The 69,694-nt window shown below is 43.7% G+C and overlaps 1 protein-coding gene across 1 annotated transcript; it reads left to right on the top strand.

Annotated features, from left to right (window-relative positions):
* The first annotated feature begins 20,996 nt into the window (after positions 1 to 20,996).
* On the top strand, positions 20,997 to 57,371 carry LOC309340658 (uncharacterized protein). Its single transcript, XM_081859542.1, has 21 exons — positions 20,997 to 21,178; positions 22,291 to 22,535; positions 23,711 to 23,859; positions 23,972 to 24,100; positions 26,190 to 26,351; positions 27,956 to 28,067; positions 28,608 to 28,738; positions 30,745 to 30,904; positions 33,999 to 34,102; positions 34,593 to 34,691; positions 37,961 to 38,089; positions 44,562 to 44,791; positions 46,840 to 47,078; positions 49,252 to 49,400; positions 49,481 to 49,609; positions 50,434 to 50,595; positions 52,793 to 52,913; positions 53,878 to 54,008; positions 55,671 to 55,830; positions 56,158 to 56,261; positions 56,912 to 57,371. The coding sequence occupies exons 1-21, from the start codon at positions 21,059 to 21,061 to the stop codon at positions 57,010 to 57,012; spliced, it is 3,066 nt and encodes a 1,021-aa protein (XP_081715668.1). The 5' UTR covers positions 20,997 to 21,058; the 3' UTR covers positions 57,013 to 57,371.
* The last annotated feature ends 12,323 nt before the right edge of the window (positions 57,372 to 69,694 follow it).

Genomic DNA, 69,694 nt, shown 5'->3' with positions numbered 1-69,694 from the left:
CCTAATTTCAGCTGACAATTTCAAGTGAGATAAAATGACCACTTCCGTAGTAGAAGTAATCCAGTAAATAATTCTTCTTCCTTAGTAAGCAATGTTTAATACCAACATACTGCCAGAGTCACAAAACATTATACCAAGCAGAACTTTCCATTTGTCAGTTGTGTTTGTTTGTGCTGACAATTAAATGCATATGTTATTACTGGCTTGGTTACCTTCTTAATCTCACTTACTGGGAAAATGAATATATAACAGTCATAAGGAATCCTGGGAACTGTAGTTTGTTAAGGGTACTGGGAATTGTAACTCTGCACAGTCAGCACCCTTAATGAACTACAGCTCCCATGATTATTTGGGAGAATCCATGACTATGATAGCAGTCTAGTTTTAAATGTATTGTGTCAGAAACAAATTGAATCGTATTATCTTCCCCATTTCTATGTCCCATCATTTCTCATGAGAGAAAGAGGAAATTTGTGGTTTACAAAAAGCCTATTTCACTATATGTTTTGACTGTTTCTCAGAGCACCTTTTGATGAGATTATTTCCTCAAAGTCTCAAAAACAGATTGCGTTCTGTCATTTTTCTGATTCACATAGCCGCGAAGTGGGTTAAAGTATGGATAATGAGTTCATTTCTCACACTTGGGCCTTGGATGAGAAAGTCAAAGTGCAAAGGCAATCCACGCACCCAGGACCTCTGGGGACATTTCATTCTAAAAGCAAAAAGGTAAAGGGACCCCTGACCGTTAGGTCCAGTCACGGATGACTCTGGGGTTGCGGTGCTCATCTCGCTTTATTGGCCAAGGGAGCCGGCGTACAGCTTCCGGGTCATGTGGCCAGCATGACTAAGCCGCTTGTGGCGAACCAGGGCAGCTCATGGAAACGCCGTTTACCTTCCCGCCGGAGCGATACCTATTTATCTACTTGCACTTTGACGTGCTTTCGAACTGCTAGGTTGGCAGGAGCAGGGACCAAGCAACGGGAGCTCACCCCATCGCGGGGATTTGAACTGCCGACCTTCTGATCGGCAAGTCCTAGGCTCTGTGGTTTAACCCACTGTGCCACCCGCATCCCTTCTAAAAGCATAGGATGTCCCTATTTTCATGCAGAATGTTGGAGGGTGAGCCCTAACCCTGCAGGGTTCCAATCACAGCGAGTGTCTTATGTGCTTTCATCACCTCTCGACATTTTTTGGGTTTTGGAATGAAAAGACAGAGCAGGCACTTCTGTTACTTTGGCAGGACGGAAGCCACTGCAAAATGGCTTCTTGCGCAGAAAGAGATAAATAAAAGTAGCATTTCATAGCTTACAAGGAGCTGATTATTGGGAGTCAGAGACCTTTATCAGAATGATGCTGTTGGTCAAGGCTGCCTAGGAAAAGAAAGAGTGTAACAAAATGGGTCCTTGCAACACAATCTTGCAACGTAGAAAGCTATATATAGCTATACCACCAAATTAAAAAAATTGTCCAGTAACACCTTAGAGACCAACTAAGTTTGTTCTTGGTGTAAGCTTTCGTGTGCATGCACACTTCTTCTTTATTCTATTAGATATTTTAATCTGCTTGGTTATTGTGTGTGACATGAATGCTTCAAATAAATAAGAAATTTGTTTTGAAGAAGAAGAAGAGTTTGGATTTGATATCCCGCCTTTCACTCCCTTTAAGGAGTCTCAAAGCGGCTAACATTCTCCTTTCCCTTCCTCCCTCACAACAAACACTCTGTGAGGTGAGTGGGGCTGAGAGACTTCAGAGAAGTGTGACTGGCCCAAGGTCACCCAGCAGCTGCATGTGGAGGAGCGGGGAAACGAACCCGGTTCACCAGATTACGAGACTACCGCTCTTAACCACCACACCACACTGGCTCTTTGAGATTATTTCAGGCGGGCGACGTTATTTCCTCAATGTTTCAGAACCAGATGGATAGATATCATCTCTTCCATAGCATGTCCCATCAAAATCTGCTCATGAGAGAAAGAGAAAATTTGTGGTTTACACAAAGGCTATTTCACTATATGTTTTGACTGTTTCTCAGAGCAGCTTTTGATGAGAAGATTATTTCCTCAAAGTCTCAGGAACAGATTGCATTCTGTCATTTCTCTGATTCACATAGCCGCGAAGTGGGTTAAAGTATGGATAATGAGTTCATTTCTCACACTTGGGCCTTCGGTCTGATTCAGCAGGGCTGTCCTTACATTCTTAGGAGAAGGTCAAAGTGCCTAGGCAGCGCACACTCTCGTGACCCTTGACCCTGCAGGGTCTGATCACAAGGAGTGCCTAAGTGCAATCACCATGTCTTGTGTAGGTGCATTTGTGTAACACATGGGGATCAAAGGACATACCAACGGTATCATGCGATGATGGAGGAAGAGCCACGAACATGGCCTCATTTCTAACTACATGCATGGAACCTCTCATGTGGAGAACACATGGTAGAGACTTAGTTTGGTCCTTGAATTATTGACTCAGCCAGTTTGCCCAACTTCCGGTTCTTTAGTCCTCCATTTTTCTTTCTCCAGAGGTAGAAATGAAAGGTAACCCTAGAAACAATGGAGAAATCTAGACTTTTGATTTATCTGTGATTGGGCCCTAGCATGCTTAAACAAACAAAGCACACATAGTAACCACTTTTGTTTGCTAGTGACACAAGATCCATTTCCAGAAAACGAAATGGGTCTGAAAATGTCAGGTTCTCTCTGTTTCTCATTATTCCAATATTAAGTTTTGTTGTCCGTGTTTCCACATTGGTTTGCGAATTTTAAAAAAGCAAGTCCCCATAAAAAATCATTTTATGTGAATTTCTCCTAATATTCATATTTTTGCAAAGTAATTTCCCCTAATATAATGAAATTTGGGATTTCAGTCTCTTTCTCTCTCTCTCTCTCTCTTAGCAGTGTGTCTGAAGGTGACTGTGGAGGCCAATTCTGGATCCGCACATCTTTCCACATTGGGGACATAGGTTTCTGGGTGGGCGTTGATCCCGGTGAGGATTTGCCAAACGTGCCTTCCTCTTAGCTTGTTATTCCCTTTGATCTTGAATTTGTGCTACTTCAAAATCCACAGTGCCTTTGTAGAGGCTATTCTCATTACTATATGCATTTTTGTACTCTAAACAATCCAGTTTCTTTCAGTTAATGGTGCCATGTCTGGATGCAAGTGACGGTGTGTGACATGTCAGAAGATGGTCGGGTGTTTTGTTTTTCTCTGTCTACAGCAGATTAATTATGTTGATAACAGTTTGTATAATAACTCAGTGGTGTATTCTTTACCCACGGGCAATACTGTCTCAGTGTAAAGGTGTGACTATTCTTAAGATGAACATCAAAAACAATAGTGCCTTGTTTTAAAAAAGAAAGTACCCAATTAATCATTTTCCTAAAAATAGAATCATTGGTGTGATTCGTTTGGAAACATAATGAATCATTTCTTTGCACAAAGGTACCCAAGGTTTACTACAACAAATTAAATGAAATAACCCTTTTCTATTGAGAAAAAAAAAAGAGCAAAGGGAAAACCCTCCCGGATCATGCCCATCTAGACCATCATCCTGCTCTCATGGTGGCCAATCAGATGCTTGTGGGAAACCTGCAAGCAGGACTTGAGCACAAGAGCCATCTCCCCTCCTGCACTTTCCAGAAACTGACATCAGAAGCCAGAGATGCCAACATCACTGCCTCCAACTGTGAAGGCAGAGCATAGCCATCATGGCTAGTGGCCTTTGATAGCCTGGTCTGCATGGTTAACCAAACAATTAAACCCCTGCGTTGCAAACAATTATCAGTCATATCCAAGGCAACACGATGACCAAGTACAACAATGTGATGTCAATATAAACTCTTTATATAATCTATACAAAACACTGAATAGTATGAAATATATGAAATGCACTCTCTGCAAAACCAAATAAACAGAAATCTTATAAATCTCTGAAGTCACAAAATATGCACTCTTGAAAACATAGAACCAAATGAAAGTCTTATAAGTCTCTGAAAGTCTTTGTAGGCCCATACAAGTCTCTGAAAGAAGCAATGGGTCAGATTCTTATCTGGTGAAAACAAGCCATAAAGCTTTGTTTTATGACGTCCAACGCTGCCGAAGTGGTCCGCAAACAGACGTAGTGGACAGTGATTCCGGATATACCCACTGTTTTGTGGAATTCTTCTTCAGCACAGCAGAAGGATACAGAAATGCTTCATAAACTGCAAATGAATTATTGAAACAATGACCTGCATATGCATGGTAACTTACAATAACTCAGATTATTATAAAACTGTACACATGAATCCATCAAGAGTGCATATTTTGTGACTTTCAGAGATTTATAAGATTTCTGTTTATTTGGTTTTGCAGAGAGTGCATTTCATATATTTCATACTGTTCAATGTTCTGTATAGCTTATATAAAGAGTTTATAGTGACATCACATTGTTGTACTTGGTCATCGTGTTGCCTTTGGATATTACTGGTCTGCATGGTTGGCATCCGTCTGTCTCAGGAGACAATGGAGGAGTGCAGCTTTGGGGCTGAATTCAAACTGTGGGAAGGTTGCAGCACCTGCTGTGGCCAGAGAGACCAATGCGGGAGAGACATGTTTTGTTGCAGCTGGGGCAGATGAAGGCGTTTGGTTGTGCTGCTGCAGATGCACCAGGGAGTTTCTTCTCACTGCACTCCTCTCAGTGGTCATTCCTCCTCTGGTCACACAACCTGACTGTCTATCTCCAGACACTGTGGTCATCTGCAAGGGATTCCCACATGGTTGGTGTTGCCAGCCTTCATGCCACATTTGCAGACATCTTTGTAATGCAGAGTTGGTCCGTCAACAGGCCTAGCGTCTGATTTGTCGTTCAAGTTGGTTGGCATCATTGCCTCCGATGGAAGTGTGTTCCGTAGCTTAACTATGGCCTGACGCTCACACATTATTCTTACATTTCTATGCTAGCGTTCTTCCAAGGAGCTGGATCAGGCCAAAGATATTCCAATGTAAACCTCCAGCTTTGCTTGTGATGGTGCATTGTGAAGCACATTTAGCTGTGTGGCAGGATTTGTACTGGAATATAGAAATGATGTTCATCTTAGCAAGGGAAGACTGCTTGTCTCTGCTCTTCTTGCGCCCATGAGAACATAAGGTTTGCTCTTGCCCGAATCAGACCAAGTCCAGCCTTTTGTTTTGAACCATAGTCTGCCAAATGTGTCTCTAGAAATCTCTGGAAATGGAAAAGCAACTCCTATTGTCTGCTCCCAGCGGTAGCTGCTTTTGAGAAAAGCTCATCATCCTGCAATGCCTTAGCCAATAATGAATGCTTCAGTTTCTCCCATTTTACTATCTTTTAAAATCCAGCCTCAGCCTGAACTGATCTTTCCAATGAACGCTAGCACTGGACTTCCCCACAAGTCTGGGATATGTCACAATGATGTGTTAATGCCTCCTAAGACAAATAGCACATATTTCAGTTCATCCGTCCCGTGCTGTCTGTTCATGCTTTACAAAAGCACAAAGGGCTTATATATTGGCCTGTTGCGGGTGGTGGTTCAAGACTTCATAAGCCATAATTTATGAAACCTTAAACATTAGGGCAGAGTTGCTCCCCTTCCCCCTCCTTCCTCAGGATTTTCCTCCCACCATGTGCTGGATTCCATGCCAAGAAACTGGCATGGGGAACTGCAGTTAACAAACTAGGAAAATAAGTCAAGACGTGACCCTGGCTTACTTTCTTTGTTTCTTAGCCAATATTAAGGCAGAGTTCCACAGATCAGACATAACTGGGAACTTTGGCTTAAGTCAATCCAGAACATCGTACATAGGAAAGGTACTATACTGGAAGAAGGTAGTGTACTGGAAGAAGCAAAGATCACCAGTGTCGAAGCGATGATTTTTCAACATCAACTTCGTTGGACTGGTCATGTGGTTCGGATGCCTGATTATCGCCTCCCAAAGCAATGACTCTGTTCCAAATTTAAAAATGGAAAGCGTTGGTGGTCAACAAATGAGGCTTAAAGGCTCTCTCAAGGTCTTTAAATGTAGTATAAACACTGACAACTGGCAAACACTGGCCTGCGAGTGCTCCAATTGGAGAACAGCCTCTACAAAAGCTGTCATGGACTTTGAAGATGCTCGAACTCAGGGCGAAATGGAGAAATGTACTAAGAGGAAGGCACGCTTGGCAAACCCTCACAGTGATCAACTCCTGCCCAGAAACCTATGTCCCCACTGTGGAAGGATGCATGGATCTAGAACTGGCCTCCACAGTCATTTACGGAGTAACTGTTAAAATCGTAATCATGGCAAAGCTCGTGCAAAACAGGAATACAGTGTAGGGTTAAAGAAGAATATAGCACTATGCAGAAGAAGGATTAGGAGAGGAGTGCTTACTCTGTTGCCTGTTGGGGAAATGATTTTTCCAAACTGTGATGTTCTGTTGCGGGTGCAGATGTGCACTCCGAGAATGTTGGCTAGAAAAGAACACATGGCTTTGGAACATCTTATGTAGTTCTAATAACACCAGTGACATTTAGTGTAACTGCACTTACTTTACAACTTCCAGATCTCTAGGGAGAAAGAGGCCTGCTTAGGGGCATGTGGGGCAAAAATGTTTTCTGGAAAACGAAAAACACTTCCTTGTGCGATTACCAGATTGTAGATCGAGGTGGGGAAACTGAGACCTGGGGCCAAATACGTCCTTCCAGACCTCTCTATCATCCCCCCCCCTCCAACATGCCGAAGAAGAAAATCAGGATGTGCTTCTTTGGGGACAGCACTCCTGCCGAAGCTAAGAAACTTGTGAGAGATTGCGCCCTCCCCCCCAAAAAACAGGTATCTTTGTGAGGCACGCTCCTGTGGCAGCCAAAACAGTACATCCCAGGATCCAGTCAGTAGCTTCTGTAATTCTGGAAGGTCATCATCATCATCAGAACGATTTCCGCCTGGCTTTCAATTTGAACTTAGCCTGATCTTTTATTCCCCTTCCTTCCCTCCCCCTCCCCTTTTTATGAAGATTACCCACTCTGGGATCCCACAGCTAATTCTCCCCTGGTCTCCTTGCTGGCCCAAATAGGACTAATTTAGCCAGCTAGCCCTGGTGATCATCTAATGTTTATTGGATGGCTTTCCCCCCTAAATTGATTTTTGATTTTATTGTTATTCACGTTTTATACCGTATTTTATGCTGGTTTTTTTGTAGCATTAATTAAGTGTTTTAAATTTGTTGTTAGTCACCCTGAGCCCAGTTTTCTGAACCAAGAAGGGCGGGGTATAAATTTAAAAAAATTTCCTTCTGTTGCAACCTTCTTTATTATTATTATCAACATCATGTATTTATATGACACCCATCTGTTGCAACCTTCTTTATTATTATTATCAACATCATGTATTTATATGACACCCATCTGACTGGATTGCCCCAGCCACTCTTGGCTTAAAGCAGAACAGTTGAGGGGTATGCACTCTTGGAGCTCAAGTGAAGTCTCAAGTCTCTTGGAGCTCAAGTGAAGCCACACCCACACCCCAGGCCACACCCCTCACTTGGCACCTTCCATGAGCATTTCTCCCTGCCTGGTATTTGGTGATGAGCTCTGCTCAAGTCTCTCGCTTGCACGGATGGAGGATCGAAAGGGCTATGTGAATTTACAATCTTTGCTCTGCCCACTTTTGTCTCTACTGCAGGCTTTCCCAAACTTGGGTCTCCAAATGTTGTTGGATTACAACTCCCATCATCCCTAGCTAGCAGGACCAGGGGTCAGGGATGATGGGAGTTGTAGTCCAAAACCCACTAGAGACCCACGTTTGGGAAACCTTGCTCTACTGGCAGGTGGCCCCAAGAAGGTTGCAACAGAAGGAAAATTGGCCCCTGGGTTTTACAAAGTTCTCTCCCCTCCCCTTGCATATAGTTGGGGGGGGGGGATATTTTGCTGAGTCAGAAAGAACAGCTATGTGTTCCAGTGCACGTAGACCTATTTTTGTTGATTCATAAAGTGTCACTGAACGAAGAGGGGATTTAAAGAGCTTTTTGGGGAAATGGAGGGTATTCAAGGCCATGATGCGAACATACATAATCATCTATTTCTGCTTGGTCCCGGAAATTTAAACACAAGGTTGTCATGGCTGTTTCACAGGCATCCTTTCCTCTCGTTATTGCTCAGAGGAAAAGTGATGAAATAAATCAGGATACTCGCAGAAATTTGTCACCCTCATTTATGGTTTTAATAACTGATGAAGTCTGGAGGAAGCTGAGTTTGTATAGTCCTTGTGTGGTCCAGTAATGGGGATGCTGTACCCAGGGTGACCCGGGTTCAAATCTCCCTTCAGCCACAAAGGGCTCCTGCAGATAACCAATCAATTGAACATTCACCCTGATTTGCTTACACAAAACTTGTGCAGAGGTAAGATTATATTCAGACTTCATTGAGCATTTGCTCTGATTGCTTTTGCAGGGACATTATGTGGCAATGAACATGCATCCTGAATTACTTGAGGGTGTTGGTACATTTCCTGTTAATCACTGCTTCTTCCCACACTTTTCAATGCATTGCCCCATCTCTTGCCTAACCACAAAATGTCTGTTGCTTTTTTAAAAAGTGGATTTGTGATGGCACAGAATGTCTTGATACAAACCAAAATTTCCTAGTACTGTATGTGCCTGAATCCCACAAGACACCAACAGTTTAGATGTACAGTGGTACTTCAGGTTAAGAACTTACCGTATTTTTCGCTCCATAAGACACACTTTTGTCCTCTTAAAATCTAAGGGGAAATGTCTGTGCGTCTTATGGAGCTAATGTGTGGTCCCTGAGGCTTGGGGGGGGAACCCGGGGTTCCCCCACTGTCAGCCCCACAAGCTCTGGGAGCAGCAGGAAGGCTGCGCACAGCCTTTCTGCTGCTCCCCGACCTGCTTTTTCCCCGCTCCCTTTAAAGAGCACGCGGCTCTTGCAGGAGGTGGGGAAAGGGACAGAGCGAGGCTCTCTCACTTCCCCCACCTTCCGCAAAAAACCCCAAGAGCCGCGCTCCCTTTAAAGAGCTGCGCGGAGTGTGTGTGTGGCTCTTGGGGGCTTTTCCCCCAGGAGGGTGAAGGGCAGCCTGTCAGTGAAGGGCTGCCCTTCTACCTCCTCGGGAAAAAGCCCCCAAGAGCCACACACGCTCCACACTCCACGCGGCTCATGAAAGGGAGCACTGAGCAGAGCCTGGCATGCATACAGGCTCTGCTCAGTGCTCCCTTTAAATAATATATTTTTTCTTGAATACCCCCCCCCCAAAAAAGTAGGTGCACCTTATGGTCAGGTGTGCCTCATGGAGCGCAAAATACAGTAATTCATTCCGGAGGTCCGTTCTTAACCTGAAACTGTTCTTAACCTGAGGTACCACTTTAGCTAATGGGGCCACACAATTTCTGTTCTCATCCTGAAGCAAAGTTCTTAACCTGAGGTACTATTTCTGGGATAGCGGAGTCTGTAACCTGAAGTGTCTGTAACCCGTGGTACCACTGTACGCAAAGTTTACTGCTGATTTGGGACCTGTCACTATCTTTCAGCCTGACCTACTCCACAGGGTGGTTTTGTGGATAAGCAGGGCAGATCCTGACCTCACTAGCAAAAAGGCAGAGTTAAAATATGAATATTTATTTATACAAAATTTATACAACACTTGATTGGTTTGTTTTTTTAAAAAAAAACAAAACCAACAACTTCTAAGCAGTATACCAAAATGTATAGATACATTATTTGCCATAGATCAGATCTGAAAAAACATTTGCAAGAAAGTGTCATGAGAGAGAGATTGCTGGTGGCTTGACTTATCCTTAGCTGTGATTTCTGCATTAGATTAGATGATAATTAATTATTATTTATTCAGCTTCTTTGCCACCCTTCACCTGAGGATTACAGAGCAGTTTACAATATAAAAACACAAAAATACCTAAGACCAAAACAATATCCCCCTGCAACTTTAAAAAGCCATAAATTGTTTAATCAGCAAAAAGGCCTGGGAGAAGAGGAATGTTTTTGCCTAGTGACTAAAAATATGTAATGAACGTGCCAGGCGAGCCTCCCTGGGGAGGGCATTCCACAAACAGGGAGCCACTGCAGAAAAGGCCCATTCCCACATTGCCACCTCCAGAGCATTTGTGGAGGAGGCAGGCAAAGAAGGGCCTCAAATGATGACTGAGGGTCCAGGTCAGTTCCTAAGTCAAAGATATTAAGTGTTATAGCTCACATCACACGGGTGGCACTGTGGGTTAAACCACAGAGCCTAGGACTTGCCGATCAGAAGGTCGGTGGTTCGAATCCCCGCGATGGTGTGAGCTCCCATTGCTTGGTCCCTGCTCCTGCCAACCTAGCAGTTCGAAAGCACATCAAGTGCAAGTAGATAAATAGGTACCACTCCGGCGGGAAGGTAAACGGTGTTTCCGTGCACTGCTCTGGTTCGCCAGAAGCGGCTTAGTCATGCTGACCACATGACCCGGAAGCTGTACGCCGGCTTCCTTGGCCAATAAAGCGAGATGAGCGCCACAACCCCAGAGTCGGCCACGACTGGACCTAATGGTCAAGGGTCCCTTTACCTTTAAGTACTCAAGAGCATAGATAAAGTGTATTCTCAAAGTTTTCTAAGATCATTTCCCCCAATTACTTGTTAGGTAAAATGCATTTTTCCACACTATAATTTCAGCAGAAGACCAATGAAGATCCCCCACATCGGCATATGTTGAATGGTCTTCATGACATAGGAAAGCAATTAAATTTACATACTTATTTCAACAAACTATCTTTATGGGTGACAAGCTTTTCCAAGTCAGATAGCAGAAATCAAAGCTTTTTAAAGAAAGCCATGCTAGCCTAGGAAAAAGACGGAAATAATATATTGGATGGTGTGATCAGTTATATTTTAGCTGCTCACAAAGAAATGTTTTATCCTTGAGTTACTGCAGAGGAATGGGTTTGGAGCCTAACTTTTCATTCTCTAACTTGGAGGAAAGTTGGGCTCATGGAAGGATGTCTTCCGCGAAAGAAACTCTACTTCTTGGAACGGAGCAAAATGTTGTCTGGAAAAACAGCCACGCAAACAGTTTTCTAAATAAAGGAGACATCAATCTGTGGGGATATAATTTCTGGGTGTGATTTTTTCTTTTCTTCAAAAAGATGGTGCTATTTTGTAAAAGGCAAATGTTGCTTGAATGCTCCCCAAATCTTGAAAGCTGTCTTTGCCAAAGTATATGTCTTTCATTAGTTTTCCAACTGTCTAATTTCCTGCATCAAGCAACATTTCAACTGTCTCATTATACTCTAACAACCATGCCTCTCGATTTCATGATCAGCAATTGTTGCTTCTATAGAGGGGCTTTTTAAATGGAGGGAATAACAGTATTACAATAATCTCCATAGTTTTAACTGGTAAAAGAAGAATAATTGGTGATAGGAATGGAAGGATCTGTCAATTCCAGTTCTCTCAGTTTTCTTCTCATTTTTTTCTGATCTTAAATTCAGTTATCCACATTCCAGCAGCAATCTGATTTTTTTTAAAAAAAAAAAATCCTTGTAAAAATTAATCAGCATCTTAGTACAAATTTTACCTAATAAACACATATTTATACACAGTTTGGGGGAAAATATATACAGAGTTTCACAAGCAATTTCACCTAGTACAGTGCATTTTAGATGTTATTTCCACTAATACCTTCATTTTTATGCACCCTAGCCCAGTTGTACATGTTATTTGGCTGGAGAACTACATTGCAAAATTCAGATAAGCGCAAATTTCAAAGGATGGCCATGTTTCAGTTTGTGTGTTGTTTTGGAAAGGGCAAATTTGATAGCTTTGCCTTTAAATGCACCCACCCCTTCCTAGAAGGCTGATGTACTGTCCTTCATTAAGGGTTTTCAAGGAGAAACTGCACTAGAAGATGCTCTAGATCTGGATTTCCTTCATCATTCAGGGGGCTGGGGTAGATGGCTATGCAAGGCCTCCTGTAACTCTTCATATATTTTTGCCTACTCTAGTTAAAAGGTCCACTTCGCAGGACACTGGATGAGTGCTCTTTTAAATGAGAACTGAATTGCAATTCCCTCCCACCTTCGCTTGTGGACACATGCCTGCATTGTAGCTGCTGCTCTTCAGGGCAGACACAGGAGAAGAGTCCTTAAAATAAAACAGGGGGAAGTCAACATGCTGCCCTACAGATGCTGTGGTCTCCCACCAACTCTAGCCACCACTGGCAATGCTAGAGGGGGCTGACGGCTGATGGCAATGTCTGATGGATCACAGATTCCCCATCTCTGGCATACAGGATGCCAAACAAGAAAAAAAGTTACCTATCAAGATTTGCATCAAAAAATAATAATAATGCACAATTATACCCGAGATCAAAAGCAAGGAGATGTCAGGCCTATAAATGCCACAAAAACTAGTTGGCCAAGTGTGTGTGTGTGTGTGTGTGTGTGTGTGTGTGTGTATCAAAGGACATTTGTTGAAAAATTGGCTTACAATGCATTTTTTCCTTTTTTGGAAACTAGCTTGCTCTTCAGCTGATATTCAGCCAATCTAACTAACAGAAACCAACTGGATAAAGTTTAGTTGCTATTTCTAAGAAAACTTACTGATCTTTTTTAAACACACACACATACACACAAACTTTTTTTTGCTCTTTTTATGTATTGGAATTATTATGCTTTCATAGAATCATAGAGTTGGAAGAGACCACAAGGGCCATCGAGTCCAACCCCCTGCCAAGCAGGAAACACCGTCAGAGCACTCCTGACATATGGTTGTCAAGCCTCTGCTTAAAGACCTCCAAAGAAGGAGACTCCACCACACTCCTTGGCAGCAAATTCCACTGTCAAACAGCTCTTACTGTCAGGAAGTTCTTCCTAATGTTTAGGTGGATCCTTTTTTTTTGTAGTTTGGAACCATTGCTCCGTGTCCACTTCTCTGGAGCAGCAGAAAACAACCTTTCTCCCTCCTCTATGTGACATCCTTTTATATATTTGAACATGGCTATCATATCACCCCTTAACCTCCTCTTCTCCAGGCTAAACATGCCCAGCTCCCTTAGCCGTTCTTCATAAGGCATCGTTTCCAGGCCTTTGACCATTTTGGTTGCCCTCCTCTGGACACGTTCCAGTTTGTCAGTGTCCTTCTTGAACTGTGGTGCCCAGAACTGGACACAGTACTCCAGGTGAGGTCTGACCAGAACAGAATACAGTGGCACTATTACTTCCCTTGATCTAGATGCAATACTCCTATTGATGCAGCTTTGTTCCCATTCTCTTAAATCAGGGTGTTATTCAGGATTATTACTCCGGTTTACCTGGGGTGGGGGAGGCAGAGGGATAGCAAGTTTTGGGTTCTCTGGAAAATCTGGCGCCAACCAAGGAAGCTGCAGCGATTATGTTTTTGGATGAGTGGCTCCATGGCTTTTCCCGGCAACACCAGCCACTATGGCATTTAAAAACAGTGAGGCCTGCAGCTTACTGTTGCATGGACTGTAGGTGGCTTCTAAAGACTTCTTTCCCATATGCTCTCAATCCATGTTTCCTCCTCAATACCAAATGAGGCTATGCAGAATGAACTCACATCTGCCATGCAATCTGATTGCCTAAGAGATGACATCATAGCTATGTTTTGGGGAACAAGGCTGATTTGGGGGTGGGAAACAGTGCTGAAACAGCAACTTTTTAGGCTTTCAAGAAGGCCAACCTGGTCAACCTCACTAACCCCCTACCCCACCCCCCAATATAGGCCAGCCTGGTCACTGAGGTCATTCGATGAGGACCTCTGGACGGTATTTCTTTATAGATCTTTCATATTTATATACCGTTTTAATTCTATTAATGTTTAATTTTTTAAAATGATTGTTCTTAGCTGTTCCTATTTTATCAGCAAGCCACCTTGAGTCCCTGTCAGGGGAAAAGTGGGGTATAAATAAATATATAACAATAATAATGGTACTTTCCATTGCTGATGTTCACCTGGCAGTGGCATGGCTCTTAATGCTACAAAACTCCCCATGCAGAATGCTTTTCCTGCTGACAACAGATATATGCCATAAACTTGTTGCATGCTCTTTTTTTCCAAAATTTTTAATTAATTTTCCAATTAATTTTCCAAAATTTTAAACTAACAAACCAACATACATCATAATTGTACTTTGGATTAATAACATAGTTAAGAGACTTCCTCAAATTCCCTTGACTGAATTTCAATATATATCATTGTAACGGTTTTCCAAAACAAAATCTCATAAAATTTACTTAATCCTCTTAACATCTTTGTTTCTTTTCATCTTTGCTTTATTCTAATATTCTATAACTTCACATATTTAAATCCTTAGCCTATCTAATTTTTTTGCAAGTATTTCTAATTAATTTATCTTAGCATATTTCAGTAAATAATCTTTGAAGTTCTTCCATTCCTCCTGGTGCTCCTCCTCCTTCTGGTCACGGACTCTTCCGGTCAGGTCGGCTAGCTCCAAAAAGTCCATCATCTTCATCTGCCATTCCTCCACGGTTGGTACTTCTTGTGTTAGGACTGTGCAACTGCTCTGGCTGAATCTTGAAAAGAATTGGGTCAAGTCAGGTCAACTCAAGATTCTCCCAGAATAGGTTGCAGCAGGTCAGATCAGGTCCACCTGGAGAGTTGGCAAGGGCAGGGAGAGAAGGAAACCCTGATTAAACTTGCATTCAGAGAAAGAGACATTTAAAATTTTAATTCAAAAATCCTTTATTAGGCATAGCACACCACACATTGACAAACAACATATACAAACTGTATAAAATACGGGTACAACAAACACAATTTATCCTAGTCCTATTCTTAACTCCCAGAAATTAATCAATGTACATGAATAATATAATACCATTTAATATGAAATAAAAATACAACACAGCAACGTCACCTACCATTAGAAACCACTAAGTCTCTTTATCATGGCCCATTCTTTCATCATGGACAGCTCTCAAAAATTCGGCCACTATTAAAGTAACTTGATCATCGCCGTCTGCCAGCATGTCCTGGACCGTTGGTTGAGTACAAATCTGTTTTTTGAATTTTAGGGCCTCATATAATTGTATTCTGGCATAACTACCAAAATCACAGGAGAAAAATATATGCTCCAGAGTATCGAGTTCCCTTTTCCCGCACCTGCAGAGACGCTCAGACACTGGGATAGCTAAATATCTTCCTCTCACTACCACCGAGGGAAACATGTTGAATCTGGCCAGCATAAACAGCCTACACGATTCATGATTCTTCAGATTTGTCATGTATCCCTTTTGGAAATCTCTACACAAAGGGAGATTTAAGTGAATGGGAGAGCAGGTGCTGTGCTTTGCAACCTCAAGCATGGCGAGAGCACTTTTTTCTTTGAGAGTCTTCCTAATAATTTCCCATGCATCTTTGGGATCAGAGATTTCAGAGTCAGTTAGAATGAGCCCTATAGAATCCAGTTTTCTCCTACATATCAGTGATAGATTGTAGATTGCACTATCACTTAAAAGATCGTAAAGTAGAGAATTAGGGAATAGGGCTCTATAATGGAGGAAGATCCAATATTTCAAGGTCCTCAGCCATGCTCTAACTGATAAAGGCAATATTCCCAGCTCACAACATATTGTTTCATATTTTGCTGAGTTTGCAAGTCCTAATAATGACATCAGAAGGGAAGCGTGAAATTTATCCAACCTCTTGAGGTCACCTGAAATCCACACTGGTGTGCCGTAAAGAAGTTGGGCACACAGTTTCATATCAATCACTTGCAATACAGCTGGGATGAATCTGTTTCCTACTGGAGAAAAAAAATAGGATTTTATATGGTGGGCTGTCACTTTGGCCTTAGCTATAGCAGCACATATATGTGTATTCCAATTCATATTATTTTTGAATGTGATTCCCAGATAATTGAAGTGCTTAACTTCCTGTATTAGATGTCCATTAATTATACATCCTTTTGGGTTCCCTCTCTTTCTGAATTGCATAATCTTTGTCTTATCATAATTAATTTTGAGATTATTAAGAGAGCAGTAGTTTGAGAAACTCTTAAATAATTTTTTTAAACCCAAAACATTTAAAATCTTAATTAGACACTGTGGAAGGTCCCTAGTTCAGTTTGGGGCCCAGATCCAGGTTGTGTCACTCCTGGGCAATGCTATTTTTCTAGAAGAAGAAAAAAGCTGCCCAAGCACACCATAAACAACTCCCTCATTCTCTTAGAATGACAATGGCGTCCACCTGAGAGGTGACAGAACTGGGCTCTGGAAAGTTCCAGTTGAAAAAAGGCCCTGCTCCTAGGTCAGGGCAGCTCCGAAACACCCAAAACAAATCTGGGAACTCTCCCTGCCATCTTGCACTGAAATGAATGGGGTGGAATAACAAATATATATCCTAAGAACAAACCAGTTTTAAAACCAAACGTGTTTCTGCAGCTTCACCTTTAATTGTTAAATGTACTGGTGAGGTAACTTTTCATCATCATAATCTTCCTAGCAGCTACATCTGCACAGCGGTGGCTTGGCTTGGCTGTCCAAATATGATTTGTTGGAAGAAACTCTCCCCACTTCCTTCCATTTAAGTCTCTTTCTATTACAAGGTTACGTCTTATTTCCTCCACTGAGCAAGGCTGATCCACTGTGACTCTTGCAATGAAATAATTGTTTGGGATGGTGCAACTGTCTGGACAGATAAAACTTCCAATTAATAGTTTTCTTGGGTGTTCAAAGATGACGCATGGCATTGTTTGCTCACCCACGTTTTCAGACATTTCGGCGGAATAGCACCCAAGTGCTAAAACAAGCATTTGTAATTTTCTGTGTTGAAACTAGTTCAGATCTGCCTGTTCAAGAAAATACTTTTTAAAATTACTGGTGGCAGGACAGTGTCTGCTTCTTTTATTATTACTTTTGCACCAGGCCCCATTGCCCAGGCAGGTGCAATCTGTGGCCCGGTGTTGGCCAAGACTCAGGCCAAATCTTTATTGTCTTCATTGGAAAGCAGGGTTGGCATGGCAATGGGGCAAGGATCCTGTTTCACAATCCACCCACCTTGCTGATGGAATGGCCCTCCGCCAGGGTTCAGAAGTGCCCCAAACCCCTTTCGTGGAAATCAGCCAGTGCTGAGTATTGGCATGATGCAAATCAAGTGTCCAGGGTCTCACTGGGTGATCAGGGTGAAAGATTCAAGCCATACAAGAGCTCGAACCCAAGCTTAGGGTATGCTATGGTCAATCCTTTCCTCAGGTCCCTTGTGGGGGGGTGAGCTTTACAAACCCGCCTAAAGGAATTTCCTGGACATAGCTGGCAGTCTGAAGGCAGTGTCAGCAGTTTTGCAAAAAAAAAAAAAAAAAAAAAAAAAAAGCTCAAGAATTTTGCCAAAAAAAGCTCAGCCAATTGGGACTAAGGGACCAGTTAAGGTTGGGAGAGAAAAATATTTTCCAGCTCTGACTACCAATAGCCCAGTGAGGCTCTAATACTGAGGGGGGATGGTTGGGATGCCACATGGATGAGGCATTTTAGAGGCCTCACGCCTCCCTCCTCTCACAAGATCTTGCAGAAAATGCCACCCCACAGGAGAAGATGCAACTGCACCTCCTCACAACTCTCTGGGCCCCACTCTGCCAGACCAAGTCGCCCCACACCTAAGTAGCACCTAGAGCAAGGCTAATCACAGTCACCTTGGATGTGTTGAAAGAATGAAAAACATCCATCTTTTGCCACTCATTTTGCCAGTACAGCGGTACCTCGGGTTACATACACGTCAGGTTACATACGCTTCAGGTTACAGAATAGTGCTGTAACCCAAAAATAGTGCTTCTGGTTAAGAACTTTGCTTCAGGGTGAGAACAGAAATCGTGCTCCGGCAGCGCAGTGGCAGCGGGAGGCCCCATTAGCTAAAGTGGTGCTTCAGCTTAAGAACAGTTTCAGGTTAAGAACGGACCTGCGGAACGAATTGACAAATGACATTAAAAACAGCAACACCACATACCTATCGGTTCAATTGTATGTGCCATGATGGAACAATTCAGTGTTGTGTGACTCTCTCTTACACAGACAGACAGATGACAGATCAGTCTATGGTGGCTTCACCCCACAACTCACAAAATCAGGCTAATAGTCTGGATTCATTCCACCATTTTGTCACAAAAACAGAATCATAGAATTATGCAATCATAGAATGCAGAGAAAAGCATCAGACTGAAGTCAGAGCCCTGGACCACGTAGTTTGTCTTCATCCACCACTGAGAAGAAAGGCAATATCTACCCCTTTGTTTCTTTGAACTGAATAAAGGGCCCTTTCCAAGCCCAGTGTAAGGCAGGGGGTTGGAGTGTTTTGCTGTTAGGAAAACATTATTTAAGCAGATAAAAGTTCCTGGAAGCTTTAAAGAGGGTTCCAGAATTTTCTTTAGTGTGTAGGAGTGGCACTCTAGGCTCAATTGGTGTCAGATGGAGGAAGTTGCAGGCTGCAATTTTCGCACAAGGAAAGCACACACATACACACATGCTGTCAGCACACATTCTGACAACAAGTTTGGAAGTAAGACAATGTGTGCTGCTGATACTGTGAGTTTTGCTGTGTCAGGATTGTTAATTACTGGATTGAGATTATACCGTGCTGGAGAGATAAAGAAGGAATGTAAATAGTTTGTATATACAGTGGTCCCTCGGGTTACATACCCTTCAAGTTACTGTACATATGCTTCAGGTTACAGACTCCGCTAACCCAGAAAAAGTACCTTGGGTTAAGACCTTTGCTTCAGGATGAGAACAGAAATCGTGCTCCAGCAGCACGGCAGCAGCGGGAGGCCCCATTAGCTAAAGTGGTGCTTCAAGTTAAGAAGCGCTTCAGGTTAAGAACGGACCTGCGGAACGAATTAAGTACTTAACCCGAGGTACCACTGTACATTTATTCCTTTGTTTGTAGAGTTCTTTCCGTTTCTATGTTCTCCAAATAGGATTAGCATTGGATACAGCCCAATATTTTAAAGGGGGTGATGTTCTTATCTTCTCTCATACGTATATTTTTATACTAGAATGAAGAACAGAACAGTAATAAGTCATGTCCTTAAGTGCCCCTTAGACTATCTCCCTACAGCCACATCCCACTGCTTGTCCCTATTTAGTTAAACATCCTCTTTAGTTCTGCTCTTCAGGCAGGGGTGGCGTTGCTTACGTAGGCAAAATTGCACAACCCCACACAAAGGAGGCATCTGAAAACTTAGGAGAATGCCAAGCATCTTGTATATATTTACAATTCTTTTTTAAGGAAAAGAAAACTGATGGGGGAAACTTCAAAATAGCCCACTGCGGACTGAGCATGCTTACTGAATACAGTGGTACCTCGGGTTACATATGCTTCAGGTTACAGACTCCGCTAACCCAGAAATATTACCTCGGGTTAAGAACTTTGCTTCAGGATGAGAACAGAAATCGTGCTCTGGCGGCGCGGTGGCAGCGGGAGGCCCCATTAGCTAAAGTGGTGCTTCAGGTTAAGAAAAGTTTCAGGTTAAGAATGGACCTGCGGAACGAATTAAGTACTTAACCTGAGGTACCACTGTACTGTTGTAGGCAGGGGGAAGGAATATCATGAAGGACGCCTCGGCACAGCAGCGTTTTGTTGCAGGCCACAGTTGCAGCCAGGTCATATGCATTGATGCTTCTTGCTTTCTCTGCACATAGAAAGCAAGCATGTTAAAGCAGGGCTGGCCCAGGACATTTTGGCTCCTGAGGCTACCCACAAAATGGTGTGGGGTCCCCAGGGAAGAAGGGATGAGTGAAGATCCACATCAGGAACAAGGGGTGGAATCAAATCAGCTTTACCAGATGGTTGCAGTGGGAATCAAAGGCTGCTGTGGAGGGGAAAGGGCCCCACTCTGGATCATAATGTGTGGATACAGACCCCACGAGACTCCAGAGGTCAGTCCCGTCCCCCCCCCACTTCCTCCCTAGGGTTGGGATTAGATCAGCAGCATCTCCCATTCACCAAGAGGCCTCTGTAGACATGGCATTGGTGGGACTGCTGAGCAGGCAGCCTATCCAACCTCCAAGGGATGAGAGCTAGTGTGGTGTAGTGGTTAAGAGCAGTGGACTCGTAATCTGGTGAACCGGGTTCGCTTCCCCGCTCCTCCACATGCAGCTGCTGGGTGACCTTGAGCCGGTCACACTTCTCTGAAGTCTCTCAGCCCTACTTACCTCACAGAGTGTTTGTTGTGGGGGAGGAAGGGAAAGGAGATTGTTAGCCGCTTTGAGACTCCTTGGGGTAGCGATAAAGCGGGATATCAAAATCCAAACTCAAAGCCATCGCTGCTACCACAGCAGCAGCAGGAGCACCAGGCAAAGCATTCCTTGGAGGCTGGATTGGCTGGCGCTGTGGAGCCTGCCGCCTGAGGCAGCTGCTTCACCTTGCCTCACGGGTGTGCCGGCCCTATGTCAAAGATGAGAGATGAGGCATGCCAATTCCTGTCATTAAACTTTCCTATGGGGGATGGGGAATTTAATGCAGATTTATCTAATTCATGCCTCCTGAAACTGAAATGCAACTGGGTTTTTTAAAATCTGTACTCGTCCGAATTCTTCAATGCAGTTTCTCCAACAATGAAAACCTACACAAAAATGCATTGTCAAAGTGTGATATGCACCTGCAATGAACATAATGTGCAAACGTGCATTATGTTAGGAACCATATTAGGAAAAATGTTGGTTAAAATGCAGTCAAATATCTGTGGTGACCTCTTTTTTTTAATGCAAACTGATGCAGAAAGAGTCAAAATGACCTTGGCCGGAAAAATGAGGAGTAAAATGCAACAGAAATATCTGATCATCACAGCATGTTCTGACACTGAGCAAAACATCTTCCCTTTTCTTTTTAATTTTTTTTAAAAAATTACCCAGTCTAAGGCATTGTGAAAACAGCCATGATGGTACCATTGCTCAATGATGAGCCCTTCTCCGGTTGCTAATCAGAGGATGTTGTAGCAGACGATGAGTCAGAGCAGAGGGAAGTTGTGAACTGCTATATAAATCGGGGATATCTCGCTAATAATACAAACAAACAAAGGGAAACCATTTACTCTACAGGCAAGGAAGACACCACCATGGCTGTAAGGATGAAGAATCTCCTTGTTCTTCCATTCCTGCTGCTCATCATTATATCTTCCACTTTTGCTGCTTTACTGGGTCAAGGCAACGAGGATGAGAACACCAGGCTTGTTAAGGTAAATATTCGCTTCGAAAGTTTCATGGAGCAAAAGCACACTTTTCTATGCTATTGCTTCTTGTTGTCGTGCCAGGACTAATTAAAAAAGGAGGGCTCTTTGGCGCTCCTATTTTATTGAGAGCCAGTGTAGTGTAGTGGTTAAGAGCGATAGACTCGTAATCTGGTGAACCAGGTTCGCTTCTCCGCTCCTCCACATGCAGCTGCTGGGTAACCTTGGACTAGTCACACTTCTCTGAAGTCTCTCTGCCCCACTCACCTCACAGAGTGTTTGTTGTGGGGGAGGAAGGGAAAGGAGAATGTTAGCCGCTTTGAGACTCCTTCAGTTAGTGATAAAGTGGGATATCAAATCCAAACTCTTCTTATGTTCGAATCTAGCCCTTCTTCTAAGGCTTTCAGGACAACATGCACACAGTTTCCTCCCTGTGCATGGAATCGTAAGCTGGAAGGAGGTCTTGACAGTCATCTAGACCACCTATTGCTCAATCTGGAGTGCCAGATGCAACAACAGCATCCCTGACAGATTGCCACCTTACATTCCTCCAGTGATGGGGGCATTTTGCCCTTACATCCAACCCTCCCCTAATGCTTATGCCTACATCAGGGATTTGGAGGCCTTGTCATTGGTTATCACCAGCAGAAGGACCACTGGCAATGATTCGTCACCTACTTGGGTGGGTCTGCAGCACCCACAATAGTAGAGTGTGCGCGCGCACACACACACACACACACACACACTACACATCATCTGACACTCCCATCATCGACATACTACTTGGAAAAGTCAGGTATTGGTTGATTCTAAGAGTCATACCTATTTAGCTAGCCTGGATTTTTTCTGTGCATTTAAAAAATAAGTCTCTGGGCTTAAAAAGTAGGAAGGGAAATGTGCCAGTGATAACAGGAAATATTCTGTTGTCTGCATAAAAGGCCAAGATTGTGTGCCACTCCCATTCCACATCTACAACCTGACTTAATTGGCTGCTGAATATTACTTCCACTATGTCTATCTCACATTTTTATCTCACATTGGAAACACAAAGGGTCTAAAAACATCTCTTTCCATCGCTCCCTCCTTCCCTCCCTCCTTTTCTCTCCCCCCCCCCCCCGCAGTCCTATTTAAGTAAATTCTACAGCCCTGAAGGTGAGGCTGTGGCCACAATCAATATGGATGATGATGTCGCTGTAACAGAAAAGCTCAAGAAAATGCAGAAATTTCACGGGCTACGAGTGACCGGGAAGATTGATGCCGAAACAATAGCAATGATGAAAAGGGACAGGTGTGGCGTCCCTGATGTGGAGCAATTCACCCTCAACCCAGGGGAGCCCAAATGGGACAGGAAGAACATCACATACAGGTAAAGGTTTGTGAGTTTCCCTTAGGAGTGGGCGGCTTCAATAAGGAAATGCTCTAGTCCTCAATGTACTTGCTCAGGAGTAAACTTAGGACATTCTGCCTACTGTTCTATGCAGAGTTCAGCATGCCTAAGGTTATAGATTTCAGTGGGCTCAGCAAGACCTGATTTTTCATAGAACCATTGCAGCACATGTATTAGGATGATAGCCTATGGCCATGGTTGTGAGAGCTGTGCAACGAGGCTTACACACACACCGCAACAACAACAGCGTGAATGCATGAAAGTACACACTCACTCACTCACATTACCACTGCAATTGAGAGTGGAGTGTGTGTGTTAGGGATGTGCATTTACCCTCCCTCACACAGCAAATCAGGGAGATTTGGGCTCTGCTGCCTGCAAATTTCATCCACTTGTGTGAAAAGTGGGGGAAGGTTACAGCCATTCTTAGATGCATCATTGCAGTCAGTGGGGACAAAACTCCTTCAGATTAACAGATCAAGTTGGGTTCCAAATAATGAGTCAAATCTAAATGACACAGAGTGGATTTGAAAAAAGATTGGGATGCTTCCAAAGGCTACAGGTATAGATACAAGGTGACTCTTGTGTTCACTGCATGTCCCTAGTATATGCAATTAGCAGACTCAGGTGATAAATCTTTTCTTTTTTCTTTAAAGACATGCCTGTCTTGGGGCCAAAGTAGAAAGGCATGTCTTTGCACTTAGTGTGTGTGTGTGTGTGTTTATAACCAGACTCCACTCGCTTGACTCATCCACCGGGCTGCTATTTGTATTTGCTTTGCTTTCTTTTGATGTACAAGTCAAATGGAAAGATATATTCAAATGTGTCTCCACACCAGCCTTCCCCAATCTGATGCCCTCCAGATGTGGCTGGACTCCAATTCCCATCAGTACCAGACAGCATGATCAGGGGTGATGGGAGTTGTAATCCGAATCCACTGGATGGCACCTGGTTGGGGATTGTGGTCTGTCTGTCCAACATACCGTTTCGTTCTATATTCTGGTTGCCTAAGCAGTGCTTCCCAAACTTGGGTCTCCAGCTGTTTTTGGACTACAACTCCCATCATCCCTAGCTATTAGCTGGAGACCCACATTTGGGAAACACTGGCCTAAAGGAATGACCTAGCACCTTATTTTTGTTTTTCGTTTTGAAAGGATTGTAAGCTATACTCCAGATATGCACGAATTCTATGTGGAGAAGGCAATCGAGGCAGCATTTAAAGTTTGGAGCAAGGCAGCACCCTTGGAATTCAAAAGAGTCACGGATAAAGTGGGAGATATAGAGCTCTCTTTTCAACGTGGAGGTAACCGTACAGTGCAAGAACAAAGTCACCATATGTCCAATTTAATAACAACAGCAACAATAACAACAATAATAACAACAATAACAATAATAATGTATTGTTTTATATTCAGACCACTATGATAATTCTCCTTTCGATGGGCCTGGTGGGACACTGGCACATGCCTTTCAGCCAGGGAGCAACATTGGAGGAGATGTCCATTTTGATGAGGATGAAACCTGGACCGCAGGCGGCCCACAAGGTACCATTTTACAACACTTCCTTTCTCAGCACTGAACTGTATAAAAAGACAACGCAGCACATAGGTGACACAAGGATATAAGCAACTGGTTTATGCTAGGTCCCCGAAGGCAGGCAAAGGTGATTGGTGGAACAGATGATATCCTTCCAGAGCACAGTGTGTCCTCATTCTGAACTCTTCACTACATAAAGCATTTCTATGAATGAGAGCAGCAACATAGGTGCAAATGGAGGCAGTCCATAGTAGCTGAAGCTGGGTGCAGGGCAGGGAGTCGGGTGAAGTCAGGAACAGGCTTGCAAGCAGGGAGCCAGGGCGTGTCAGGAGCTCTGGCAGGAAAGCAGGACAGGGCAACCAACAATGTTGCTCCCGCAACTTGGGACTGGGGCTAGCTAGCTTTTATCTGCCCCGAGGCATAGGGCGGCCCCAATCCTCTGGTGACTCGCCCCTCCTGGCCTGGAGGCGAGCACTCCTCCTGCGGGAACTTAGTTCCCTCTGCCTCTCTGCCTTGAGCCTCTGCAGCTCAGGAGAGGCTGGAGGGTTACCGGACCCAGAGGCAACCTCAGCTTCCTCTGACGGGGCTGAGAGTGGAGCACTTGCAGGCAATGGGTCCTCCATCACCTCAGGAGCCAGAGCAGACTCAGCTGGTGCCTGCACCTGAGGATCCAGCACAGGTGAGGACCCTTCAGGCTCAGACCCCAGCCCCAGCTCATCTGGTTCTGGAAGCGGGGAATCCTGTGCAGGCTGGGATCCCTCAGGTTCAGTATCCGAGTCCGAATCCCAGGCCATCACACTGAGGCTCTAGCCCAGCCCTTTCCCTCCTATGCAACTTACCTATCCGCAGCAGTGAGAGTCCCATTGAAAGCAATGCAAACTTAGCCGCACTAATTCACATCCCAATACAACTTGAGGCTAAATTACATGCAATGTTAAATGCATTCGTGAATGTAACATGTGCAGGACTTGGCTTTGTCTTCTGCCTAAAAACAAACCCCCAGAGGGATATCAGGATTAGTGCTGGGGCATGCTGGAAATTAAAGTTCCCCACTTACCCCATCCCACCCCCGGCATTCTGATGAATATTTCCTCCCTGTAAACTGCCCTACAATCAAATTTTCCTTTTAAATGCATCCACCGCCCTTCCTCCAGTGTGGTGTAGTGGTTAAGAGCGGTAGTCTCATAATCTGGGGGACCGGGTTCGCGTCTCCGCTCCTCCACATGCAGCTGCTGGGTGACCTTGGGCTAGTCACACTTCTCTGAAGTCTCTCAGCCCCACTCACCTCACAGAGTGTTTGTTGTGGGGGAGGAAGGGAAAGGAGAATGTTAGCCGCTTTGAGACTCCTTAAAGGGAGTGAAAGGCAGGATATCAAATCCAAACTCTTCTTCTTCTTCTTCCTCCGAAGATCATAGGGCAGTTTGCAGCAGGAGATTCCCTCTTCTGCCAAATAGCAAGGGGGTGGAGTGATTTTCATCAGGCCTGTGGAGCAGGGAAAGGGTCAAAAAGCATCTCTATGCATCGTGGTCCCAATCCTGAGCAGTGCCCACCTCACTGGGGAAGCCAGACGTGTTAAATGTAGCTTGACCTGTCCTTCCTTCCTTCCTTCCTTCCTTTATTTTTCTGCAAGGAGCTCAAGGTACTTTACGTGAATCTCCCCCTCCTCATTTAATGCCCAAAGTGACCTGGGTTGGGGTGACTGGCCTAAGGACTCCAACTCCCATCAGCCTATCAGTGAGCTTCCTGGCCAAGTGGGCATTTGAACCTTGGTCTCCCAGGTCCTGGTCCGACACTAGCCCAGAGTTTCCCAACAACCTCCAGCTGTTTTGGACTACAACTCCCATCATCCCTAGCTAGCAGGACCAGTGGTCAGAGATGATGGGAATTGTAGTTTGGAAAAAGCTGGAGACCCCAGGGTTGGGAAAAACCGCTCTAGCCACTAGACCACAGTGGCTGGGTCACATTCTGCAACCCTGATATGCAGAGCCTGCACTCATCCTCTGAGCATCAGCCCCTAGTGAAAGCATGCCTGGAGTCTATATTCTGACCCTTTTTCTACTAGTTTCCCCCCTAATGGAACTATGACCTCCTTTTCAGGGCACAACTTGTTCATTGTCGCTGCCCATGAGATCGGACATGCTCTGGGTCTGTCTCACTCCACTGACCAGGGGGCACTGATGTACCCCTCCTACACATACTCGGACCCCCGCACATTTCAGCTCAACCAGGACGATATTGATGGCATCCAAACCCTCTATGGTAAGGCTAAGAGAAATCACCATAAAGTTGAAACGCATGTGTTCTTAAACAAAGGAATTGGTTTTGCCTGCCCGTACCTTAAGATGGGAGTGGGGAACATTTGCCACTCCAAGAACGACAATTTCTTCCTTGCAACCTTTTTTGGGGGGCCAGCATGGCACTGGTGGCCAGAGGTGAAAGAATGTAAATTTTCACTTGGTGGAGTAGAATTGGTCCTCTCTATCTTCTCATCTTGGCAAGCATGAGTCCCTGTTGCTCAAGGAGGATGTGACGCAATTTCAGAGGAGGTTCTGGTCTAGGGAGAGAGGAGGTGGCTTGGAAGGGGTGTAGCTTGTCGGGGGGGGAGTCCCAAGAGTGGGCTGGAAGGCTGTGTTTGGCCTTCAGGACTGAGGTTCCCCATCCCTGTCTTCTGGTCTTCTGGAGAGGCACTGCTGCTCTCCTTTGTGAAAGTGTGACATAATTCTCTCTGCAAAAGAGGGGAGAATAATCGAATCATAAAATTGTAGAGTCAGAAGAAGAAGAAGAAGAGTTTGGCTTTGATATCCCGCTTTATCACTACCCTAAGGAGTCTCAAAGCGGCTAACATTCTCCTTTCCCTTCCTCCCCCACAACAAACACTCTTTGAGGTGAGTGAGGCTGAGAGACTTCAGAGAAGTGTGACCAGCCCAAGGTCACCCAGCAGCTGCATGTAGAGGAGCGGGGAAGCAAACCCGGTTCACCAGATTATGAGTCTTCTGCTCTTAACCACTACACCACACTGGAAGGGATCCAAGGGCCATCTAGTCCAACACTTCGCAATGCAGGAATCTCAGGGAAAGCATCCATGACAGGTGGCCATTCATCTGTCTTGATGTTGTGCTTCTACAAAGGAGAAGGCCTTTCCCACTCTTGTTTTGGAATGACTTCTGGCATGGGGGCACATTTGCTGCCAACGCTTCAAGTTTCTCGGTGCTGCATGAAGATTTTTGTAGGCACATAGGCTTTTGAGTTTTGGAATTGTGCTATGTTTTTTAAAATCTTTTTTTGTGAGGGGTTAAAAAACAACAACCTTGAATTTTGCCATTCTTTGGGTCAGTGATGGTTTAAAATTGGATCTATATGTTGCATGAGTTAATTTCATTCACCCTTCCGTAAATCGCCCCTGGGGTGTTTGATGAAGGGTGGATGCGAACATATTTTAAATAAATAAATAAAGCTGATGGATTTTAAATAAATAAATAAAGCTGATGGGTGGACCACAACCTACTGGAATATGGATGCACCTTTCAAGGGAAATGGAATGCAATTCAGAGGTGCTTTGCCATAGGTCCCCTTCATTTCAATAGGGTCTGCATAGATCTCTGACAGATTGGGCCCACATCTGAAATATGCCTTGTTGCATCAAAATGAGACTTGCTTTGCAACAATAAAATAAAAAATATTTACATTGTAGCAAAAGGTGCTATTTTTCATTTAACCTTCACTGAATTCTGCTGCTCTGAACATCACCTTGCTTGCTTGCTTGCTTAATTACTTAATTACTTATTTATTGTATTTCCATATGCTTAAGATTGCTTAAATTATCCACTTGATGTGAGGCTTCCTTTATTTTTCTTTCCATTTAGGAAAACCCGATATCCCAGTCAAAGGACCCAAAACACCGGAAGCTTGTGCTCCCAGCACCACTTTTGATGCTGTCACCACCTTACGTGGAGAAATGTTGTTCTTTAAGGGCAGGTAAGTTGCTTTCTTAAAAACACCAATTTGAACAAAATTTCCATCTCCAAACAGGACTTGCATCTCTAATGCCTTGCTCCAGCACCCCACCTGTACCAAAGCATGCGCTCAGACTCTCAGCCCTGCATTTTGAGGGGAGGTAAAAACAAAATGAGCCATAAGAAGCCATAAACAAATGACATTAAAAACAGCAACACCACATACCTATCGGTTCAATTGTATGTGCCATGATGGAACAATTCAGTGTTGTGTGACTCTCTCTTACACAGACAGACAGATGACAGATCAGTCTATGGTGGCTTCACCCCACAACTCACAAAATCAGGCTAATAGTCTGGATTCATTCCACCATTTTGTCACAAAAACAGAATCATAGAATTATGCAATCATAGAATGCAGAGAAAAGCATCAGACTGAAGTCAGAGCCCTGGACCACATAGTTCAGTATTGTCCACATTAACTAGCTCTCTGGGGTTTGAGACTGGAGTCTTTCTCTTTGGAGATGCCACTCACATGTTTCCATCAACGTTTTCAAATTAGGTATTTCTGGCGCAAACACTTCCAGTCAGGTGTTCAGCTTGAATTCATCGGTACCTTCTGGCAGGATCTGCCATCTGGAATACAAGCCGCCTATGAAAATTATGAAACTGATAACTTCATTGTTTTTAAAGGTGAGTGGCGAACTTCGATTCCCTTGCAAAATTGCTGGGACTAGTTTATGCTGCAGAATAAGTACAGTGGTACCTCGGGCTACATACGCTTCAGTTTACATACGCTTCAGGTTACAGACTCCGCTAACCCCAAAATAGTACCTCAGGTTAAGAACTTTGCTTCAGGATGAGAACAGAAATCGGGCTCCAGTGGCGCGGCAGCAGCAGGAGGCCCCATTAGCTAAAGTGGTGCTTCAGGTTAAGAACAGTTTCAGGTTAAGTACGGACTTCCGGAACTAATTAAGTACTTAACCTGAGGTACCACTGTACTGAAATGCATTTGGTCAGTGTTCCTCAGCCAGCATGGCCTCTTCAGGGTGCTATGTAAAAGCCTAGGGTATGTAGGCAGTATTTATTTAATTGGCTGCCTTATCCTACATACCGTATACTTACCTGAAGTAAGTTCTGTTGGGTTCTGTGGAACTGAACCCGAAGTAATATTGCAGCCTGACCAAGCGAAACTCGCTCATAGAATTTGGACTTCACGTTCTAAGTTCTGCCACATTGCTGTCCTTCAGACTTAGCCAAGGCTTAGCAAAGGTTTCACACACTCTCAGCGACATTGCAGAATGGAAGCTAGGAAGGCCATCGTTTTTGTAATACTAGCTTCTTCCATCTATCAAAGCCAGCATTCCCAAAAACCTTTTCGAACAGTACAATACTTTTGGGGGATGAACCATTGCACATTCCAGTCAGGAGTTACATGTTTCACTTGTGTGTTGTTTGTATCTGCATTTTAGGGAGGTTAAATAGCTGCTGTTTGTCTTCATCCACCACTGAGAAGAAAGGCAATATCTAGCCCTGTGTTCCTTTGAACCGAATAAAGGGAAACGCCCTTTCCAAGCCCAGTGTAAGGCAGGGGGTTGGAGTGTTTTGCTGCTAGGAAAACATTATTTAAGCAGATAAAAGTTCCTGGAAGCTTTAAAGAGGGTTCCAGAATTTTCTTTAGTGTGTAGGAGTGGCACTCTAGGCTCAATTGGTGTCAGATAGAGATGCAAATAAAGGGAGGAAGTTGCAGGCTGCAATTTTCGCACAAGGAAAGCACACACACACACACACACACACACATACACACATGCTGTCAGCACACATTCTGACAACAAGTTTGGAAGTAAGACAATGTGTGCTGCTGATACTGTGAGTTTTGCTGTGTCAGGATTGTTAATTACTGGATTGAGATTATACCGTGCTGGAGAGATAAAGAAGGAATGTAAATAGTTTGTATATACAGTGGTCCCTCGGGTTACATACCCTTCAAGTTACTGTACATATGCTTCAGGTTACAGACTCCGCTAACCCAGAAATAGTACCTTGGGTTAAGACCTTTGCTTCAGGATGAGAACAGAAATCGTGCTCCAGCGGCACGGCAGCAGCGGGAGGCCCCATTAGCTAAAGTGGTGCTTCAAGTTAAGAAGAGTTTCAGGTTAAGAACGGACCTCCGGAACGAATTAAGTACTTGACCCGAGGTACCACTGTAATAGTAAAAGAAAATGCTTGTGCAGCCAGTCAAGCTCTTGACTGTGAATTTGAGTATGACTCCTCTTCTTGTCCTCTGTCTCCAGGGCAAACTCTGCTACAAACAGTGAGAAGTGGTTTTACCGAGGTGCCACCACACAAGCACAAAAGCGCAGCAGAAGTGTGTGGGCGGTAACCTCTAATATTTGCCACATCTGCTTAGTAGGACAGAAGAGTCCATGCAATCTCTCTCACACAGGGAGAAAGCAATAATTTAGCACTCGATCTTCAGATCACCTTTTAATACCAAGCCACTTTGGATACAATCACATGAGCATAGCCAGCAGTAACCATTAATTCATTCATTCTTAAAATATTTATATACCCTAACTCTCTATCAAACCTTCCTGAGGCATCTAATATAAAACGGTTTCCCTATAAAAAAATTTATTTAAACAAAACTGTTTTCCTTGAATTACATGGAATGTTATCCCCCTCTCTTTTTCCCCCAGGAAACAAATATTGGGCTCTAAATGGATATGCCATTGAATCCGGCTACCCTAAGAGCATCTACCAGCTGGGCTTCCCAAATACTGTGAAGAGAATTGATGCCGCATTTAGCGATCCAGAATCTGGGAAGACATATTTCTTTGTAAATGAGAAGTATTGGAGGTATGGCTTGACTATTGCGTGGACAGGCGGAGTCCCCAGATCCCGCGCGGTCCCCCCCCCGTCATGTGGAAGAACGACGCAAGACAACGTGCTATGGGATTAAATTGGCCACAACTTTATTAAATTTCAAATGTGGGTAGACCTTGGCTCAGGCATTGGGCGTTCTCCCTCCCCAGTCCCCAGCCGGGGACCTAGGGAGCATCAGGGTTATCCAGTGGGGGGGGGGATGGGCTGGCTCTGGAGAACATATGTTCAAGCAGAGATAGCCGCCCCCGTTACGCCGCCGCCGCAGGGGAGAGCAATGACGACCTTTCGGCGTACGGTCAAAGCCTCCCTTCAGAAACCCCTTTAATGGGGAACCCTGGTATCGCCGCCGCAAAGAGGAAGATGGACTAAAGGATTCCGCCCAAGGCCTGATACCGCCAAAGTTGTGATGTTTTGCTACGGGAAAGGCGAAACCTGCCAATGCAGGGAAATTCCTTTCCGGCCCTTTAACAGCGACCTTAACGTAGCAGCACCCGCATACCTGTGAAGAAAAGTTAACCTGCAAAACCTGTGAAGAAAAGTTAACCTGCAAAATAAGACATTAACTGAGGGTGGGTAGGGTGGGAGAAGCTCTGGAGCCAAGTGAGGATTCCCAGGTAAGATCCTCCCTCTATTGTGTGGGCAGGTAATCCCTCCCCTACCTGGCCTGGTCTCCTTGGCAACGCTTCCCCCAGGTGGGATTGGACAACTGACTGAGGTAGGCGGAGACCTCCAGGTATCCCACCTGAGGGAAGGCAAAGCCAAGCCTATGCTGTTGGAGCCGCTCCAGATCTAGGGCTGTGCGCGTCCACGCAAAGGGCGCCCCCCGTTTTAGAGGGGGGAGCGGTCATTCTGAAGTTCCAAATGAGGGATGGAACAGTCTGTTTTCAGTCTGGTCGATTTTGCCAACATTTATTCATAAGTCTGTCCTGCCCCATTTCCACACCTGTCTGTGATTTTTTTAAAAAAAAATGCATAGATACAAAAAATATTCAACTGCAAACTAAAATATGTATTTTATCACAAAATGCCTATTAAATGCATATTTAAATAAGTATTTGATAATAACACACATATTTATTTATGGATTTAAAACAAATTGTAGAAATGGGAATTTCAGTGTACACTTTTCTAACCCCATTTTGTCCTAAAACATGCATTTTTATGCATTTTTTTGAGCTGAAACTATTGAAAAATTTGGAGAAGTGTGAAATATGAAGGATAACAATATTCAGATCTGTATATCAGTCCAGGATGTACAAATTAGGTTGGGGTCTGCTTAAAAATACAAACGGAAAACTCTCTTTTCCTAATGTGTCACTCTTAAAGTGTGGCCACTATATATTAATTTACTTGCATATATATTTTTTCTCGCTTTCATTGAGGAAACCCAAGGTTACAGATTTGATCTGTGCGAACATATCCTAGTATTCAAGAGGAAGCAATAGAGGCTGCATACATGCCATATATTTAAAACACATGTAAAACACATGATGCTGTTGTTGTTTGTTATTTAGTAGTTTAGTCGTGTCCCCATGGACCAGAGCACGCCAGGCACTTCTGTCTTCCACTCCCTCCCGCAGTTTCGTCAAACTCATGCTGGTAGCTTTGTTCATGGCTTTGAGAACACTGTCCAACCATCTCGTCCTCTGCCGTCCCCTTCTCCTTGTGCCCTCCATCTTTCCCAACATCAGGGTCTTTTTCAGGGAGTCTTCTCTTCTCATGAGATGGCCAAAGTATTGGAGCCTCAGCTTCAGGATCTGTTCTTCCAGTGAGCACTCAGGGCTGATTTCCTTCAGAATGGATAGGTTTGATCTTCTTGCAGTCCATGGGACTCTCAAGAGTCTCCTCCAGCACCATAATTCAAAAGTATCAATTCTTCGGCGATCAGCCTTCTTTATGGTCCAGCTCTCACTTCCATACATCACTACTGGGAAAACCATGGCTTTAACTATACAGACCTTTGTTGGCAAGTTGATGTTTTTAAGATGCTGTCTAGGTTTGTCATCGCCTTTCTCCCAAGGAGCAGGCGACTTTTAATTTCGTGACTACTGTCACCATCTGCAGTGATCATGGAGCCCAAGAAAGTAAAATCTCTCACTGCCTCCATTTCTTGCCCTTCAATTTGCCAGGAGGTGATGGGCCCAGTGGCCATGATCTTCGTTTTTTTGATGTTGAGCTTCAGACCATATTTTGCACTCTCCTCTTTCACCTTCATTAAAAGGTTCTTTAATTCCTCCTCAGTTTCTACCATAAAGGTTGTGTCATCTGCATATCTGAGGTTGTTGATATTTCTTCTGGCAATCTTAATTCTGGTTTGGGATTCATCTAGTCCAGCCTTTCACATGATGAATTCTGCATATAAGTTAAATAAGCAGAGAGACAATATACAGCCTTGTCATACTCCTTTCCCAATTTTGAACCAATCAGTTGTTCCATATCTAGTTGTTCCATATCCAGTTCCAACTGTAGCTTCTTGTCCCACGTAGAGATTTCTCAGGAGACAGATGAGGTGATCAGTCAATGAAACAGAAGTAGATGTTTTTCTGGAACTCTCTAGCTTTCTCCATAATCATGCGCATGTTTGCAATTTGGTCTCTGGTTCCTCTGCCCCTTCGAAATCCAGCTTGCACTTCTGGGAGTTCTCGGTCCACATACTGCTTAAGCCTGCCTTGTAGAATTTTAAGCATAACCTTGCTAGCATGTGAAATGAGTGCAATTGTGCGGTAGTTGGAGCATTCTTTGGCACTGCCCTTCTTTGGGATTGGGATGTAGACTGATCTTCTCCAATCCTCTGGCCACTGCTGAGTTTGATTCCCCCAAAGAATCCCAGGAAGTATAGTTTGCTAAGGGTGCTGGGAATCATAGCCTATTTTCATAGTCACAATGTTTTCCGATACATTATTTTCGTACGTCGTCCCATTTTTTAATGGTTCTTTCCGTCAATCCAGTTGATGGCCTTGTTTATAGAAATGAGAAATTTCATTAGCTTCATATTTCCGTGAATTGTGAATAAAACCTATGCTAAAGGTTGTTTTAGCTTCAAGTAACAATGCTTGTCTTTGATCAGGTATGATGAAATTAGACAAAGCATGGAAACAGGTTACCCAAGGCTGATAGCCCAAGATTTCAAAGGAGTTGGCAAAAAGATTGATGCTGCTATACAGCAAAATGGTAAGTAAAGGAATAAATTGGTGCCTTTTTTTAATTGTAGAAATAAGATTCACCTGGAACTCAGCATGGCTTAAAGAATAGTCTAGGATCTCATATATTGTGTTATTAAAATGTATTAATTGCTGTGTTGTTTTAATGGATTTGTTTTGATGCATATTTTAAAGTTGGTTGAGCTTTTTTGGGTAAAATCACTGCCGATGTCCAGATTTTCCCGGACATTTTTAGTGATTTCTACTTTGGCAACCTCATACTTACTCAGCTGCCGATTCAGGCATTAAGCACTACATTAATTTAATAACAGCAGGAACCATTGTAGACATAGCCTAAGACTGGACTTTCTCCAATTTTACAATTCTGCCTGAACTTCGATACAGTCATGAAATCATAACTTTCTTTTTTTTCTTTCCTTTGCAAGCACAGCTCACTTCTTCTGAAAGAGATTTGTTATCCCGCTTTTTCATTTATCCCTATCTCTTTTCTCCTTTTTTAGGGTACATCTATTTCTTCCGGGGAAGACGGGTGACTCAGTTTGATCCTCGGAGTAAAAGCGTTGTTCCGCCCATTCGAAAGAGCAACAGCTGGCTGAACTGTTAAAACATCTAATGAGTGCTTTCTAATTATTAGTTAGCACTCCTGTTGTGCCTAACCTTAATTTATAAATAGCAATTCCTCCATTATCTACTGTCAGCTGATGAATCAACAATGGCACATGGAATTATCTTCTCACCCAAACGCACAGAAATTTTGGCTGAGTAAAACGTGCCCTAAATGTGCTTATGCAATCTACTGTGTTGTAACAGATTTGACTCTGCTTCTTCTATAAAAGACTTGTTATGAGGAACATCACTGTGTGTGTTTCCTTTGTGATTTTCTGAACCGAACACCACATATAGATTCACAACCAACCTACTAAAACCAGTGCTAACTTTCTGAAGTCAGAGAGGAAGAGGTTCAGCCTTTTGCAACTCTTTGATCGGATTCACATATTTATGTGCCTCACTGGATTGGTCATCACTTGATCATCACCGGATAACTCAGTATGGAATTGCCATCTGTAGTGTTATCTCTTTGATGGCTCATTCACTCGTGAAATAATAATAATAATAATAATAATAATAATAATAATAATAATAATAATTTATTTATACCCTGCCCATCTGGCTGGGTTTCCCCAACCACTCTGGGCGGCTTCCAACAGAATATTAAAAAACAATAGTCTATTAAACAATAAAAGCTTCCCTAAACAGGGCTGCCTTCAGATGTCTTCTAAAAGTCTGGTAGTTGTTGTTCTCTTTGACATCTGGTGGGAGGGCATTCCACAGGGCGGGTGCCACTACTGAGAAGGCCCTCTGCCTGGTTCTCTGTAACTTGGCTTCTCGCAGTGAGGGAACCACCAGAAGGCCCTCGGCGCTGGACCTCAGTGTCCGGGCAGAACGATGGGGGTGGCGATGCTCCTTCTGATATACTGGACAAGGCCGTTTAGGGCTTTAAAGGTCATCACCAACACTTTGAATTGTGCTCGGAAACGTACTGGGAGCCAGTGTATGTCTTTCAAGACCGGTGTTATGTGGTCATAGGGATGGGGGATAAATTCAATTCAGTTCACATTTAAAGATGAAGCTACCTAATTTGCACTTTGTGAAACTCACAGTTCTCTGGATTTTGCAACACAGTTCTCCAACCAAGTAATGTGTACAAAAATGCATACACTGGGGTAAAGTGTGCAAAAAAAAGAATTCACATACAGGTGGAAATGTGCATGTTTGTCCAAACTGCATACAAAAACATGCTTATTAGGAGAAATTTGTGTGACTGCAGGATACATCAGGCTTCTCCACAACTGAGCAAAATGTGGGTTCACACCTGCCTGTCTCCCCATTGATGTAGAAGTATCCATATGACTTTCTCTTCATCCCATTGTTTCCTCCTTTAAATGTGGGGTTTCTTTTTTTTTTTTAATAATAATATTTATTGAACATTTTCAAATATAACAGAAAAAAGAAAAGAAATAAAACATCCATTTTATAACCTTATTTTCATTAGCATCTTGCCAGGACTTCCCCACCCCACCCCCTCTTGTATTCCAATTCCTTCAAATAGATTCAGCAAGTTCTTACCCCAAATTTTAAACTTATTATAGTTAACCCAATGTTAAGAATGTTTTTCCATCCCCTAAAATCGACCCCGCTCCCTTCCACGAGTTCCCCTCTTTAATATGCAGAACAGATTAAAATAAAAGAAAATAGAACAAAAAATAAAATATAATTTAACCCCCTTTGGATTCCAAGTTTCCCTCCCCCCTTTCCCGGTTGCGTTCCCCAATGTCCATCAATGCCTGTTGTCATCCTGGAGATCCCACATCTAGGCCGAAATCCTTCACAAGTCCACTTTGCCGTCTTTTTAATAGTCTTTGCTGTCTTTTTAATCATCTTTAGTTTCAAGCGTCCAATCTTGGAAAAGCTCTATCTCAAAAAGGTCCATTTTTTCCATCCAGATCTCTGTATTTAAGAGTAAAAACTCCAATTTTGTTTCTTTAGACCTTTCAAATCTGGATGTCCCAAATGTTCCCACTTCCAGCTTTGTCCAATTCTTGTTGTTCATGTTGTTCTTATTATTCTCTCTCCTCACTTTCCTCTAGTTTCTTTTCCTGCTCTCCTGCAAAAATGTTCCAATTCCAAAAGCTTCTAAATCCCCTACAGAGGCTTTGTTATTCAGGAACAAAACTTTACGTCAAGTCCCTTCCATTCTTCAATAGATAAATCTATTGTCTCCTTTAGTGTAGAGACCTCTGTAGACAAAATAGTGTTCCATTTCTGCAGTTTCCCAGGAGATAAAAAGTCCAATTCAAATTCCATGCCAGCAATACTTGTAGTGTCCCACAGCCATCTAGAGGGATTATAGTAACTCAGTTTCCTTCCAGATCGCACCCAACAGTCAAAGTAACTTGTTATTCCTTGTTTTAAACAATTTATATCTAATTTGTAACAAATTAGATATAACCGGCAAAGTCCTCATAACAAAGTTCTCTTTTTATTCTTCAGCTTTGACAGCTCCTTTGACAGCTGTCAAAGCCTCTGTTTCTCCTCTCCCAGCGCTCTCGTGGATCGCTCCCGGTTCCCGGGGGGGGGGGTTTGCATTTTAGCTCACGTTCTACTTTTCTCCTCCAGCCCAGTCTTATAATTTTCCATCGTGAAATTAGTGACTTTATCAAAACAAGGTAGCACTCAATCTTAGTTGTTAAATCCTTTGCTTTAAATCCTCTACGACAGGGGGGAGACTGACTTCCTTTTTGCACCTCCCCCGCTCGCTCCGAATTTAATTTTTTTTCCCTTTTTAAGTCCAGTTTCCAATTACTCACGGGTTGTTCTTTTTAATCCGAATTTTCAATGGAAGAAGTCAGCGCTCTCCGCCAAATGGCATGCGGCTTCGCTCGGTAGGGGAAGCGGAGGACTCATAGCACCACACACACCCCCGGCACCCGCTCCGTAGCCTTTAAAAAGGCTCCTTCGCGGGTCGGGGGGCGCAAACGGTGCCCGCCGAGTCACCATGCCCATGGGTTTTAGCGCCCATGGTTTTTGAGGGTCCCCGCGATGCCGACGCGGTAGAACCCAGCCCCTGCCGAGCAGGCTCCCTCCAGAGCTCGGAGGGAGTCCGCCATTCGGCGATGGCGCCAACCCGGAAGTCCTCTAAATGTGGGGTTTCTCCATTCTTGCAGAGTCCAGAATCCAGAGTTGCAGAATCAAAAACCAACAACCCTACATATAAAGGTGGAGAAATCTGGGACAGCAATGGAGCAAGACCCACATTTTTCTCCAGTTTGATCAAGGCCATCTCCTTCCTGAAGCCTTTCTCCTTAAGGCCTACAGTTTGAGGACAACCTGTGGAAATTTGCTGGTGAGGGAGACTCCCCATGCAACTGCCCTGCTGTTTCTTATTCTAACTATGTCAGAATATATGTCCTGGTGTTAAAAACGCTCAACAACTTTGGTAGGCCCTCAAGCATGTTCATTCATCAAATCTGGCCCTCTTTCAAAAAAAGTTTGGGCACCCTTGAACTATGTCATCTTCAGGGTTGATTCCTCATACTGAAAAAGACAGCATGGTTAACTGGCACAAATTAACACATGGTCATCCCCACACACATAGTTTTCTTCTTTAGCGGCCTTCATGAATTGTTGGCTGAACTCTCCCTATTATCGAAGTACTACTTAATATACCCATTTTCCACAGACCCAGAGGCTCTGGGAGAAGGGAGATGAACCAGTCATACAACACTCTCCAGTTTAGCTGCTCTATCTCACTGGGCGGCCAGAAGGAGCAATGGGGTACAAAGGATTGGTTTCCCCAAAGTGCACCATGGTTGTGTATGGCGCATGCCATTCAACCCGGGACAGCACTTGGTAATCCCAGACTGCACACATAGCCATATGTTTGTGTGTGTGTTCAGATCCTGATAACTCTTTTTTAAAAAATTACCTGCCAAACCAAAATTACTATACTATATAAAATTACTATACTATATACTATATACTATACTATATAAAATTACTATAACAAACAACAACATCGTTTTGAAGTTCAGGGTAGAGGGACAAACATTTGACGGGGGAAAGCCGGAATGTGAATTCACCTCTCAGGAATGGGGTAGGGTTGCCATATTTCAAAAAGTGAAAATCTCCTCCCAAAATGAAGCTTTTACGCTATTTGTAATGGAAATTTGCCCCCAAAAATCAACACTTCCAATATGGTCTGCCATACACCCAGGTTTTCCCGCACATTTAAACCGATTTCCGAAAATGCCACCCGGACGCCATTTTTGATGGACGAATCCCGGCTATGTCCAGGAGATACCGATTGTATGGCAGCCCTAGAATAGGGTGGATCCAATTCAGATCTAGTAAAGCTACATAACCAGATTCAAATTGGGGTTCTCACTCTGCTTCCAACGTCTCAGGGAGGGGTGTGTGTTAAAAATCATTACCTTAAAGAGGCAGGTAAGAGGGAGGAGGAGAAGAGGAGGAGGAGGAGGAGTAGGAGGAGTAGTAGTTTGGATTTGATATCCCGCTTTATCGCTTTATCACTACCCAAAGGAGTCTCAAAGCGGCTAACAATCTCCTTTCCCTTCCTCCCCCACAACAAACACTCTGTGAGGTGAGTGAGGCTGAGAGACTTCAGAGAAGTGTGACTAGCCCAAGGTCACCCAGCAGCTGCATGTGAAGGAGTGGGGAAGCGAACCCGGTTCACCAGATTACGAGTCCACTGCTCTTAACCACTACACCACACTGGCTATCCTAAGGGGTCCTTTCTCGGCTGCAGATAACAAGCAGAACATAATTTGTAGCTAGACTGCATGGGAAAGGGAAGGGGGAAAGGGGAAGAGGAAACCCGTGGGCAAATCATGAATTTCAGGTGTTCCAACTGAGCACTAAAAATTCACCCACACCCACAAAGGATTTCATATGTTTGACCAAACAGCCAGGGTGTGTGTGTAGATGAAGACATTGCTCAGTCCCAGTCCAGCAATTCTTAAAATAATGGAAATGTGAGGCATAGGAGATGCTTACAGGGGACCATTTGAAGGTGGGCAACGGAGGCCCCACATCTCCTATATCCACTAGATCTACTTTGCAAATGCTCTCCCAGGACCCTGATCTCCCGGTTAGGTTCATTTCCAGGCAGATTTGGAGACTGACTCAGCTTCTTAGAAAAGAACCTGCGGGCAGAGGGAGAGAATAAGAAGGAAGAACAGTGCGGAAGGGAATTTGGTAACGTGAATTGTGTCTTTCCGCATTTCAGTAGGAAGGCGATGTCACAACACGAAGCACTGATGTGTAATCTTATCTCGTTTACAAGCAGCAATTATGACATCGCTCCATGTCAGTGGCTTACATTCTTTGCCAGTTTCCACTGTGGGATAAACATCAGTATGGAGCGCACACCTCCTCTTGAGGCTATGTGCTTTTCAACATGCCTCTTTGGTGACCTGAAACTAATGAAAAATTGCAAGAGCGGATACCTACCTTGAGAAGAGAAAAGCAGAGGAGGAGTCTTCATGGAAGAGAAGGCTATCAGTCGCTACAAGTCATGGTGGCTATGCTCTGCCTCTGTGGCTGGAGGCAATAATGCTTCTCAGCACCAGTTGCAAGGGAACACAGGGCTGTTGTGCTCATTTTCTGCTTGGTTTCCCACAAGCATCTGGTTGGCTGTTGTGAGAACAGGATGCTAGACTAGATGGACCATAGGCCTGATCTGGCAGGTTCTCCTTATGCTCTTATGGAAGAACCAGTGGAGAATGAAAGGTTGGCCAGGGCCAAGCCCAGAAACCCTAACAAAATATGATGACACTGTAGCAAGAGCTGCCATAGGATCAGGGAACACACACAAACACATATATTTCAGAGCACTTTTAGTCTGAAAATGTTCACGGGCAAACACAATGTTCTTATGCACTTAAAGGCCAGTATAATATGATATAATAAGACGTACATTTTGTAATGTTCTAGAGGGGCCTTTCCAACAAGAGGTCTGCAGGGTGGCAACATGGGAAGAGGCATTTTAAGCTGTGGCTTTCCATTTGTGGAATAGTCTCCCTGAGGAAGCTCACCTGGTGCCTTCATTACATATCTTTAGGCATCAGGCAAAAACGTTTCTCTTCAACCAGCCATTGGGCTGATTAACATTCTAGGTAAAGGTAAAGGGCCATTAGGTCCAGTCATGAACAACTCTGGGATTGCAGAGTTCATTTTGCTTTATTGGCCGAGGGAGCCAGTGTACAGATTCTGGGTCATGTGGCCAGTGGGGATTCAAACCGCCAACCTTCTGATCTGCAAGTCCTAGGCTCTGTGGTTTAATCCACAGTGCCACCTGCATCCCGATTAACATTCTACGGCACTTTAAATGTGTCTCTGGGAGGGGAGTAATTGCTTTGTTTTGTTACATATTTTGTGTTTGCATTTTGCATTTTTATGTTGTGAACAGCCCTGTGGTCTTCGGACGAAGGCCAGTATACAAATTTAATAAATAAAACAAAACAAAAGTCACACCAAAGTGACTTTCTCATTGCACCATCTTGATTCAAAATGGCGCTGGGAATCCAAAGGGTGAGGAAGTCTGCCACCCCAACCTCAGGACACCTTGTGCTGAGTTTGGCAATGATCTCTCAAGAGATGTCCAGAGCTATGGAGAACAAATGGAGAAACCAGTTCCCAAAATATGTTACTGCATATAAACAACAAGTCACATTCTGCTGATAAATTTGTGTTCTACTCCACGGGAACAGGATGGTGGTGAAGCAAGAAGCTTAAAACAGAGCACAGATGTTGCCTCGTGGTGATGAAAGTTGCAGCAAGGGAATTTAGTAACAGGCAGTTTTGCAGACGATGGTGAACCTCCTCATCCTTTTGAGGTTCTGAGAACTTCATCTCCTCCTAGTACCTATAGGGCCTTGAGGGGAGGCAGGGATGGGGAACGTATTGCCCACTAGAAGTTGTTGGATTACACCTCCGATCAGCCGCAGTCAGCATTGTCAATGGTCTGGTCTGATGGGAGTTGTAGTCTAACATCAAGTGGTAGGTCCTCTGCATGGGGAAGATGGAGAAATGCTATTGGGTGACAGAGAAAAGGCAGGACTACTCAACAGCTACTTTGCCTCTGTCTTCACCCAAAAGAAAAGTGATGCCCAACCTGGTGATAAAAGAATAAATGATGTAAGGAGGGAGCTGCAGCCCAAGATAGGAAAAGGGGTAGTAAGGGAACACCTAGCTACTTTAAATGAATTCAGATTTTCGAACTGGTGGCTTCAAGTTGCAAGAATGGAAATTCCAACTAAAAATTCGGATAAACTTTCTGACAATCAGAGCTATTTAACAGTGGAACAATCTCCCTTGGGAAGGTGGTGGACTCTTCTTCTTTGGAGGTTTTGAAGCAGAGGTTGGACAGCCATCTGTCATGGATGCTTGAGTTGAGATTCCTGCATTGCAGGGGGCTGGACAAGATGACCCTTGGGGTCCCTTCCAACTCTACAATTCTATGATTCTATGATCATTTGGAGGGTCTCAGGTTCCCCATCCCTGCTGTACAGGAACAGACAACCTCCTGCTGACAACAACTTGTTTTGGAATATATGAGTTTTGAAACATGTTTTGCAAACTTACTAAACAGAGGAAATGTCAGCAATTTGTGGTTGATGGAGGATTTCCAGAAGATTAGTACCAGCTCCTGGAGTGGGAGGTGAGCTGGAGAAAGGTCTTCTCCTCCAAGGGGCACACTGGGGACACCTAGTTAGCTTCTGTGGGATTAGACGGACTTCTGGTCTAATCCAACATGTCTCCTATGTAAAATTAGCTACCTTTGTCATATTCCTTCCCTCCCTCTTTTGGTCTCAGACCACATACAGCCTGGATGTGGAACAGCAGTCGGGGACCTTTTTCTTATGGTGCACAGGCACATTCTCAGGCGATAATCCTTTAAAGGACACATCATCATCATCATCATAATTTATTATTTATACCCCGCCCATCTGGCTGGGTTTCCCCAGCTACCCTGGGCGGCTTCCAACAAAACACTAAAATACAATAACCTATTAAAACATTTAAAGCTTCCCTAAACAGGGCTGCCTTCAGATGTCTTCTAAAAGTTTGGTAGTTATTTTTCTCTTTGACATCTGGTGGGAGGGAGTTCCACAGGGCGGGTGTCACTACCGAGAAGGCCTTCTGCCTGCTTCCCTGTTACTTGACTTCTCACAACGAGGGAACCACCAGAAGGCCCTCTGCACTGGACCTCAGTGTCCGGGCAGAACGATGGAGGTAGAGACGCTCCTTCAGGTATACTGGACTGAGGCTGTTTAAAGGTCAGCACCAACACTTTGAATTGTGCTCGGAAACGTACTGGGAGCCAGTGTAGGTCTTTCAAGACCGGTGTTATATGGTCTCGGCGGCTGCTCCCAGTCACCAGTCTAGCTGCCGCATTCTGGATTAGTTGCAGTTTCCGGGTCACCTTCAAAGGTAGCCCCACGGAGAGCGCATTGCAGTAGTCCAAGCGGGAGATAACCAGAGCATGCACCACTCTGGCGAGACAGTCCGCAGGCAGATAGGGTCTCAGCCTACGTACCAGATGGAGCTGGTAAACAGCTGCCCTGGACACAGAATTGACCTGTGCCTCCATGGACAGCTGTGAGTCCAAAAAGACTCCCAGACTGCACACCTAGTCCTTCAGGGGCACAGTTACCCCATTCAGGACCAGGGAGTCCTCCACACCTGCCCACCTCCTGTCCCCCAAAAACAGTACTTCTGTCTTGTCAGGATTCAACCTCAATCTGTCCATCCATCCTCCAACTGCCTCCAGACACATGCTGACAGTGGATATGGCGCACGCCTTCTCTCTCTCTCTCTCTCTCTCTCTCTCTCTCTCTCTTCTACCAGTCCCTTCCAACTGTTTTCCCTTTCCTTGCCACCTATAGGAAATTAAGCTGAACTGGGGCCCCAGGTTGACCACCTCTGGTGAACAGGATACATGGTAGGGCACAGGAACAAGCAATGGGTGAGGAAAAGCTGGGATGAAGACTCATTCTTGGGTGCTATGCTATTTTGTATGCCCTTCCATTGGCTGGCCTTGAATACAAGCTGCAGGTTTTCATTTGCATGTGTGAGAGAGTACATTGTTTCAGTAGTGAGTCTGCAGCAGAAATTCACCTTATTTTAGACACATATACTATCTTCTTTCCCATATCAGCTTCACCAGAAACCTGTTTTTTCCTGACTTGCTTCAGAAGACATTTGTGCAGAGCGCTGATCGGCCTGCCAATCTGTCAATCATGAAACCACTTAACATTCTCACAGTGAGTCTGTATGCAATGCTGATTGTCTGACCTTTGTATCAATCATGAGATCTGTACTCAAAGTAGATCTTTAAGGTGGGGGGGGGAGACATTTGCATTTATGGCAACGTCTAGTCTCAGCTTCAAGACAAAGAGGCTTACTTCCTTGGTCGTTTTGTGGTTTTATTTTATGACTTTGATTTAAATTGTACTTGTTTTAATTGTGACATTTGGGGGGGGCATTTCACGATGATGACGTAGGAACAGGAGGAGGACAAAGTGTGCTTAGATTGCTTATGGGTTAAAACAGCCACTCTAGAGTTGCAAAAACATTTCCTGTTTTACATCTTCATCCCAAGCATACCTTCTTGTTAGCAAGTGTCACAAAAGTTGGACACAGTTCTTTCATTGCAAATATGCTTGTCAATATGGTGTCAGGCTGCTAAAGAAGCTTATCAGCAAGTCGGTTGTTGTGTGTGTGTGTGTGTGTGTGTGTGTGTTGGGGGTTTTTGGGGGGTGGGGGAGTTTGCAGAATATCATTTATTAGCTGCAACAAAGGGTTACAAAATCAGGCTTTTTGAGTTTACTTGCATTGTGACACCCTCTAGTGAGCCTTATGTTTTCTGTTGCTAATCAGAGCAAGATAAACTGTGAGTCAGTCCACAGCTGGCTTTATGAAACCTAAAGCAGAAAGGAGCCTGAAAGTCAGAATTACTGCAGGAGCAGAATATGCCACCGACCTGTCTCACAAAGCAAGACCACCCAGCTTTAAGATGACGAGTCTCTTGCTTGTCCTACTGTCGGTCACGTTTTCGTACGGATTGCCCATTTTTTCAGGGAAGCAAAGTGAAGAACAAAAAAGACAGCTTGCACAGGTAACAAACGTGATCAGCCCCTGAGAAACTCTAAGGTCATTGCTAGTGCATGCCTTTCTGATTCTAATTCCAGGGCCCTTCCTGCAGCGGCAAGGCTTGAGCCTAAGGATACTTCTGGCAGGTCTTTGGGGGAAGGGGCTAAGACTTGCGTGGCCGATCAGGAACGGCAGTTCTTCTGAGGTAGCGTGGTGTCTAAGAAACGGAGCTGCGAATAAGGAGGTCGCTGCTTCAAACCTCACCTTTGTGATGAAGATGATCTGCAGCAAGCCACTATCACCCAATCTCACTCCCTACATCTGCAATATGACAATTATACTGGATTAATTTGTTGCAGAGTTGTTGTAAGAGATTGTACTGGAAGCACTGTGAGTCCCTGAAAGTGCTCAGCATTGTAATCTGTTGATGTTGATTTGAAGAAATTATTGAAGGACTTTCTTTACTTGCGCCTAAGTGCTGAAAGGTGATGTGTGGGCTGGTTCAAATTCACCTGAGCCTCTTTAGCTAAATATCTTAAGATAATATAATTAGAATTACTTGCAAGCACCAAGTAGGCCTAGGGTTTGAAAATGTGATGTGTCAAATATTGTGTTAAAGTTAAAAATGAAAAGAAAGTAAGGTGTTAATTGACCGAGTAAATTTTATGGGGAAATAGTTTGGGAAAACTGTTACAATGATTTATATGAAAACTCAGACGGGGGGTTCGAGGAAGTCACCTAACAATGTTAACAAAAGTGGAATTATCGGGTTAAATGTTCGTTGGTTTGTTGGTTTGTTTTATTTTCTTTTTTCTATCTGTTATAAATTTGGAAAATTAATTTTAAAAAATGGAAAAAACCAACAAATGTCAACTGAGCCTCGTGATCTCGGTAGATCATAGAATCATTAAGTTGGAAGGGACCACAAGGATCAACTAATCCAACCTCCTGCAATGAAGGAATTTTTTGCTCGATGTGGGGTTCAAACCCGCAACGCTGAAATTAAGAGTCCCATGCTCTACTGACTGAGCTATCCAGCCGATGATCAGTCCACTGTAATCTCCATCCTTCTTTTGCGCTAGATGATCATCTATACTACAACCACTTCTAAGCAGAGCCATTATTTTCACCCTCTCTCCTTTCCTCATTCTTTCCCTTCTTTTTCTTTGTGCTTTTTGTTCGGGGACGATGAGGGCTAGATTCAAGTCTTTCAGATTTTCTCAATGTTGCACCTAGATTAAATGATTGGGGGGGGGAGGAATGCCTAAATAAAATACAACTGGGGGGATTATTCTTGCGGGACCCTTTCTGGTATTATTGCCTACCTTGAGACTTTGGAGATAGAAAAGGTTAAAAATGAAATAATTACTGTATAATAAAGTCCCCCTTTTTGGCAATCTTGCTCACTCACCTGCAAATAATTCCTAGTCACCTATAGTGACCAGGCAGGTGATTGATTGACTGAATAAATGACTGATGTGAGCCATTAACCACCTTGCTGGTGGCTTCTGTCACCCACCCTTTGTGATCATGGAAAGACAGACTCCCAACCGTTTAGGCTATAACCCATTTTTGTACCCATTTGCAAGGCTGGTATAATAGACCAAAAACCAAACTTTTTTACATGATTTTTATTGTAGAATTTTATGTACCGTTCCTGTAAACCACTTTGATTTTTTTAAAAAAATAAATGAAATAAAATGTATAAATATGTTTATAAATAATAAATGTATCCTAAACAACCATGCGGTTATTGTTGATTTTATGCTGTATTTTTTTCTTAACATTAGCAGTACAGAAATTTTTTCCAGTTAAATAAATTATAGACACTCATGGTTAATAATAATAATAATGATGATGATGATGATGATGTAAAATCAGCAGAGGTGATCAAATAATAGCTAGAGAGGATTTATTTATTTATTTAATATTCCTAAGAAATTGTTATTTTTTCCTTGGAAAATGCAAAACTCTTCATATTCTAATGCAGAAATCACAACAGGTGGTGGTGGTTGTTTTTAGAAGGCCCCTTCCCAATCCTGTAGCAAATTTACTATTATCTCTTTTTATCAGGAATATCTAAATCAGTTTTATGAGCAGGAAAATGAACCACAACAACGAGGCTGGAAAAGCAATAAATCTTCCTTTGTGGAGAAAATCCAACAAATGCAAGAATTTTTTGGACTGAACGTAACTGGAATGATAGACACTGACACCATGAAAGTGATGGAGCAACCCAGATGTGGCGTACCTGATATTGGACAGTACGTCCTGGCCCTTCCTGGGTGGGAGAAAACCAAGCTTACATACAGGTAACAAACAATGTTGGGTGGCAGTTGGGATGAATCACGGGAGGCGTGGGAGATTCCTTATTCCAAATGGTAACATGCACACCTAGGGTGGATCAAGACCAGGAATCCCCAAACTTGGCCCTCCAGCTGTCTTGGGACTACAACTCCCATCATCCCTAGCTAACAGGACCAGTGGTCAGGGATGATGGGAATTGTAGTCCCAAAATATCCGGAGGGCCGAGTTTGGGGGTGGCTGATCCAGACACTTCAAAAAAACATGATTCAGTTAAACACGTTGTAAACTTCATACAGGGTAATCCCATTGGCGAAAGACGGGACTCCACAGTGCCATCTGGTGCTGTGCTTTATCTTTATGAATGTAGTTGAGTCCAGAGTAAAGAACAATAGCCAAAGGAACATGGGGAGTTGACTTATACTGAGTCAGACCACCAACCCATCTAGTTCAAAATCATCCACACTGGCTGGCAGTGGCTTTCCTGGTTTCCAGGGCCGCATCTACACTTGTGGTTTAGAACGTTAAAAATGTGTTATTAAAATGGGACACCAGAGGGTGTTTCAGAGCAGCAAGCCACCAGCAAAGGGAAACTGCATTAAACGTTATAAGAATGCTGTATCTACAGTTCTATATGGAGATGTTGGGGATTGAACCTGTGAATTTTGTATGCAAGGCAAATGCTCAACCACTGAGCCACAGCCCTTACCCAGCCTGTGTATTTAAGATGCCCTTCAGTGCCCTACTTAAACTGCTTTGGAATGGTGTAGTGGTTAAGAGCGGTAGTCTCGTAATCTGGGGAACCGGGTTCGTGTCTCCGCTCCTCCACATGCAGCTGCTGGGTGACCTTGGGCCAGTCACACTTCTTTGAAGTCTCTCAGCCCCACTCACCTCACAGAGTGTTTGTTGTGGGGGGGGGAGGAGAATGTTAGCCGCTTTGAGACTCCTGAAGGGGAGTGAAAGGTGGGATATCAAATCCAAACTCTTCTTCTTCTTCTTCTTCTTAGACTTGCTTTCCATGACTATTGCTTCCATAGTGGAATCAACCCAGGAGAAGGGCTCGGTTTCAGTGGATTTTGACATGCTAACCTGGTCTTGTGAATACACCTACGTAAATTAATTAACTATCTGTTCCTATGCATGTTTTCTTAGAAGTAACTTCTGCTGAATTCGATGAGTTTTACGCTCCAGTAAGTGTGTTTACGAAGCAGGGCTGGCCCAAGACATATTGGCATCTGAGACAAACTATAAAAGGGCTCCCCTTCCTCCCCACCAGGGAAGAAGGGGTGAGTGGAGATCTACATTGGCAACAATGATGGAATGAAGATCTATATTGATATCTGCTGCCCTGTGGTCGCCTGACTTTGCCTCCTGGTGGGCCAGCCCTGCTACAAAGCTAAAATCCTAAGCACACAACTGCTTGGGTAGCCTAGGGCTTGCTGATTGGAAGGTCAGCGGTTCGAATCCCACCCATTGCTCGGACCCAACTCCTGCCAACCTAGCAGTTCAAAAGCATGTCAAAGTGCAAGTAGATAATTAGGTATCACTCCGGTGGGAAGGTAAATGGCGTTTCCATGCGCTGCTCTGGTTTTGCCAGTAGCGGCTTAGTCATGCTGGCTACATGACCCAGAAATACTGTCTGCGGACAAACGTCGGCTCCCTCGGCCAGTAATGCAAGATGAGCGCCGCAACCCCAGAGTCGTTCGCAACTCGACTTAACTGTCAGGGGTCCTTTACCTTTTTTTAAAAAAAATGCATAAGATTGATTAGTAAGACTGCAATAATTAAACACATTTACTTGTGTATGTGGACTTTCATCTGATTAAAAATGCATAGGAACAGACAGTTAATCCTGCTGGCTGTATCAGGACGTAGTCAACAGAAAGCTGGAACATGTACAAAACCAGTTAATTGCAACAAAATGTCGGGGTGTGTGTGATGGAGACCAGCTTAAATTCATCACATTTGATTCAACAACAACAACATCAAGTCATGTGAATTGGGCCCATATTCTGGAACTGATCAAAAGTGAAATCTGGCAGAAATCAAAAGCTGCTTGGCAACTTCTCCAGCCCATCTCTGAACTTAAATAAAATCTTCAGTTCTTAAAAGCTCATAGTGGATTGTGACATAAACGATAAAGATGAGGGTGAAACCATTTCTTGCATTTTACTCCTTTAGGATTGTGAATTACACCCCTGATATGAAACAAGCTGAGGTGGACACATCTATCCAAAAGGCGTTTGAAATTTGGAGTACAGTGACTCCTCTGACTTTCAGCAGGGTTTACGAAGAGACAGCAGACTTCTATATTGTGTTTGTAACTGGAGGTAGTATATGAGATTCATTGAACTCTTTCCATTGCTATGGCAGTACATGAATAATGACTCCTCCCTATGCTTTCAATCAGCACATGGCAACTGTCCTCGGCGTTTTGACGGTCCTCTGGGAGTCCTCGGTCATGCATTCCCCCCCAGTGACCCCTTCCGTGGAAACGTCCACTTAGATGACGACGAAAATTGGACTGCCAGCTTAGTCCGTAAGTTGAACAAGGGTGCTTGCAGAAATGATGGCTCCACGTAGGGTTGATTGGGGTGAGGTGGGGAACCTCAGGTCTAGAGGCCCAGTGTAGCCTTCCATGCCTCTCTCTCTGTACCACAGGGCTCTTTCTTCAATCCTTGAGAGAAAACATAAAGTGAAACTTAAATAAGAAAAAAGGAGATTTTGTTGGGCAGCCAAGCACAGCCTTCAAATAGGAACCTTTAGAATTTTCATTCCCTCCTTAGTTCAGGTTAAAGGTTATAAAAGGTAAAGGTAAAGGGACCCCTGACCATTAGATCCAGTCGTGACCGACTCTGGGGTTGTGGCGCTCATCTCACTTTATTGGCTGAGGGAGCCGGCGTACAGCTTCCGGGTCATGTGGCCAGCATGACTAAGCCGCTTCTGGCGAACCAGAGCAGCGCACGGAAAGGCCGTTTCCCTTCCCGCCGGAGCAGTACCTATTTATCTACTTGCAGTTTGAGGTGCTTTCGAACTGCTAGGTTGGCAGGAGCAGGGACCGAGCAATGGGAGCTCACCCCGTCGCGGGGATTCGAACCACCGACCTTCTGATCAGCATGTCCTAGGCTCTGTGGTTTAACCCACAGTGCCACCCGTGTCCCTGTTAAAGGTTATACTGAAATGCAAATCCATAGCAAATTATGGTATGCATTATAAATACATTTTAAATATTTGCTATATTTTCCATCTTCATCCAACCAATCGCGGACACACTTACTTGAGAGTAAGACCCATGGAATTCAGGCAGAACACACGTCAGGCTGCACATGTAACTTGTCTTTGCACACTTGTTTCATCATTTAGAATTCAACCTGATGCTTGTTGCTACTCATGAGATTGGCCACGCCCTCGGCCTTGCACATTCTGGTGACCCAAGAGCACTGATGTTCCCCAATTACAAACTCATGGAGCCCATCGATTTCCCACTCACCCAAGATGATATTGATGGCATTCAGGCCATATATGGTAAGACAAGAGAAGAAGTCCAAAACATAACCAAGAATCCTAAGTTGTGTGTACAAATGTTTTTTCTCCAGTGAGTTGAAAAGGACAGTTGTGTGTGTTTGTGTTTGTGTGTGTGTGTATTTGTATGTATGTGCTTGTGTGTTGGTGTACACACAAACACACAAACAGAGGGTAGGGCATATGGGTACACTTGCCCAGGTCTTGGAAGAAGAAGAAGAATTTGGATTTGATATCCCGCTTTATCACTACCCAAAGGAGTCTCAAAGCGGCTAACATTCTCCGTTCCCTTCCTCCCCCACAACAAACACTCTGTGAGGTGATGAGGCTGAGAGACTTCAGAGAAGTGTGACTAGCCCAAGGTCACCCAGCAGCTGCATGTGGAGGAGCAGGGAAGCGAACCCAGTTCACCAGATTACGGGTCTACCGCTCTTAACCACTACACCACGCTGGGTCCCTGCTTTAGCTCTTGGAGGGCTAAACAATCCAGGGCACCCTCCCAGGGGCCTGCCGGATTTACGCTCTCATGTCAAGAACAAGACTCCCACCCTGGGCCTCATATAAGCTCTGCACAGCCTGCTTCCACTATTGGAAGAAAACTTGTGGGTTAAGGTGGATGGCTTCTGCGGTCACTGTAGCAGCACTGTTTGAGCCAAATGGTCAGGGGCAGACTCCAATCTTTCAAATTTTAGTGGCACCCTCTGCAAGGCCAGAATCCAGTGCCCCCACCCTCCCATTCTTCTCAATTCACTATGCCATGGTTGTGGTGTCCTGTGGCACCCCCTAGGCTCTGAGCCCAGTGTGGCAGAAACGCCCTAAATCTGCCTCTGCAAATGGTGAAATTCCAACATGTGAGGCTGAGTCACATGGCCACATGCACACTGTAACTTTAAAGCACAGTTTGAACAGTCTCCGTCGGAAGGTTGTAGACTCTCCTTACGTGGAGGTTTTTAAGCAGAGGTTGGATGGTCATCTGTCATGGATGCTTTAGCTGAGATTTCTGCATCGCAGGGGGTTGGGCCCTTGGGGTCCCTTCCCTCTCTATGGTTCTATGAAGCACATTCTTTCCCTCAGAGAATTCTGGGTGCGGCAGTTTGTTAAGGGTTACTGGGAATCACAACTCTCTGAGGTATAAACTACAGAGCCCAGAATTCTTTGAGCTAGAAAATGTGCTCTAAAGTATGTGCGTAGCCTATGAATTATTTGAAGAGCAACTGTAATCAACAAATTACGCTCGTAGGACCACAAGAAGTTTTGTAAGGAGAAATATACGAAGTGTTACAAAGTAGAAAAAGATAGAGATATTGGTTACGAGTTTGAAATGTAATAGGGAAGATGAGAAACGCATATTAAGAGATTAGATTGGAAAATTTTCAGACAGGATTGATGGAAGTCAAAAATTTGAATAAGATGTAAAAGTATGTTTAAATGCGGTTGAAAATGATATGTTAAAAAAACTAATAAAAAATTATATATATATAAAAATAAAGTATGCGCATAGCCACAATCCATCTGAGAGGAGGAGCTGCTGGTGGTCCAGCATGTGAGCTAGAAACATAAAGGTAAAGGTAAAGGGACCCCTGACCATTAGGTCCAGTCGTGGGCGACTGGGGTTGCGGTGCTTATCTTGCTTTATTGGCCAAGGGAGCCGGCCTACAGCTTCTGGGTCATGTGGCCAGCATGACTAAGCCACTTCTGGCGAACCAGAGCAGCGCACGGAAGCACCATTTACCTTCCCGCCAGAGTGGTACCTATTTATCTACTTGCACTTTGAGGTGCTTTCGAACTGCTAGGTTGGCAGGAGCAGGGACCGAGCAATGGGAGCTCACCCCGTTGCGGGGATTCGAACCGCTGACTTTCTGATCAGCAAGTACTAGGCTCTGTGGTTTAACCCATAGCGCCACCCTCATCCCATAGAAACACCTTGTGCAAAACCTCAAATTCTGTTAGTCACGATGCTGCAACTGTCCAGCCTCCTGCACTTATTTGCCTGCTTGAGAGGTGACAAGATAAGCCCAAGTTCAAATCCCCATGACGAAGCTCCCTGGAGAGCCTCAGGCCAGGTACAATCTCTCAGCATAACCTACTTCGCAAGATTGTTGTGCAGATAAAATGAAGGAGGACCACATCTATCACCTTGAATTTAGGGGAGGAGAGGTAAATATTGTCGGCAAGAGGTTGAAATGCTCCTTATTTTTAGGACCATCGCGAAATCCACCCAAAAAGCCAGTGAAGCCATCAATCCCTAAGGCCTGTGATCCAAAAATGACTTTTGATGCCGTCACTACGATGAGAAGAGAAATCATTTTCCTACGGGGCAAGTAAGTACAAACACCCTTAGTATCAGTTTAAAAACTGAAGTTTGCATTTGCCCCGCGGCCTGAATATGCAGACAAGTGTATGGATGAACAGCTGTAGAGATTCTTCTAATTAATTAAAATCATCATTATAGAAATGCATGTAATTATGTTGAATGGAGTATGTGCGTATGAAGAAAATGCACTTATAAATGACACACACACACCTGGAAGATGTAACCCAGCAGGAACCTTGTCCATGAGGGATGAGCTGGTAGTCTCACTGCAACTATGTCCCCAAGTACTTTACCTTTCCCTTTAGGAATAAATTGTATCCATTCATTCATTCATTCATTCATTCATAAGAGCTGAGTGGGGACTAGACCCCCTCCTTGCCCTTGATGACACTAGAGCATGGACTTGGGATAGGAAGTTGACAGCTAATCTTGATAGCTACTTAGCATTCACAGAATGCATTTTTGGTGTCTCAAAGGCTTCTTGTGGTAGCTGGACTTGCTGAAATAGTTGATAATTCCATGTCCCCCACTCAACCTCAAAGGACCAGATTCAAAGCGCTGGCACACATTCTAGAATGGACTGCAGGAAAAGGTGCAATAATGCAACACTCCATTGCTAAGCGGGATCCTTAAAAGACCACTCTAGGAGCCAGCCAGATGGGCTGCAGAAACACCAAACATCTGTGTTGTCCTCTTCACTAAGAATTATTTTATTATTATTATTATTATTATTATTATTATTATTATTATTTACAATCAGGTAGGTAGCAGTGTTGGTCCGACACAGTCGAAATAAAAAATTAAAAAATAGTCCAGTAGCACCTTAAAGACCAACTAAGTTTGTTCTAGGTATAAGCATGCACACGAAAGCTTATACCTAGAACAAACTTGGCTGGTCTCTAAGGTGCTACTGGACTATTTTTTAATTTATTATTTACAAGACAAACACAAAATAATCCTATTCATTTCAGGCACCTCTGGAGAGTGTATCCCAGTCATTCAGAAGTTGATTTTGAATCGATTTCTACCTTTTGGCCTTCTTTACCATCTAACATCCAAGCTGCTTATGAAAATATGAAAGATCAGCTCCTCTTTTTTAAAGGTAAGCCACCCTGAAATTATCCTTATTTGTCTTGTTGAAAGTAGATTAGATTAGATTAGATTAGATTAGATTAGATTAGATTAGATTAGATAAATTTATTGTCATTGTCCGTATATACACAGTATACACAACAACGAAAATCAAACACCCAAGACCGGATTCACATACACATTTGCACGTATCTCCAACACTCTCATCCTATTCAGACATAATCTATTAAAACATACATAATCCAGAATATAGTTTCTGCAACTGGTACTCAGAAGCCTCCAAGGTGTTGGCCACTGTTTCCCACAATGGCCAGTCAGATGCCTATGGGAGATCTGCGCCAACAGGGTGCAGGGCATGTGGGCAATATCCCTTTCCTTACGTGTGATGCCCAATTGGGCACATGCTGCCCTTGAACTTGGGAGGGGTATACAGCCATTGACTGGGAGAACTATTCTACTCTGGAGTAGCGGTAAGGACTGTAGCTAAGCAGCAAAGCATCTGTTTAGTGTGCAGAAGATTCCAGCTTCAACCTCCATCATCTCCAGGTTGAGTTGGGAAAGGATTTTCTGTCATAATTTCCACTCAGCCAAGCTGATAAAGCTCATCTTCTGGTCGAGTCCTTCAGAATCGCCCTCCGACGAAGAATTAACGACCTGAGCCTTTGATAAGGCCTCAGGCACGTTCCCCCATTCAGCAGAGTTTCCAAAGCAGCAGAAGTGATGAGGTTTATGGCTACATCGCTATGCTTTATTTCTTACTACGCAGACAGCAAAGAAATATACATCCTCTCTCTATGAAAGCAGAGAGCAACTGAACAAAGGAACAAAGGAGCAAAGGAAACAGGAAACCACTAACGTCACATCCGTCTCCCTTCTCCCGTGAGACTTCCAATAGCCTGGACTGTCTCTGGAATGTAAACAGAGCCTTGTGACTCTAAGCAGCTGCTCAGTGGCAAACAGAAACTAACATTTTCTGCCTGAAACCTAGAGAGTTAGGCCAGTCTCTCTTATTTTCACAATAGCTGGACTAGCTAATCAAGGAGAAAAGCAAGAGATGGAGGTTTTATTCTCCTATGCCCCCTCTGTCCATCTTATTAGCAATGTGATTGGTAGGACTCGGGGGGGGGAGTTCTCCTGAGGTCTCCTGCTCTTTTTTGGGAGGTGACAAGCAGGGACTTTGCTAGGTAGGTGAGAAAAGGACTGTGAGCTTTGCATATGCTCATTTTAATGCATCATTGGCAAATTGAGATGGCAAGTGGCTGAGGTCTCCCTAGTGTGTGCCCAACACTCAATATATAAAGACCCAGACCCAGCACAAAACATCTGAGGTTGGGAGAGGAAGTACCTATCTGGCAAGCTGGGAAGGGGGAGCTGGGAATCTCTCTACAGGCTGGATTTTGATCCAAGCTGGAGAAGAATTCTGGCCCTTGTAAATCTCCCATGTATGTTCTCCAGGCCATGTTCAGGAGAACTTTGCTTTTTCCTCAGCAGACCAACTCGTGCATACGACATCCCCAGGAAAAAGAGATAGAATAAGCCTTGCTCTCTAGAAGATGTAAACCTTCTGGAACTGATTTACACTGTTTTGCAATGAGGCCATTGGCATCTATGTGAGCTTTGTTAAATGAAACCAGAAACTCTTTCACACGACATTTTCCACCTGTTCGAACAGATAATCACTTCTGGGTCTTTAGCGGATTACAGATGCAGCCTGGCTACCCCCAAACCATTGACCATTTGGGCTTCCCACAACATATTAAGAAAATTGATGCAGCTGCTTTGGATAAAAATACTGGGAAAACCTATTTCTTCGTTGGTAACAAGTACTGGAGGTAAGATCTCTGGGGAATGTATTTTGCAACAGAGCATGGACAGATGTTGCATTGGGCTATCACAGGGAATGTTCTCCAAAGTCCTAATAGAGGGTAGTTCAGAATATATCAGTGACCTCACCATGTTTTCTGTGCTTGTGCTAAGAAGGATTTTAGGAAAGGGGAGTGGGGGGGAAATAGCGGCCAAAACAGAATTGATAAAAACGCTATATCTTTACATACTATATGCCTTTTGTTCAAATTTTTTAGGATGATGTGCTGAACTCACCTTGGTCAGGTTCCCTGCCTGATGTGAACGAACTCATTTTATCAAATTGTCTTCTTCAGATATGATGAAAACAATCAATCCATGGACAAGGGCTACCCAAGAAAAATAAGAGAAGATTTTCCTGCAATTGGCCAGAAGGTTGACGCTGCCTTTCAGCACAATGGTAAGGGGACTTTTCTGCATAACTTAACACGGGTTTGTGCATAGAATCATGGAGCTGGTTGATTTCATAGGGAGAGAGAGACCTGGCTGCTTCTCTGTAGTGACATTCACGTCATCAGTAAAAAACTAATGATACCAGGTTTGCTGATTCTGACAATTTGGTGGCATCAAAGCCCATCAGCCTTGAATGTTTTCAGACACCTTCATGGGATAATTGCATTGCAAACATCACCACACAGTGGAGAGGAAACTTGATTTGCTAAATCCATCAACCTTCTCCAGCACTGGGAAATTCTGAAGACAAACAAAGGCTGGATCTAGACACATCAGAAAAGTGTTTCAGGAAAATGCATTGTAAACTTTATTATGGGAAATCACGTTGGTGAAAGCCGGGACTCCACAGCGCCATCTGGTGTCCCAGTGTTATAACGCATATAAAGTGCTTTTTCTTTACTAATGTAGCTGAGTCCACAGTTACAGCCACAGGAGCAATTTGCAAGGAGTTTAAAATTCTATTTTCTTGCATTTTAAACCCCACCTTTCTTCTGTCATGGTCCCCAAAAGTGTCTTGGAACATTGCCTCTGCTGTCTTGACACCAACCCTCCTTAATATAAATCTGCTATAATAATACAATCTCCTTTTGGTTCTAGGATCCTTCTATTTGTTCCGTGGGTCGAAGCAGTGGCAGTTTGATCTGAATGTGAAAAGAGTGATTTGTGTCATGAACAGCAACAGCTGGTTTAGCTGTTAGCATTTTAAAAATATATTTCCTATAAGGGAAGAAAACATTAACATTTCTGCCAGGACATCAAGAGTCGAGTACATCCAGAACTATGCAATCTTGAATTCTGTCTTCAAAACAAAATGCCTTTTTCAACAGTCTGTATTTAATCACTATACATATAAAACAGTGGCAAGTCTTTAACTGCCTTTTTATAACTGTGCTAATGTATCTTCCTGAGATGTGCTGTGCAATCCTTTATATATCTGCACAGGAGTAAACCCCATTGATTTCAATGAGACTTCCTTTAATATCAGTGTGTTTAGGCTTGCAACTTTAATGTGTTTACATTTTGAATGGGCTTTCAATAAAACCGGTTCACTGTTACAGTCTACGTTTAATGTTTTTTGAATAAGAGGAAATCTAAAGTACTAAATTCTGAAGGGACTTTTTTTAAAAAAAAAATGAAATCAATTTACAAAACTGCTCTGACATATTACACAACTTTTTCAGATAAAGCACAGAATCCTTGCATTGCATAATGAGAAATGCAACTGTTCAAAGGGAAGAAAGGAAATGTTATAGGAAATTAGAGGTTGGGGCAGCTTTCGGTCATAAGTGATTCAGTTTGTACTGGGAAAGTTTAGCAGAGAAGACACACAAGGGAAGGATGAAAAGACAGTTCAGAACAAACACTGCGTATGTATCTGAAATATGCATGGTGTAGAACGATCCTCTAATCGCTTTCATGTGCTTCAAGGAACAATTTTCAGGGGCTCATGGCTGGATCAAATGAACAAGAGTGCCTTTATCATCAAGTTTCACTAAGGCAAGTACACCCATTCACACTTATTGACTGTGGATCAGTGGCTGCCATTCTAAGTGGCAGATATTGCAAAGCAGTGAGGTGTTTGCATACGTTAGGAAACTTTCAACACCTGAAAATGGGTTGCTATAGTGAAAATTACCTAAACCCCATGGTAAACTAAACATCGTGTGGTTAACAGCTGTGCATTGTGCAACAGTTTGGAACAAGGTCCCAATCCAGCTAAACTTGCCGCAACTCATGGGAACATAGGGATGCTGCCTTATCCCTAGTTAGACCATTGGTCCCTCTATCTACTTGGAGATGCCTGGGATTGAACCTGTGACCTTGTGCATCCAAAGCAAGGACTCTGCCACTGAGCTATGGCCCTTCCCTTCCTCACTCCTGCCCACGTCTACCCAGAACCAATCCCTGTTGAGTTCAGTGGGGTATGGGATTAGAGCCTTATTCCCCCCTGGAACTAATGGAACAAAACTTGAGAGGTTCTCAAAGCAGCTTACAAAAGACTCCCAGGCTAAAACTGCACTCAAATCCGGCACAGGAGCAGAAGCTGCATGGTGTCCATATGGAACTGGGATTCTTCAGGCGCCTACCAAAGTCTTTTGAGTCAGCTGGATCTCGCTCAGCCTGCGATGGAACTGCCTTGCTGGCAATTGATGGTTGCCAATCAACACATCCCTCTGGGGTCCTCTGAGGCAAGGGAATAAGGCTAAGCAGCTGGATCCTGCTCAGCCCATGATGGAAGCAGCTTCTGTTGCTGACAGCTGGCAGGTAACAATTCATCTGGGGTAAGGGAGTGTGGCTGAGCAGCTGGATCTCATTCATCCCCATAGTGTCATCATCCCCAGTTAAGTAGCTGTGGCTGCATTTGTTCATTTATCCTTCCATCTATTGTTTACATCATTGTCTGTAAGCCCCTTGAGGGAAGGACCTCTGCCCTTTTGCCTGTGTATTTCTGAAAATATGCTGGGTAATAATAAATCATAAAATAAGTTTCAAAGTGTTTAGATTTGATATCCCACCTTTCACTTCCTTTAAGGAGTCTCAAAGCGGCTAACATTCTCCTTTCCCTTCCTCCCCCACAACAAACACTCTGTGAGGTGAATGGGGCTGAGAGACTTCAAAGAAGTGTGACTGGCCCAAGGTCACCCAGCAGCTGCATGTGCAGGGAAGCAAACCCGGTTCACCAGATTACGAGTCCACCGCTCTTAACCACTATACCACACTGGCTCTCTTTGTCGTAACCGATTGTAGAGCTGGGCTGGGACTGGTAGTTATAAGGAAGTTACAAGTGACGAGGAATGGTTGGAGGAGCTGGGTAGGATTAGCTTGGGAAAGAGGAGACTGAGAGGAGATACCATAACCATCTTCAAATATCTCAATAAAAGATGGAGCAGGCTTGTTTTCTTCTGCTTCAGAGAGGTTTGAGCTCAAACCAATGGCTTCAAGTTCCAAGGGGATTCTGACTCAACTTCAGGAAGAACTTTCTTTTAAAAAAAAAAAAAAAAATTATTAAGAATTTCAACAAATTATCAAAACACATCATCTTCATCCCCCCCCATTTTTCCCTCCCCCCTCCCTAAGAAAAATCCTCCCCAAGACTTCCCTCAGCACCTCTCTCTGATTTTTCAGTACTTGTTATTCTCTGCATATTGTAAAATTGTAAAGATCCTTAAATTATCTGTCTATTATGTTAACAATCAACAAATTTGTGTATGTTTATTCAAAACCTGCCAAGGAGTTCAATTCATTTTGTTGTTTTTTTTAAAGTAGTTTATTGAAAGTTCCCATTCTTCTTTAAAGTCACAGTTGTCCTTGTCTCGCAGTTTGTATGTCAACTTCGCCAATTCTGCATAATCCATCAATTTTTCTTGCCACTGTTCTTTTGTCGGGATTTCCTCATTCTTCCATCCTTGTGCTATTAAGACTCTTGCTGCTGTTGTCGCATACATGAATAAATTCTTTATTTTCCTTGGCAGGTCTTTCCCTACAATCCCTAACAAAAATGCTTCTGGTTTTTTTTAAAAAAAATAATTTAGACATTTTCTTCAACTCCTTATATCATAACTTCAGGGAGAACTTTCTGATGGTAAGAGCTGCTCTACAGTAGAATGGTCTCCCTCAGGAGGCTGTGGACTCACCTTCCTTGGAGGTTTTTAAGCAAAGGTTGGATGGCTAATTGTCATGAATGCTTTAGCCGAGATTCCTGCATTGCAGGGGGTTGTACTAGAGGACACCTGAGATCCCTTCCAAGTCCACAATTCTATGATAATAGGCAAGCTACCCACTTACTGGGTTTGAGACAGTGGAAGGTGCTGTGTTTCTTGTCACCTTCACTGAATTATCTTAACAGCATCTGCCTCTCCTGGTATGTCCCACAGAGGAACTTACGGTCTTCAAATAAAAACATCCTGAAGGTCCCAGGCCACAGAAAGGTTAGGCTGGCCTCAACCAGAGCCAGGGCTTTTTCAGCTGCGGCTCCAATCTGGTGGAACGCTCTGTCACGAGAGACTAGGGCCCTGCGGGACTTGACATCTTTCTGCAGGGCCTGCAAGACAGAGCTGTTCCACCAGGCCTTTGGTCAGGGCGCAGCCTGACTCCCTCCTTTGGCAATCTTCACAGACCTTTAGCTTAATGGTTGTCATCAATTTGATTTTAATTATTTTTTATAATGAAATGTTTTTAGAATGTTGCACTATTTTACTGTTGTTAGCCACCCTGAGCCCGGCTTCGGCTGGGGAGGGTGGGATATAAATAAAAATTATTATTACTATTATTATTATTATTATTATTATTATTATTATTATTATTATTATTACATAGCTTATAGAGCTGGGCTAATCTTTAGCCCTCTTCAGTTGTTAGCCTCCCACAACCCCTGGCATCATGTCCTCGGCAGCCATGCCCCGTCATTGTAATCTTCCATAAATTTAAGGTGTAATTCTGCCTACTCCCAGATGAAACATCTTGTTTGATTAGCCAGACATATCCTCTTAAAAAAGAACAATTACCTATACAATTACAGCTCAGTCATGGCTTTTTATGAGTCACGGCTATTGCTATTTTCTAAAGGAAAAAATGTGTTTAGGAGCAACTTGGAGGGGGAGATTAAATAGCATTGTAAGCAATTGCTATTTAAACAACCCTCTCACTCTGCAAATGGCTCGCTTCTATTCGTGACCAAACATGTATGTTGATGTCAAAAGAGTGAAGCAACCGACAAGATGCAGGAGTCAGTCGTCACTTTGACTGCTCCAGGCTAGGAAAGACGTGCTTCACGTGCATGTGGAAGCCAACTTTGCGCTCAGGTGGATGAGGAACTTCCACGACAAACTTCAATCTGTCTGTTGGGGCCCAACGAAACTACAAGTGCGTGCAGTTAAACGATGAAACTGCCTTCCACAAGGAGGCAGTGATGGTCGCCAGCTTTAAAAGTAAAGGTAAAGGGACCCCTGACCATTAGGTCCAGTCGTGACCAACTCTGGGGTTGTGGCGCTCATCTCGCTTTATTGGCCAAGGGAGCCGGCGTTCAGCTTCCGGGTTATGTGGCCAGCATGAGTAAGCTGCTTCTGGTGAACCAGAGCAGCGCACAGAAACACCGTTTACCTTCCTGCTGGAGCTGTACCTATTTATCTACTTGCACTTTGACGTGCTTTCGAATTGCTAGGTTGGCAGGAGCAGGGACCGAGCAACGGAAGCTCACTCCGTCGTGGGGATTCGAACCGCCAACCTTCTGATTGGCAAGCCCTAGGCTCTGTGGTTTAACCCACAGCACCACCCACGTCACCAGCTTTAGATGGCTTTAAAAGAGGAATAGACCAATTCATGGAGGAGACAACTATCAAAGGCCACTAGGCACGATGGCTTTGCTCTGCCTCTACTCCTGAATACCAGTTGCTGGAAACCTCAGAAATCATAGGATCCTAAAATCATAGAGTTGGAAGGGACCCTGAGGATCACTTTGGTCCAACCTCCTGCAATGCAGGTAAATGCAGCAGTCCCATACAGGGATCAAACTTGCAACCTTGGCAGTTTCAGCACAACCCTCTAACCAACTGAGCTATCCAGGCTTGAGAGTGCTCTTGTGCTCAGGTCTTGCTTGAGGGTTCCCCACAGGCATCTGGTGGCCCGCTGTGAAAATAGGATGCTGGACTAGATGGGCCATTGGCCTGATCCAGCAGTCTCTTATTATGTTCTTATGTACTGATTAGCTGTCTGGGAGAGGGAACAGGGAGCCGGATGCAGTACCATCGCACCCGACTGCCCTCCAAGCCCCCAACTGGTTGTGCCACAGCTGCTTCTACAGAGCTAAGCATGTGTGGCCTGGTCTGCTATGTAAGTCAGAGATGGGCCAAGGAAAGAAAGTATTTCAAACCCAAACAATGCACTTTACAGCCACCTGAAGCCACTGTAATATGAGCCACCAAACTTTGAAAAATTTATGTAATGCTCTGAAGGAAAATGTAATGAAAATGATATATAGATGGTACATGACCCCAGTTAAACTTGCCAAAATATACCATTCGTCTGATAATAAATGTTGGAAATGTAAAGAAAATGAAGGAACATTCTTTCACCTCTGGTGGACATGCCCTAAGGTGAAGGTCTTCTGGGAAATGATATATAATGAGCTGAAAAAGGTATTTAAGTATACCTTCACTAAGAAACCAGAGGCCTTCCTTCTGGGTATTGTCGGCCAGAAGGTGCTAAAGAAGGACCGAACATTCTTTATGTATGCAACAACGGCAGCAAGGATACTCATCGCAAAAAACTGGAAAACTCAAGATCTACCCACACTGGAAGAGTGGCAGATGCAGCTGATGGACTATATGCAACTGGCCGAGATGACTGGCAGAATCCGTGATCTGGGAGAAGAGAAGATGGTGGAAGACTGGGAGAAATTCAAGATGTATCTACAAAAACATTGTAATTTGGTTGAATGTTAAGAAGGATGCTAGATTATAAAAAATTGGCCACCACTAAATTAGATTTAAATTTGATGATAAGTGAGACTAAAAGAAAATATAAATTTTTTTTAGAAGAAGTGCTAGATTATATTTGAATGAGTGGACATGAGATTGTAAACAAGTTGATAATTTGTTTGGAAAAAACTTTTAACGATGTAAATGGGAGCGGGAGACGCGAGGGAGTCCAAAGAAGTGATGAAATTATGTTTGTGACAGAAGTAAGATTGTTTATTGTTTGTGCATTTATATTTAAAAACTTTAATAAAAATTTATAATAATAATAAAAAAAAAACTTTGAAAAATTTAAGAGCCCTCCATATGTTGGCCAACAAAGGTCCGTATAGTTAAAGCCATGGTTTTCCCAGTAGTGATGTATGGAAGTGAGAGCTGGACCATAAAGAAGGCTGATTGCCGAAGAATTGATGCTTTTGAATTATGGTGTTGGAGGAGACTCTTGAGAGTCCCATGGACTGCAAGAAGATCAAACCTATCCATTCTTAAGGAAATCAGCCCTGAGTGCTCGCTGGAAGGACAGATGGTGAAGCTGAGGCTCCAGTACTTTGGCCACCTCATGAGAAAAGAAGACTCCCTGGAAAAGACCCTGATATTGGGAAAGATGGAGGGCACAAGGAGAAGGGGACAACAGAGGACGAGATGGTTGGACAGTGTTCTCAAAGCTACAAACATGAGTCTGACTAAACTGCGGGAGGCAGTGGAAGACAGGAGGGCATGGCGTGCTCTGGTCCATGGGGTCACGAAGAGTTGGACACGACTAAACAACAAACAACAAATGTTGGGGAAAGGTGTGTTTTGTTTGCTTTGTTTGCTTGCTTGCAGAAACAGAGGCAACCCAGCTACTTTGAAGGTTGCGGGTTCCATGATCCATCTTGACACACCTTGTTAAAGGTGCAATCCAACTCAGGAACATGATAGCCAACCCTGATTCACCACACTGTTCAAGATAACATGCCGAGCTGATGCATACCCTCCAACATTTCTCCGATGAAAATAGGGACGTCCCATTCCATAATGATCATTTTACTATTTATGCCCCACACATCTTATTTGGGTTGCTACAGCCACTCTGAGCAGCTTCCAACATATATTAAAACATAATAAAACATTAAACGTTTTTTTTTTAAAAAAAAAAACAAAAACTTCCCTATACAGGATTGCCTTCGGATGGCTCGAGGGTTGGATAAATCCATACCCTCCAACATTTCTCCAATGAAAATAGGGACACCCTAAGGAAAAGTGGGACATTCTGGGATCAAATCAGAAACCAGGATGGCTTCTCCAAATCAGGGACATCCCTGGAAAATTGGGACACTTGAAGGGTCTGCTGATGCACACTCCTAATTCAAAATATCTTTAATACGGTCAATGACCAGAAAACAGTTTATAAAAATATGACATTATAAGTAGTATTGAGCTACAAATAACAGTAAAAATATAGCCAATTCACAGAATTGGTGCTTATATTTATGACCAAGTTTCGGCTTTTAAGGTTTTAAAAATTCAATTCAAATGTCACTACTGTTTATTATCGTTCCTTCAATGTTTACACTCCTAATTCTCACTGAATGGCCCTGTCCAGTGAACTTCATAACTAAGAGAGAAAAGGTGCTTCCATAACAGTGAAGGGGTGCAGCAGGTGGAATTTCAGAAGGTGCAAATGGCCATATCACAACACTGGGGGTGGAGGAGTCAGTTCTCATGCTTTTCATAGCTGCCAGTGTCATAAATTTGGGCTCTTTGGGGGGGAAGGATGCAATATCATCATCAACAACAACATTAATAATAGAAATAATAGTAGTAGTAATAATAATAATAATAATAATAATAATAATAATAATAATAATACATTTATTATTTATACCCCGCCCATCTGGCTGGGTTTCCCCAGCCACTCTGGGCGGCTTCCAACAAAACACTTAGATACAATAACCTATTGAACATTAAAATTTCCCTAAACAGGGCTGCCTTTAGATGTCTTCTAAAAGTTTGGTAGTTATTTTTCTCTTTGACATCTGGTGGGAGGGCATTCCACAGGGCGGGTGCCACTACCGAGAAGGCCCTCTGCCTGGTTCCCTGTAACTTGGCTTCTCATAGTGAGGGAACTGCCGGAAGGCCCTCGGTGCTGGACCTCAGTGTTTGGGCAGAATGATGGGCATCAAGCATTCAAGACTTCCTTCTACAGGGCTGCCTTCAGATGTCTTCTAAAGGTTGTATAGTTACTTATCTCCTTGGCATCTGATGGGAGGGCATTCTGCAGGGAGGGCACCACTACCGAGAAGGCCCTCTGCCTGGTTCCCTGTAACTTGGCTTCTTGCAGCGAGGGAACCGCCAGAAGGCCCTCGGCGCTGAGGTTTCCAGCAATCATTAAAAATAAAGATTTTTAATGGAGAGTACAGTTGCTCTTCCTCCCTTTACATTTAGCCTTCCTAGCTGAATGGATGACACAACTGAAGAAAGTTGCAAACAAAGTTATATAAGCTATACCAGTGATGAAGTCTTCCAGACATTGTTCGACTCCAATTGTCATCAGCCCAGCTAGCATTCCCAGTATCCAGGAATTTTTGGAAACCAACAGCTTCTGGAAAGCACAGATTCCCCATCCATCATCTACATGACATGGGGAAATATTTAACTACTGCTGCATCCGTTATATGTGGTGTGTTGTTTTCAGTGATGCTGATCACTAGATCAATGTTTTCGGGGGGTTTTATGAGTAAATAAAAATTGTTAAAAGTACAGGAAACCTGTGCAACAAATGCCTTTCTTGGTCTTGATGGAAAGCCACATTCTTTTTTGGACATAAATACCTGACTAGACAATCCCTGCAAAAATATAGCATGCAAAAATATTAGAAGGGGATGGTGTCGTCGTTGAGCATTTTAACATGCAAAAGAATAAACAGGTTGGTTTTCAGAAAGCACCATGGACATCGTCAGTGCCAATAAGAATTTCCTCCGGTTCTGTGTGTTATATGAAGATCTTCCTCTGCCACCTAGTGGGCTTGTTTGTTCCAAAATTCTTTCATCATTTGGCCAGTCTAAGCCACTGAAATGTGTTCCGTGCAGAAGCAGGAATTCGATACTTCTGAATCTCCCCTTTCTTGACCTTTGATTCTCAAAGCCTGCACTCTGTGATCAGAAAAATGAATGCAGTCTGGGTGTATTTGCAAATATATAATTTTGCTAATGCAAATATTGAAGTAGGGTTGATCGGACATGTTGTTGCATAGGAATAGAAACAAACAAACGAAAAATCATAGAACTGTAGAACTGTCCAACCCCCTGCAATGAATAGGGACATTGTATTATGACTTTGTCTTCTTCAGATTTCTTGCCCATTCTTCACCATGAGGTCCCAAGGTGAATAACAATAATTTACTTCTATTTATTTTGTTTTTTAAAAAAGATTTGCCCACTGCAATTTCATTAAAAAAGGATCAAATCCGTTTACAGCTGTTATATCTGTACAATAAAAACCACATAACAATTTAAAATCACATGTTATCAAACAACTATTACAGATGTTTTCTTATGTGGAAAAAGTCCATGTCAAGGGAAATGAAGGTACGGGTATCAGCATTCTTTCTAAGTAAACATGCCAACAGGGAAAAAAGAGAAGAGATAGCAAAAATCCAACACTGCAATTAAGTTATGGGAATGAGGTTCTCTGCTGTGAATGTTTTCATGTCAAGTGCTTTTAAGGGAACATAGGCAAGCATTTTCTTTATTTTGCAAAATAAAGAACTTTTTGCACATTCAAGAGCAAGTGGCCAGTCAGATAGCATATTGGTTTTTTCCCATCTTTGCCCCTCTATGCTGAGAATGGGCATCATTTAAATCTCTTGTCCCTGCTCTGCATATAGTTTCATGAAGGACTATGCAACCCTTGGGTCAGCCCCCAGGTCTCGGGTCAGTGTCTAGAACAGCCTTTCTCAACCTTGGGTCCCAAGATGTTGTTGGACTACAACTCCATCACGCCTAGCTAGCAAGGCCAGAGCTCAGGGATGATGGGAGTTGTAGTCCAACAACATCTAGGGACCCACAGGTTGAGAACCGCTGGCTCTAGAAGGTATTCTTATTATATTAATTTCTGGCTCAAGACCCACCCAGGAAACTTCAGACTCCAATATGGATGTCAGAGTAGCTGCCTTCCCTTTAGAGCACACACATTCCTTAAGCTATGTGCATGCAATGAGTTTATTCAGCTAACAAGCAACAGGTGCTCAACAAGAGATTAGCTCAATAGGGAAGAGTACAAAAACATATTTGAGTCCCCCAAGGCCCAGCTGTGCCAAAGCAAATCTGTGTTCTTAGGGGGTACAGTCAGTTTGGTGATGCAACCGAGGAGTCGATGCAAAATTCGAGAGCATTGCAATTTGAGAGGCTGCCGCAGCCACCGGCGTGCGTTGCAATAAGGAACTCCAGGCAGCAGGTGGCAGCAGTGAAGTTTCTGCAGCTCCAAGCCAGGTCCAAGATCCTAGGGTCCAAGGTACTAGCAAGGCCTGGCAAAGGCCCATGGCAGCTGCAATAAGGCTTGGTGAGGCCTGTCCCCTCAAAGTTTTTTGGGGGGGAGCCTCACCCCTGTCCCATTGGGGGGGTGAGGGTTGGTGCCTATGATGGCTGCGCATCGGATTTCATTTTATGCTGCTCTGTAGTTTCAATATGTTGTTTTTCTTGTGGTTTTTCGCTCCTCCATTTTATGTGAGTGCCTCTGAAAGTCCATGGGATGAAGACTAGGATTCAAGTGTTCAAATTAAATACATAAATAACGGCCTTGTGCCTGTGTCGTTTATTCTCTCTAATATAAAGGTATCTGATCTAATGAAAAGGGGGGGAAAGCACATCACTGAATCATTTTGATCTATGCCTGCGTTTCTGGAAGGGCACGTGACCGTGACTAAACCTGTGGTTCAGAAACGCAAACATGCCCCAAGGTATAATTACAAGGCCTAAAATGGACTGCTGCAGAGAATACCCTGTCAATTTGTTTGCTTTTTTAGATGCACTACCAGAAAACAGCTGAGATGGTACATTAAGTGCTAAAATGCGGATGAAAGAATGACACCCACATCTGGAACATCAAAATATGCCCTTGGGTGTCATCAAGAGAGTTTCAGGCTATAAGCAACAAATGCATCTTGATGCTGTGGATTCTTCTCATAGATCCTGAACCAGATGGAATATTCCAAACAGAGGGGAAATATCTATTTTGGGGGCGGGGAGCTGCAGTCTCTGAACTGGATGCAAATAATCCAAGGAGAAAATGCATGCACCATCCTTCACGAATTCGTGCAGGTGTGCTAACTACAGCTCTGCACAAATGGCCTCTGGAAATGTTCCACCTATAGAATAGAATAGAATAGAATAGAATAGAATAGAATAGAATAGAATAGAATAGAATTTATTATTTATACCTCGCCCATCAGGCTGGGTTTCCCCAGCCACTCTGGGCGGCTTCCAACAGAGTACAGTGGTACCTCAGGTTAAGTACTTAATTCGTTCCGGAGGTCCGTACTTAACCTGAAACTGTTCTTAACCTGAAGCACCACTTTAGCTAATGGGGCCTCCCGCTGCCACCGCACCTCTGGAGCACAATTTCTGTTCTCATCCTGAAGCAAAGTTCTTAACCTGAAGCACTATTTCTGGGTTAGTGGAGTCTGTAACCTGAAGCATATGTAACCTGAAGCGTATGCAACCCGACGTACCACTGTATTAAAATACAGTGGTCTGTTAAACATTAAAAGCTTCCCTAAACAGGGCTGCCTTCAGATGTCTTCTAAAAGTCTGGTAATTGTTTTTCTCTTTGACATCTGGTGGGGAGGGCGTTCCACTACCGCGAAGGACCTCTGCCTGGTTCCCTGTAACTTGGCTTCTCGCAGTGAGGGAACGGCCAGGAGGCCCTCGGCGCTGGACCTATTGCTGCACCGTTGATGAAAGAAGGGGAAATGATGTCATTCTGGAGTAACGTTTACCTCTGGAGTCTGTCACAGGAGCAGGGTACTGATGGGGTGAGAGAGCCCTGTATGACTGACCTCTCTTTGGCCTATTTAGTTTAGTATAGCATAAACTGACTGAAAGTGATTCTCCAGGGTTTGGTGCAGGAGCATTCCCAGCCATACCTAGAGACGCCAGGTATTGAAACTGTGACCTTCTGCGTGCAGAGCAAATGTTCTATCACTGAGCTACAAGCCCATGGCGAGTGAAATTGTGGTTGGAAGAATATTCCGATTCCCTCCCCAGTGGCAATATCATCATCATACAAGTCTGCCCGAATCATCATAATACTTTTAGGACACAATTCAGGTTATCCCTTTTCTGCAGTTCTTCCATTTGTGTATCTCTGTGTGAGGTGCCAACAGGAGACTGGGGGAACCTAACAGGACAGATATAAAAGACCAGAGAGTAACAGGAGAGGGAAGGAATCAGCTAGGCACTGAATTGTGTCCTATATACTCTCAACATGTTTGACAAACATTACCTCAGTAATTCTTAAAACAACCCCCTACAGTGCCCTGGTGTTGTTATATTCCTACAACGGGATTTCTTTGTTTCTGAGGTACTCAGAAGAAAAGTGCTTAAACAACAAACCCCAACCTTCCTCTCCACCTTGAGAGAGTGGGGATTGTAAGCGTGGCCATGCAGGGCTTTCGAGACCCCGCAAAGAGCTATTGCAAAATAGTTTCTTCCAGCAGGATGCTGAAACTCAACTGGAGAGATGTCAACTTCACTTAGAGAAAATGCTGGTTTACATGCCAAAGTACTCTATAATTTAGGAGACTGGTAACGGTGCAATGAACCGACAGCTTGCCAATGCATCCAGTATGTGATTTCTTTCATAGCACACCCAAACCCGGCTATAATTGTAATGGTTGTCCATGGGCATCTTTCAGAATATAACCCAG

The sequence above is a fragment of the Podarcis erhardii genome (assembly GCF_964252035.2).
Source record: "Podarcis erhardii genome assembly, chromosome: 4".
NCBI classification, from domain to species: domain Eukaryota; kingdom Metazoa; phylum Chordata; class Lepidosauria; order Squamata; family Lacertidae; genus Podarcis; species Podarcis erhardii.
The sequence above is the reverse complement of the archived record's forward strand: the minus strand, read 5'-3'. Positions and strand labels throughout refer to the sequence as shown.

Coding starts and splice junctions, on each gene's coding strand:
- LOC309340658 (XM_081859542.1), top strand. CDS start 21,059: ATGGCTGTAAGGATGAAGAATCTCCTTGTTCTTCCATTCCTGCTGCTC. Junction 28,068..28,607: donor ATGTTGTTCTTTAAGGGCAG/GTAAGTTGCTTT, acceptor TTTTCAAATTAG/GTATTTCTGGCGCAAACACT. Junction 28,739..30,744: donor TAACTTCATTGTTTTTAAAG/GTGAGTGGCGAA, acceptor TTTTTCCCCCAG/GAAACAAATATTGGGCTCTA.